Here is a 72,089-nt window from a genome sequence, read left to right on the forward strand (position 1 = left end):
AAGTAAGGTCGTTTTCCGCAGGGATTGAATGAATAATTTATATTAAGTCAAATCTTAATTAATTATTTAAAACAAAGTTTGATAAAATGTTGATTTTGTGATTTAAAATAATAAAAACGAATTTAATAGAAAATAATTAAATAAACTAACAAAATAAAATAAACTAACAAAAATAGTTTTTGAAAATTAAATTGTAAAAGCCTAGGGTTCCGTTGTCCCCTTAACAATCCTATGTAGATTTACTAATTACTTATTAATTACCCATGTAACTTTGAAGGTTAGGTTTTCCTAATACATATTCTACTCGTGGTATTCAAGTTATAACGTATATCAAACAAGCAATCCATCTATGGTATTCAGATCAAATATAAACATGCATGACTCATTACGATTTGTGAAAACCTTATGAAAACCCATGCAACCCCTAAGACGTGGTATTCATCCTATGTGAAATTACAACTATTAATCACAAAAAGCAATACTCAATTCCCCGATGGTATTCCGACCGAATTGCATCCAATTACTTATCTAAACATCCTAATGGTCACGAATCATTAAGACACAAAGATAGTTTAAAGCACGGTGATTAATAATTCAAAGTATGCATGCATAATATCATAAGCAATTAAATAAAAACTACATATTCATGCTAAGGCTCAAGACTTCGCCCTAACAAAAGAAAATTAGCTACGCATATTCATCATTAAAATCAACATAATTGTATTCAACTAGAAAAAGAATGAAAACACCTTGTAGAATAAAATCTGAAAATCTCTAAGCTTTGCCCAAAGTCTTCTCTCAATCTTGCGGACGTTCTAGAGAAACTCTAGGTCTGCCAAAAGACTTATTTATACTATTCTAAATAAAATCCTCCTAGTAAAAAGGTCTTAGAATAAGACTAGGAAACTAAATAAATTGAAATAAAATAGGAAACATAATCCTAAATTAACTTGGTAAATTCGCCTAGAAATCTGCACAGCCACGTTTTGGACCCATATCAACTCCAAAACTGGTCCAAAATAGATGGATTTAAAGCTTGGACTATTCTGAACACTTCTCCAGAAGGCTATGAACCCATCTGAGGTCATCTTGGGCTCCAAAACTGCATTTAAGCCTAGAAACGTCACTTTCCAGCAATGCGCATTGCTCCTTTATTTAATCACTAGAAAATAATCACTTGGTAGAAAAATCCCAAATTTTGATACGAACAAGCCAAGAGACACACGAATGTCCTCCAATTTGAATCACTCCAAAATTCGTCCGTTTGATTACATTTTTCTCCAGAGAAATTTGAATGTCCTATATTGAAAATATAAAGCAAAATATCAAAATTCTACCAAAATAGTTACCAAATTATACTAAGAATAGGGTAAAATATATAATATAATATTGAATCATCAAAATATCCCCAAACTTAGTTTTTTTCTTGTCCTCAAGCAAAATAAAACTAGAAAATAAAAATAAAAACTAACAAACTAGAAACTTAAACAAAAAATAAATGACAAAAATTTCACCTTCAAAGTTGCAATCCATAGAAAACGTTAAAAATCAAAACATCTTTTCAAAAGTTCCAGCTAATCCCACCACAGAGTCTAAGCCATTTAAAATCAATTAGAAAAGAATTCACAAACTTCCTTTGGTGTAAAGTGAATCAACATAGCTAAGAAGACTCGACTAAAACACTTACCCCTCGTCCTTTTATTCAACACTTCACACAAACTTGTTGGAAACATAACTATCATATATATATATATTGCTTTTTAATTTTTTTTTTCAATAACAGTAGTGGTCATGCAATGTTAGTTCACTTAAGCTTTCGATCCAACCCATGTAACGAGCTTTAGGTCAATGACTCCCAAACCACAAGAGCTTTGGGGCACTAGGTGTAGAACACCCCTAAGGACTTACTTACTCGAGCTGAAAAGGCTACAAAACCAACTAACCACCCTGCCCCATGCCAAAACTCTACCATTTGACGCAAGAATAACTGTTGATCAGGCAGAACTGGCCTGGTTACTAAGCAAAGTCTCGGGTGAAACAATTATTACTTTATTTGTAACACATACTAAACTTCACTTTACTAAGAAAAAAAATTAAAATACACTTAGACAAAAAGTAAGTGTTTCAATCTCACTCCCCACAAACCATGTTGATGTGAATGTGCAAATTTTCAAAGTATAACTCATGAATTAGTGTCTAAGCAACGATAAATAGAAAATACTCTACTACGGGATTAATTTTCACCATGTCCATTTGTTATAATGTTTAAAATAAACTATGGATATTAACTTAAAAGAACGAAAAATTTTATTTGACTCAAAAATTAAAAATCTAAAATTTCTTATTTCCCACCCCCAAACTTAAATCACACATTGTCCTCAAGGTGTGGAAAACAAATAAAATAAAAGAAACACCTTAAAAGAAAATTAAAGACTAAACCAAAACCTAACTAAACCTAACAATAATTTAAAAGATAGTAAAGAAAAACAACAAAAACGAAATGAAAAGTGACAAAATAAATAAATAAATAAATAAAAGAAAAGAATGCACCTGGGTTGAAAATGTGACCTGACATTGGACATGGGGCCTGATGCAAGGAAACATGGAGCAAGAGTGGCAGCCATTGCAACCAAAAGACTGGGCCCTGAGAAGATCCATGCACTAATTTGAAAACCAGCCTGCAAACACCACAAACAGAAGTTACACGCCTGGAACACGTGCAATACACATGGGTGACTGAAACCCTAAAGCTCCACTATACAAATGAACACACACCCCATTGCCATCATTTTTCATTGCTGAGAGTCATCTTTAGCCCAGAGGCAAACTGCTCTCAAACCTCTAGCCTCTATATTTCTCCAAAGATGAGATATCTCTCTCACTCTCTCTCTCTCTCTCTCTCTCTCTCTCTCATCTATAACACAACAAAGAGGTTCATGGAGTTCGTCATGCCTGCAAACAAAGTTGCAGGCTTCATTTCCGTCCGATCCAAAAGCCAAAAGGCGCAAAGGTAAAACTCTCCACCAAACTTCTTTGTTTCAGTTTCGATTTGTGCATTGCAGTAAAATAAACCAAAACTAACACATGCATGTGGTCTTTATCTATGCAAGGAAACTCAAGTGACAAAGAGAAATCAAGCACCGATTTATGGCACAACAGTTTTGGCAAAGTCCATGATTTTCAGATCCAAAAGGAAGGTAAATAGCCGACAACCCCCAAACTTATTTCGTTGTTTATTCATCTGAATCTGTGAAGGGTAGTCACTTGATATGTGGATAATGCGAGTCATCAATATACCGCCCTTTGGAATTTGTCTCTGTGTCCATGTATCATGTATGACTAAATTTATTTTGCATGTCTCTTGATTATGAAAGCCAGGGAAAATCTGCGCAAAACTTGATCTACGATATATGGACCCTTCTGCACACTTGGATCCCCGATTGTAGAATCATGCATGTATTATAGGTTTTCACATGGTCATGTAAATTGGTGAATGAACGGTGATTGTATGAATCCACACGTAGTTGAGATTAGACCGAATCAGTTCCAAATGCAGCCTGCAATCACAAATAAAAAACCTAATTAGATAAGTAAAGAAAAATAACAAGAATTAAAAATTGCAATTTTTTTTCTTTCAATTTTCAGATTTTTTATATTTTTTTGTGATTTTTGTAATTAAGAATAAAAGCAGGAAAATAAAATAAACGAAATAAAAAGAAGAGTTAGAAAAATTGGGTTGCCTTCCAATAAGCACTTTAGTTAACGTCTATAGCTAGACAGATTGGAATGAGGTTTGTATCACGTCACTTGTTCTCTTAGAGTTAACCACTTCTTGATAGCATCATACAGCAACAGTAGGTATGGAATGAGTTGTTGTTTATCAATGGTTGAATTCTTCATAATTGCCCTTCTATGTGATGAATCTTTGTGATCAAATAGGTTCCCCTCCATCGATGCTTGTGTTTCCCTTGAACTGACTTCAATCTTGTATTTAATACCCACAATTTTTGCTTTGTCCGAATTTCGTGATGGAGAATTGGGCTGCCATTAAGCTGCTTCTTATGTCCCTTGTAGAATGTAGTCTGCTTGATGGACTTGCACTTAATTTTTGCAATTATGACTGGCTTTGCTGGTGCACTTTATGTGATTTTGCAGATCCTAACTCGGTGTGAACAACCATGTCTAACCTATCAGTTTCAACACAGTCCAACAGTTTTTGTGGAAAAAGTTCGTGTGGCACATAAACATGGGTAGCACTCGATTCTGGGAGGATTTCAGGATCAGCATGTGTTGTTTCCTCTCTTGGGTGTGAAAAACAGGCAGATGGCTCCTTAGTTCCTATACACCAACCTCTCGATCATCATAGCTTGTCCCACAGTTTAATGTTTGAATTAGAAATCCTTGATTGGTTATTTCAATGTACAACTCAGTTGATTCCAACAATTTAGAGCTTGTCCTCTACCAAAAGCTCATGTGGCACATTAAACCGCTCAAAATAGTGCTCAATATGCTTTTGCAAACTTGGGGTGTAGAACTCTGAATATGGATTGTTCCAATTTCTTTTTGAGTCGTTTCTCATATTGACATAATCTAGAAAATATTCTCTTTCGGGACATTGCAAAATATCATGGGTCTTCAAGCAGCAAAATGCACAAATTGTACGTTTAAATCCATAAAAACCCCATTCTGCAAATTTGACCCATAAAGGCGGTCTTTCGGGCAGTATATTGAATTCAAGAGGAGGTACAAATTCCATTGTTGCACAATTTGTAACCTAAAAAAAAAAATCAAGTAAATAGAAAGATATATACAAAAATAATTAAGTAAGAGTTGATAAACACAAATTATTTAAAACAATCCTCGGCGACAGGGTCAATTTCTTGATAGGATTTTTACCACCTGTAAAAGTAGGGATAAAACACATAAAATACTTGCAAGAAAACAAGGTAGTTGTAGTATAAACGGCTCAAGTAAAGTCGTTTTCCGCAGGAATTGAATGAACAATTTATGTTAAGTCAAATCTTAATTAATTATTTAAAACAAAGTTTGATGAAATGTTGATTTTGTGATTTAAAATAATAAAAACGAATTTAATAGAAAATAATTAAATAAAGTAACAAAAAAAACTAAATAAAAATAGCTTTTGAAAATTAAATTGTAAAAGCCTAGGTGTAACGCCCCGGCCTCGAAATATTTATTTTTGGGGATTAAGTTTGTTGATAGGCCCAAATTAAAACTCTTGTTTATTTAGCTGCCAATATTCACGACTCTTTAATTAAGTTCCTTAATTCCACAAGTTCTATAACTTTAATTCTCTTACCAAAACATAACAATTATATTTTCAATTTACTACCCTTTACTTCTCTTATATCAATTTTCCAATCTAAGAATAATTCTCAACTAAAATGTAATTCTCGATTATTTAAGGCGGCATCTAAACTCTGTTAGACTGCCTACGTACCCTGGAGCGGGATCAAGCCTTTCGTAGTTCACATTTCAATTTCTAACTCACTTCCGAAAAGCATTCAAGTGACTAACAATCACTAATGAGGTTCAACAAGTGTATCACAACAAATGCATATCAAATATGGATTCAGAATATCAAAATTAGCTTAAAAAGGCAGCATCGGTCTTCTAGCCAAATGCTGTCATGAGTGGTAGTTTCCGGCGAACGGAAACCCCAAATTCCGATGAACTCTAAAAATTACCAAATTTTACAGGGTTGTAGAGTTCAATGAGATGAACAACTTTCATACATGGGCCGAAATCCAATTTGGCCGGAAAACACCTCGAATCACCCTCGAACCGCTGGAAAGATTTGGGTGGCCTCGATCCGCTGCCCCAACCAAGGCTTGAGATTTGTTCCTGGGCTCAAGGGGAGTCTAATGGTGGTGGAAATTGACAAGATTTCTTTCAAAAATGACAGATCACTATCAATGAACCCCGGCAGCACTGAGGGTTTCATAGTGAAGAGAAGCCAAAACCCGTAAGTTTTTTGGTGTAATTGATGGAGGCATCGCTAGGGTTCGAAGAGAGGAGTAATTTGACACCGGCCATGTCGTCAACGATGGCCGGAATCGGAGAATTCGGCTGGGTCGGGTCGGCAGGTCATAAGGGATATGGTTCTCTCTCTCCCATTTCTCCCTCATTTCCCCTCATTTCCTCCTTTTCTGATTCGGCAATCTGATCCCTCCTTTCTCTCTTTTCTCTACCTCCCTTTTCATCATAGCCACACACATGGCACACCCATTTTCTCCAGAAAATCTGGAGCCATTCAATTTAATGGTAAAATCACCATTTTGCCCTCAACTTCAATCATTAATAACTTCTTCGTTATAATTCCTTTTCACAAACGGTTTTTTCCCTACGCGCTCGTAGGATTATCCTCTATCCAAATATGAAAAGAAATCCAATAAAATATGTGAGGATAAAATACGTCCTCATATAATTATGTTAAGCCAACTAGGGCATTTTCATCTTTTCAACTTAACGATAAATGTTACAATATAATTTATAACAATTTCAGGGAACAAAACTATAAAAGTTCTCAATTCAATTTTTCATACCCATAAATCGATTTATTTTCGATTTTTCTCCACATATTCATATATTTAATTTTTCAGGGTATTACATTAGGGTTCTGTTATCCCCTTAACAATCATATGTAGATTTACTAATTACTTATGAATTACCCATGCAACTTTGAAGGTTAGGTTTTCCTAATGCATATTCTACTCATGGTATTCAAGGTAGAACATATATCAAACATGCAATCCATTTGTGGTATTCATATCAAATATAAACATGCATGACTCATTACGATTTGTGAAAACCCTTTGAAAAACCATGCAACCCCTAAGACGTGGTATTCATCCTAGGTGAAATTACAACTATTAATCACAAGAAGCAATACTCAATTCCCTGGTGGTATTCCGACCAAATTGCATCCAATTACTTATCTAAACATCCTAATGATCGCGAATCATTAAGACACAAAGACAGTTTAAAGCACAGTGATTAATAATTCAAAGTATGCATGCATAATATCATAAGCAATTAAACAAAAATTACATATTCATGCTAAAGCTCAAGGCTTCGCCCTAGCAAAAGAAAATTAGCTACGCATATTCATAATTAAAATCAACATAATTGTATTAAACTAGAAAAAGAATGAAAACACATTGTAGAATAAAATATGAAAATCTCTAAGCTTTGCCCAAAGTCTTCTCCCAATCTTACGTTCGTTGTAGAGAAACCCTAGGTCTGACAAAAGGCTGATTTATACTACTCTAAATAAAATCCTCCTAGTAAAAAGGTCTTGGAATAAGACTAGGAAACTAAATAAATTGAAATAAAATAGGAAAAATAATCTTAAATTAACTTGGTAAATTCGCCTAGAAATCTGCACAGCCACGTTTTGAACTCATATCAACTCTAAAACTGGCCCAAAATAGCTGAATCTAAAGTTTGGACTATTCTGAACAATTCTCCAGAAGGCCACGAACTCATTTGTGGCCATCTTGGGCTCCAAAAACTGTATTTAAGCCTAGAAACGTCATTTTCCAGCAACGCGCACTGCTCTTTTATTTAAACAGCAGAAAATAATCACTTGGTAGAAAAATCCCAAATTTTGACATGAACAAGCCAAGAAACACACGAATGTCCTCCAATTTGAATCACTCCAAAATTCGTGCGTTTGATCATGTTTTGCTCCAGATGAAGTCGAATGTCCTATATTGAAAATATAAAGCAAAATATCAAAATTCTATCAAAATAGTTACCAAATTATACTAAGAATAGGGTAAAATATATAATATAATATAATATTGACTCATCAGTACGATAAACTAACCTGGGATTGTAAATAAAATCACAATCAGCAGCATATAGTATTTAAGAACAAATGAGCTAGTCCATTTGGTATAAGGAATCAAAATGCATCTTGTCCCGGTAGACTATAAAAAGGATAGATAGACAAAAGGGCTGCCAACTGGTCCATCTTCCCTATTCTTCGTCAAATTTGGATTCTCCAGCACCGCTTTCTCTCCGCTAAGTGGTTCTGGAATGCCCACCAAGTGAATTTGGCAACTGATTGGGTTGCCTCGCATTGCAAAAGACGGATGTGTCCGAAAGTCTGGCGACTCGAGCTATGCTGTTGGTCTTCTTACCCAGCCTTAGGGCCAGAATTCCCTTATGGGGGGGGTCTTTGCTTAGCTGCTGGGGTCCTGGAGTCTTTCCTGGACCCTTTTCTTGTTGTAGTTTCTAATTTTCTTAATGAATTGGTCTTTGTTAAAAAAATATAATTTACATTTACTTAGTGTAAAATATGAATTAATAACATAAATAATACGCAGATTAGAATTTAACATCAGGGTTGGATCTTCTTCCCCTGTCACGTACAACCACCCTCTTCTTTTCGATTGATAATGCCAGAGCTCGACAAATGCATCGTCGTAAGCAATGAGCTTGGAGCAGAGCCCAAGTGGTTAAGCGTGTCTAGTTTAACACTGCATCGAACTATCTACCATGACATGAGACATTTCCACTTTTACTACACTGAATAGCATAAATACATACGTGACTTAGGTTTGTTCATCAGGATAACGAAAGAAAAACAAATAACAGATCTATTCAAGTGGGATGAAACAAAGATGAACTCGTGTTCATTCTCTCCCACAAAATATCATTAGGTTGTTCAAATGGATTCATCTCAACAAGTTTGAATTATTTTAACCTTCCAAGACTAAACCGGAACAATGATTTGACTATGTTCGGTCCAAAGTAAACGCTGAACTCCATGCCTAAGATTTACATCACAAATTATTCCTCTGTAAAAGGCACAAACTGAAAGCAGCTAAAATGGAAAATAGGATTACACCCGAAAATTTGAAAAGGTTTACACACAAAATGACGCCGCTGAAGCCGCCTCGTGCCTCAGTAGAGTAGCTCCTCGAAAACAGGGTCTATCTGTTGTCCCCATTTCCCATTGTACAATTCCAAAAGCTTCTCAGCTGGTGTTACACCTGCAATATAATTAACGTTCGACGTAAACACCATATTCCCCCGAAGAGGAAAACCTATAGAAACTATAGTGCACATCATGGTCGATAATAGAAAGTTGGCTTGGCTTTTCGAAAGAGATGGTGCAACAGCGCAATCATATGGGAAAATAGAAAAACAAAAGAGATACGAGAGGAACTCCCCATTACATACCAGTTCTAACCACCTCCGCCACCTCATTCAAGAATCCTGTTTCTTTGAAGCCTCGTCTTTCTAGGCCATCCTGTAGAAGAAAGGATGCCATAATCTAGTCATGCAGACACAGGCTCACAAAAACTTAAAGAGAGCACCGAGAGAAGCACAATTTACCCTTGCCAACTTTACAACATCTTGAGCTACATGCTTGAGCAATCCATCCCGAAATGGCGTCTTTAGACCAGTTATGGGGACCTACTAAAAGTAACTTTACAATTAGGTTTGCAAATTAATCACTTTTTAGAAATGTAAGAGGTTTATCTCTAATAAACAACAGAAGTATGAAATTTATCCTGTAGTTCAAACTTCAAACTGCATAAATAAATATAGATTTGAAGGAAAGCTAAACAAGCAAATTCCAAAGCCATGCAATTTCGCTATTGATTTTATTAGGAGAAAACAGAAAGACAGAAGGTTGGTCACAGGTTCAGAAGATTAGCAAAGAAATTAGTAAAACATATCACTTGATCCCTATAGCTGGACTTTGACCACAATGGCTAGGCCTTCTAATTTCCCTGATTCCATTCCAGCACCAAATGTCTCTTCCTAGGCTCCAAAAGTGGCATAAAACAAGTGCAAAAAACTTGCAACCTGACAGCATACGCCGTATGTGCAAGTGTCAACCACTCCCCAGGGTGATTTTTTCTCAAACTTTTTCAAACGCACATAATGTCTAGAATAGAGCTCAGATGACACAAGTTTGAATTCATGCAGGCAAAGATAAATGAAAAGAGTTTTATACTTTCTTTTACAAACAAATGGGCTTTGTTGTATAGGATCACCTTATTTCTCAGCATCTGTCTTTCTTCAGGGGTCCAATCAGCTGTAAGGTCTAACACGTTTTGTAAGGAAACCTCGTCGTACAAAATACCTACCTGAAGTTTGAGACAAATCACTATCAGCTTATGTTGCTGGCTATTAGTAGTTAATAGCGTAACCTGCAGAAGCTAGATAGCTGTCATTCAGAGATGTTTTAGCATTTCACAGACAACACATGAGACACAGAGGATAAAAAAGAAACACCGGTAGATATAAGATGATAAATATTTGTTCTATCTGTACGTAATTAAGAGAAGATAATGTTAATAAAAAGTGAAATATTTAAAATGTACGCTTGTGACTTGCATATAAGTTCAGATTAACTGGTTATGTATAGTGTCACTTACCCAAAATGCGGGCAAAGCACATAATCTCCTCCAAGGCCCTCCATCAGCACCCCTCATCTCCAAGTATCTTTTTAGCCTGACCTGAACGAAAAAATAAATATCGTATAATTCGGGAACAGCATTCGAAAACATGAGGTGGTAATTTGATTATTTGATGCTAGCATCAACCTCAGGGAATATAGTTGTCAAATGATTCTCCCAATCGTTCAGGGTTGGCAATTCACCCGGAATGCAAGGAAGCTTCCCTACCAAAAAGTCCTGTATGGAGATAACAATACCAATGTCTTCAAAATATTAGTAGCTTCAAACAAAGATAACTACAGAAGAAAGCCTCAAATTACAAGACCGTAAAGGAAAGATGGAAACCCGGAAGGTCATTCCAGTGCAATCGATATACTTCTTGTTCCGATAAACAAAGTACATGGGAACATCAAGAGCATAATCTACATACTGCTCAAACCTGCATATCAAATAAAATAAAATAAACAATACATATAAAAATAATTGAATCATTAATAGATAATTGTACAACTTCGAACGGCGAATAAGCCTTCAATAAGCAAGCAATAACCACACAAAAATGGCCACTAAAGTTACAACTGGAAATCAATTCAAGCATTACACTATGTGCAGAGCTAAATAGTATAGACAAAAGAAGTTAAGCGAATATATATATATCTAGAACCATTCTAAATTCATTATACCATTCATGTAATCCATATTTCAATTCTCCATACAAAACCATTCATAAAAAAAAACATCATTAATCAAACACAAACCAGACATAACTCCGTTTTTAGCATCCAAATAGAGCAGTGATAGAAAGTATGACCAACGAGACTACATTTTGGTAAACAGCCAAAAGTTGTATATCCAAAAACCAAAATTGCACGCAGACCAAACATCAGAGAATGTTCTCACATCAGGTTTTGATTTGTTTGGCTGAGATTTTTAAGAATAGCACATTAATGAACAAACAAAAAAGCAGATAAGGCATAACAGGGAGATCAAGGACCTGTTTCTTTAACAGACGCTGAACTTTCTATGCTAAGTGATGTCATCTATCATCAAATATTTGGATTCTGAAGTACAAAATTCTAGCCACAAAAAGCAAGTACTAATTCATAAAGTACAAGTAAAAGCCTTACCCAAAAGAGTCATCAAAAACAAAAGGAAGCATGCCAGTGCGATTATTGTCCATATCAGTCCAAATTTGGCTATTACAACATGTAGAAAAATCAATAGAGATGCCAAGTCTCAACCAAAAATAATACGGACACCACAGAAAATTTTAATAGCATATATATGACAAGAACATGAGAACAATAGAAACCTTCTCATGCTTAGAAAACCATTTGGCTTTCCTTCAGTGAAAGGTGAATTTGCGAATAGAGCTGTTGCTATCTGTTTCATTTGTTGAGAGGTTAGATACCACATAAGTAACAATTTTACATCAAAACAAGATACCACAATTCCTCACAGGCTGCAAGGCAAGACCAGCACGAAATTTCCTTATCATGTCTGCTTCAGAACTGAAGTCCAGATTAACCTAAAAAGTTGGGGGGAAAAAAAGGATTTGCATGAGCTACAAATATTTGACTCCTCACCAAAACCAATGGAATACCAGATTATGAAACAAAATTATGTGTAAGAAGTATTCGTCAAAAGTACCTGATTAGATTAGTAACAAAGATCTTACCTGTACAGTGCAAGTTCTGAACATCATATCAAGTCCAAGGGTGCCAACTGTTGGCATGTAATTTCTCATAATATCATATCTTCCCTGAACCAAAATTCTCAATCACCATGCATGTAACCAAAGTATATAAAAGCAAGGAAAAGTGACATTATTAAAGCTGTTACTAGACCAAATTGGGATAACAAGTAAATACAGTATGAAATTTCAAAAGCAGCATTTGATATTAGCATCTAATGACAAGAGTTACTTTAGAAGAGTGATGTGCTTTGGTGTTCCTTTTCTCATTATAAAACTAATAGGAGGTTGTTTCAAGAAAATGATTAAAAATTATCCATCAAATAAAGCTGCAACCCTTCTATAGCCTTCCAATAAGCAGTAAAGTGGAATAAAGAGGAATGCTTCAGCAACTGTGCGGCTGTGCATCTCAATTTCCAATCTAAACAAAAGATGGGTTCGTGCATTGCCATATGGTTGAGAAGAGGATTCAAAAATACCTTGGGCATAATAGGTATGTCCTTAAGTCCCCATTTGGGCTGAAAACCGATTCCAAGAAATCCGATTCCCATTTCCTCTGTAATTGCTTTGACCTAATAAAAGTTAATAGAGAACAAATTTACTCACCAAATACAAAACAACAAATAGAAACTTCATTTGTCAGCTAGATTTCACTTTAAATCAATTTATGCATGAAATATGACAATACTTTGCACTTCATTGTAAAGTACTGTTGTTTTTCCTGACCTGATAAAGGTGTGAATTGACTTCAGCACAAGTTTGATGCAGTGTCGCAAGAGGTGCACCACTAAGTTCAAATTGACCTCCAGGCTCCAGTGATATGCTTTGCTTACCCTGTCCCATAATGTCATATTTTTTTTCAAATGACAAACAATAAATGACATGGGTTTCATGATAATTAATTTCAAATGGAAATATGAGGATGCATGAGTTACAAAGGGTTTCGAAATATTAACATCTGTATGACAGATAATCAAGGGAAGTAAAACAACTTATGAGCATCATCTAAAGTTGAAGAGTGGAAGAAGAATACCTGTTTGAGTCCAATAATTTTGTCGCCTTCCATAACTTTTTCCCAATCAAATCTCTCAGAAATAACATTAAGCAACTCGGCTATTTGTTCATATTTTATAGGGCGTAAGGTCTTTAGCTCAAAACCAAATTTCTCGTGCTCTGTGCCAATTCTGAGGATTGAGCAAGTGTGAATTTTCACTTATGACTAGTTATCCAACAAACTGGGTATATGGAGGGAGATATACAGAAATAACACTCTGAATCCTCACTGACTTTCAATCCACATTGAATTAACAACAAATCGCATAACAAAACCACTACTGTAAATAAGGCAATAAATACCTCCATTTTTCCTTAGACTTGCATCCAGAGGCAAGATACGCTACAAGATCCTCTTTCGTTAGTGGCTCAGTAGCAATTACTGCATCTTCTGTTGGAGGACTGGCAGCAACTATCACACTATGCCCTCGTTTCTGTCCTACTCGTGCATTGTCTATATGCAAAATCTGTGTCTTCCTAGAAGAAGAATATGATACAGAAGAGAAGCCAATGGAATTTTCCTTCAACTTGGACGCCTCTATATTGTTTGCCCTACTGAAAACCACATTTTGTCCAGATTTATACCGAAATAGCTCAGTACGGATGCAGTATGATGAACCCGTCTGTGAAATGAGTACCATGGCCACCCCTGGAAAATCGTATACAACCTCTCAGTCAACTATACTTTACAAATTCAAGGGAATCAGATAAAATTTAGCCATCCCAGAGACCTACTGTTGCCCTCTCCTAGTAAAGGCCTATCTAAATGATATACTTCTTGCATTGAATTTCTATGTCAAAGCTCAGTCAACCTTCTTAAAAGTTTAAAACCAATGATATTTTTATTTATTTTTAATACAAACAATATATGTCACTTAGTCCTACAGTCTCGTGGTATTCCTCTTCACTTGTAAGTGAGAGGTCTTAAGTTCAATTCTCGCCAAAGGTAAATTTGAACCATGTTATTGCTAGCCCATTGTGAGGCTTAATCCAATCCCCTGCCCCCTAGTGTAGATATTGTCGTTTATTAGAAAAATACAAACAATATATTTACGCGAAGACCACACATAGGCCTGCCATAATAATTTGGTGTCGAACTCACCATCCCAAGAGTCGAACCTATAACTTCCCACTTTCTAGTGAAGATGAATAACACCAAAACGTAACACTAAGCGTCAAAAACCGATGTCATTAATAATTTCGATTCTCTTTCCACGTATGCGTTTCCTTCTTTCCCTTAAAAAATCAAAACTTTATAACCCCCACTAACAAATTAGAATATTCAACCACAGCCACTACACTCCACGCATAACAGAAGGTGCAAAACTGTATAATTGAATGGCCCAACAAAACAAATATATACAAAAAAAAAAACCCATAAAATCAATAACACAAACAGCATTATCACATGATATCAAAACTGAAAATTAAACATTTAACGTTTGAAATGTTAATTGAATCGAATCAATCGAAACCCAGAAACTGTGCATGCAAGATGCAACCTCCCACCGTAATTAACACAATCAAACTTCAGCCTGAGGCTCCAAAGATCAAAACTTGGCAACTGCAGGTAGTGTTAAACTAATCCAAAAGTAAATTCATTGGAGGATTTACCTGGAAATCTGACAATACAGTCGCAATTCAAATCTAGGATTCTGCAAGAAGCTTCTGAGGATGGCTCTCTGATAGAGAGAGAAATTCAAGGGAGAGAGAAACTGGCTCCTGTTTGCTGCTGATGAAAAGGCAGCGCAAGCAGGTGTATTTAGATGAGAAATTATATAGTAGCAGGGCCCAAAGTGGTTCGGATCCTCTACGGATTTGTTCTCTCTGGACTCTTAGGTACCGTTTGGTATGAGGATAGTGACGGAACGGAGTGGGACAAGGCATTCCGTTCTACGTTTGATGCTGCTAAAACGGGTGAAACGCACTGTTTCACATGACGAATTTTGGGTGAATTTTCGTTCCGCGTCACCCTCTGGAACGACTCGTTCCACATTCGTAGAACACAAAATTATAACATCTCTATCTCATTCTTCTTCCTTCTTGTTTCCATCCTAGGACATTTTTACTCCCTTTCTGTTTCGTCCCGTCCTATCCCATTTCATCCAGTTTTATTCCATTCCCTCCCGCCCCGTTTGCATACCATACATTGACAGCCGTTCAAGTAATAATGTGCGAAACAAAGTTTTGGGGACGAGGGACAGCGGAAGGGGTGGAAGAGCACGCGCCGTGGCTGAGAGACACGATGTCGTTTCGTTTGGAGCCAATTAAAAATAAATAAATGTTTGAGCCACACGATTTTACGTGGAATGAGGATTCTGAAGAATCCTAGAGATTCTTCAATCATATCCGTTTATTGTATATCGTGTGGTCAGAAATTATTGCAAATTTTTTTTATTTAAGGTTAAATATAAACAATACTTAAAAAAAACTGATCGCATGATATACGATGAACGAATATGATTCGAGAATCCGAAGACGATCCTCTTTCCTTTACGTGAACATATGAGATTATTTAGTCCGGAGTGTTTCGGAGAGAACTGAACCAAGTCCTTATTTTGGTCCGTTTGTCCTGAATTCGCCAAGTCGGCATTCTCAACTTGTACTCCCACCTCATTGTTCTATTTTCCTGAGCATTATTGTTTCACCCATTACAAAAATTTAAGAATTGAAATGTTATTTTCTTCATCTACTATTATTTTTAAATAACTTCTAAAACATATACAAATTTTTTTATTTTTCATTTTTCAATTGTTTAAATAATTATCTCATTAGTAAAATGTTTGAACTACTATTATATATGATTAAATTAGAAGAATTATGAACAACTATTATATATAATTAAACTAGAAGATTAAAAAATGAAGAAAATATTTATTTAAAGGAATTGAGATAGTTGTAGGGAGATGGTGAACAGAAAGATCTTGTCGGTTTCTTGTATGAATTCGAAAGAGAAGAAGCAGGTTTTGCTTGAAGGGTATGTGGAGGCGGCGGACAACGATGATTTATCGAGGAATAAGAGCTTGATAGATGAGGATCTCATCGAGTTCAAAGGGTAAATCTTGGTGTTAAATTTTTTATTAAAAAGTGATTCGGGAGATAAGACGGTAAGTGGGCCGTTTATCAACACTCTTTAATTGCAAAATGTACACATACCCACAAATATTTGATAACTACTTTATGCCATTCAAGGGAAAAAATAGAGAATAAAAGCCTACTTCGCAAGTTATTGAAAACTCTAGCAGTCTAAAGGAAAAACCAAAGAAAAAAAATTTTCTGTCGCCGATCCTTGCCTTTGGTTTTAGGATTGGCGACATTCTTCTGAAATTCATTCTTGGTCTCTTCCTTTTCGTTTACTTTGTTAGGTGTAAAATTGTTGTCGTGAAACGTTGTAGTCATCATCTTTTGGCCCACACACATAACAACCACAAGGTTTTGAATTCAATCATCACATTCGATATAAGGTTGAAACTGAAAACCATTAAAGATGTCTGATTGTATTGGGACCAGGTTTAGCCAGTATGACACCATGGGTTTAGCAATTGCAATAATATGGCTCTCTGATGTCTTGAGCATGTAGAGTGGCAACATGATTTTATCCTTTTATTTTGTTTTTGTTTAATATTTTTTAGGAATTGTCTTGGAGTTGAGTTTTGATTTCTCTTTAAGAGAGTTTGCTAGTTGTCTCTAGGAGGGTTGCTTGATTTTAATTTTTGTTTTGGTGTGCTACCTCTTTTGGATCTACGTGTGTAGGGTGGAGCTGTTTGATTTGCTTGATCTACTTCACTTGGTGTTTTGGGATCGTGGCGGTGATTAGGTGATGCGATTAGACTCATGGGCATCGTACTCTTGTCCCAATATATGATTTGAGATTTTTATTCTCACATTATCTATATGTATCATGAGGTTTAACAGTTAATTGATATGTGTAATTTTGTGGTTCTCGATGAGCTCTGACGAGTGCTTGAAGTCTACTCATTACTTTGCGATTAATGACGCTCTATTGTAATATTTGTAGATCTACTTTGCAAAGACCCTTTGGGGCCGAGTTCTTCACAATATGTATTTATAATGCCTTTTTTTTAATGAATGAAATATTGTATTCCTCTTTAAGGTATTACTCAGCAAGTTAAGCAATTGGTTATTAAGGAAGCTAAATGATGGATTAAAGTAAGGTCAACGCCATTAAAGGATCCACATACAAAGTGTAACGGTTCGACTATCTACTAAAATAGTCATTTGTTGTCGATAATTCATAAGCTTTTTATATATATATAAAAAAAAAATTGTTCTTTGAGATAGGCATAACTCATCACTTTTGCCCATGATAATGAAAATCTATAAAAGCGCTCATTAAGTTTGTCCACTCTAAATCATTTTGGTCTTTATGTGAAAAATATGTTAATATCCTCATTGAATTGTCATGTGACCACCTTTTTAAGGGTATTTTTGTCAAGCCAACTCTTCCACTTAACAAGGATATTGACAGATTTTTCACGGAATAAACAAAATTAGGGACCACTTCTATCTATTTTTATTGTCATCAGCCAAAATAAAGAATTATGCTAACATCAAAGATCATTTTAACTAAAAGACCTAACCCATAAAGAGTAAATAAACTCGACAGTGAAAGGTTACCGGGTCGATCGGCCCGTATTAGAATGTGTTTTATCAAATTTGTTTAAAACAAAAACAAAATTTGAAAATGGCGTAAAAGTAGAAAACGTATATGTGTGTGCAAGTTTTTGACCCAAGATTTATGAATGAGTTAATAAGGTCACTAACTACTTTCCATAATTAAGAGTAATGTTAGGAAAACTAAATTTGCAAACTAAATGATGTGTCACCAATAGGAATGAGCACGTTTATCAACATTTAAGTAATAAATAAATCATCAACTTCCATTTCCTTTAGTTTTTAAAAATTTATCTACAAATTTAGTCTCCCTAGCATTACCCAAAAATTAAGCATATTCCCAAAGAAAGCTAGCCAAAACTGTTGGCCATGAGAGGAATTGTAGCTATCTTCTTTTTAATTGATGAGAACATCTCACTCAAACTAATTTTTTTTTCTTCATAAATTTGAATAGTCTCTTAAATTGAGATTTTTTTTTTCCACCAGCTATCATAAAATTATAATTTAGAGTACATCCAAAAAAAAAACATAACTTGAAAAGAATATAGAAAGACGCTTGTATTTGTAGAAAAAAAAAAGCAATTCACAAATTGTATGAATTCTCATGAATACGGTTGATGTCAATTTGATGTTTTCATCTAGAGAACATGTACGTTGCAAAATTTATGCCAATCTTTTTTTTTTTATTATTATTATTACTTTGGGATTGTGATTTGTGAGGTATTTGATGACGAAAATATACTAGGTGCTTGGAGTCTTGGAGATGAATACCATATTATATGACAAAGACTACTTATAAATCGGACAAGAATATTCTTTTTCAAAACCTAGTGGAATCTCATTATCACCGAACAATAATCTAATGCTAATTCAAACAATTAGGGTCCCATATGGGTAAGGCATAACATAGGTTCCTTCGTGAAGCCTCTCAAACATTTTGTACCACTATCTTAATTTTAATCATTTCTTTTGGAATATTTTATTCAGAATTTACTTGTATTTTTTACTAAGAATTGGTTCAAAAAATATTTTTCAGCAAAAGTATTTTCAGTTATTTCAAAAATATATCTAAACGAACTCTAAATTAGTATCGATCAAATTCCTCATTCGCAATATTTAAACTTAAAACCTTTAATTACACATAAAGAAAATCATGTTTTAGTACTGAATAGTCCATAACTATGTATTAAAATAAGAACCTAGGTGATAGACACATAATCATGTTGTCATCCATCACGTGGATTGAAAACTCGATCCAATCCTTTTCTCTCGTGGTCGCATCATGGCATTCAGCCAATGCAATTTTTTTTCAGAATAGGTTTCGTTTCCCTTCTAACCTCTCTCTTCTTTTCAACTTTTATATTTGAACGGTTTCAGTTAAATCATATCAATGTTTTGTGATATTTTTTTAATAGTAAGAAGAAGACAAAAAAATCTGTAAGAGAAGAAGAGAGAAAGGGATGGGAATAGAAAGAAAGGAAATCATACTCCATTATTTTTTGACTTTATAGTACTCCCAATCCTTAGAATCTTGGCCTTTTGCAATTGACCAAAATAGACCAGTTCCTTTTGCTTTTGTTTTGTGGCGGTAGGCGGCGCCTTTGTTTTTAGTAAAGAATGAATTCCGTGAGGATCACTTAACATTGTTTCAGTGGCTCAGGACTTTATGTGAGAATGAACTCGTTTCATTTGAGTTACTCTCATAAACAGCAAGTAATATTGTATTTTTGATTTCCGAGTTAAAAGTCATGGTTTCAACCAATTTAGTTAGTTAGCAAGAATTTAATATTGTTTTCGAAAGTTTTCATTTTTACACTCGGGATTTCGAATTCAATTCTCTTTCCTCGGCCAACATGGAGCCACAAACTCGCGTCCAACTCGCAAAAAATGGCAAACAACATACTTGATCTATAAACTCGGTCTCTTACGACTCATGACTTGTTCTCAGAAACCCAAACTTCGAGTTCCCTTCTCCCAAACCATAAGCCTTGAACCGGTAACTTCGTATGAAATCGAACCTTCGTTTTCATAAATAAAAGTAAATAGAAAAAAATCTTGTGAAGTCGAACAGTTTTGAAAAACGATAAAATAATCTAAACTAAACTCATTCAAACTACTAAACAAAGGAATAGAACACGGAATTTCAAATGCAAGACGAATGGTCTTAACCAAACCTTAAACTTAAACCCAAAGGCCAATACTAAACGGTGGGCTTCAAATCCCTAACACTATATCCAAAATCTGATCCTCAAAATTGGCCCAGACTATTCAACGGCATCGACTACCAGTCCATTGTGGAAAGGCATAGGCCATGAAGGAAGCAATTGCCATCATTTTCTTCCAGCTGATATGAGGTAGCAGAGATCTATATTGTTTTCCTTACTGCAACTTCCAGACTATATTACATGTTTAACTGCATGGCAGTGATTTTCATATCCCGATATTTCCTCCCTCGCTTGTTCTTTCGCTCTTGTTTATTGATTCTTCTTTGATTCAATCAATCTGATGATTGAAGAAAAAAAAAAAAAAAGGAATAGAGAGAAGAAAACTAGTGCGTAGAAATCAATTGAAAGTAGAAGCTGAATTAGTTATGAAAAAATCCGAAGAAAGTTGAGGTTCCATTATAAAAGCAATATGGGGAATAATCTAATTACTTGTAAGCAAAAGCAGGTCCATTATTTCTGTGAAGCTCATACTCTCAACACATCATTTTACGTATGACAAATTTTCAAGCCTAATGCATGAATAACACAAAGCGGGTGACCTGGAGCGGATGTGGGTGTTAGGCTTTACACATGGGACAACCTACTATGATACCATGAAGAAAATTGAGCCAATTGACAATATGATGAATAACCTAATTACTTATAAACACATACAAAGTCTCTCATTTCCCTCATGCGGAATTCACACCTCAATAAAAACCTATCTCCTCCCCAATCCCATCATTTGGGTTTTTTCACAAACGGTCCCTAAAATTGCCCCACCCTATTAAGATGGTTCCTGAAATTGAAAATCAATCAATGTAGTCCCTAAAATGGATATCGTAAATCAATGTGATCATTCCATTACAATTTCGTAAAAAAATTCTGTTATGTGATGATGGAACATATAATTAGATCCCACCAATCTAATTAAATATTGCCATGTGGATTAAATACATTTAAATATAAAATTTTTATTTTTCTATAATTAAAAACTTGAAAAAAAAATGATAAAAAATGAAAAAAAATGAAAAAGAAATTGAACTACAAGCCCAGCGATATCCCCTGAGCTCTTCTCAGTGTCGCCGTACATTCCTAACCCTAACCAGCCCTTCAACCACACTGGGTGAATTGTTGCGATTTGTTCGTGAATTGAGTTTTCTTTTTGCTGGGTTTAGGCTGATTGCTTGAAAATTCCCCCATTTCAGTTTTTTTCTTTTCTAATTTGGGGATAATTTGAGTTTTTTCCATTCCATTTCTAATTCCGCAACTTTACAGTTTCAATCGAGAGAGAAAACAAATGGGAGTGTCGTCAAACAAGATCCTGAGGGATCTTCTGAAGTCTGGAACACGGTGGAGGTAGCGAAAGACGTGAGCCATTGGGAATGGGGAAGAGGGTTTTTGCAGAAGCGGAGAGAGAAGATATGAACTGTTCATCATCTTCTTCTTTTTTCTCTTTTTTATTTAGGAAACTAACGAAAAGTTCAATTTTTTTTTTCTTTTAACCAAAAATCTTGTTTTTAAAGGTATAGTGAATAATGCCAGTTAAAAGTAAAAATGTGATTTTTCTTTAAAAGTGAATACTACCGGTGTTTTGTTAAAACTCATTTTTTATTTTTCAAAAATTTAATTATATAAAAATAAAAAATTTATATTTAAATATATTTAATCTACATGGCAATATTTAATTAAACTTATGGGACTCAATTATTTACCACATCAGCACATAACAAATTTTTTAACGGATGACGGATGATCACATTGATTTGCGACATCTATTTTTAGGGATTACATTGATTGATTTTCAATTTCAAGGACTGTCTTGATGGGGTGGGTTAATTTCAAGGACCGTTTGTAATAAAAACTCTCCCATCATTTTTAAAGAGATTGGAAGAGATAAGTTTCGTGCATGGTCAATTTATGTTATACCGTCAACTTGGACAAAGTTTAGAGTTGATATCCATTCCATTCATTGTATCTTGAATTTTTACGAGTTATCTAATTCATTTCAATTCCAACACCAAATAAGACCTAACAGAGAAATTTAAACAAAAAAACCTCACATTGGCTCTAAATGAAGAAGAAGAAAAATCTCACACACTACATCTTTTTTTGGTTTGAGGGGTTAGACCAAGGGATATGTTTACACTACTTTTTAGCCATTCGATTTTATAACATCTAACAATCTTGATTAAGTATGATGTGGAGGCTAAAAATTAATGATGTGGATTATAATTAATAAAAAAATATTATAATAGAATAAATATGAAAAGGAAAAAACAAATCAATTTGACATTGAAGCATTAATGATGTGGAGGCGAAAGACTTCTTATTCGTCTTCTTGAGAACTTGTACAGTGCATCGCCTAGACATGGCCTAGTCATCTTTGATCTCTCCAACTGCTCATCCTGGGATGTGAAATCAGATTTTTTGATACTCAATCGAGGTCATAGCTACAATCTTCACTAGCCAAAGTCGGCCCAATATCCCGTTAAGGGGAGATGGGTCGCTGACAATCATGAAAGTCTGCGATGAGACAATTGGAAGACTGGTTACGTCAAGCGTGATTGTGCCAATGGCAGTTGAGGTAAGTCTGTTGAATTCAATTAAGACCTCTACTTTGCGTCTGATCGTTTTTTCCAGGCCCATATTTTGGATGATTGACAGTTGTAGGATATTGACTGAGTTGCCGTTGTCCACCATAATCCTGTCAATGATAGTGTGGGGCAATTGAACATAAATCACCAAGGCGTCGTTGTGGGGATAGTCTACTCCCTTAGCGTCCTGCTCGGTGAAATCAACAATCGGTCCAGTTACAACATCGATGGCTTGAACCTAAAAGACCGATCTTGCCTGCTGGATATTTCTCTTTTTGGAACTGTTGGTGGCCCCCAGATGCTCGAATTTGGAAAAGATGTCGTTGATTCGAATCATCTTGGTTGAAGGTTTGGCATCGGCATCTGCTTCTCGCCTCGGCCGAGCAGCTGGTATGTCGACATATTGGTCACATTTGCCTTCTTTTACGAGCTTCTCAAGGTACTTCATCTAAGCAATGCAGTCATTGGTTGCATGCCCTAGACATCTATGGAATACGCAGTACTTTGTTTGGTCCATCTTGAAGGTATATCCTTTCATGGGCTGTGGCATCTTGAACCATGGCTTGTCCTTGATGTCACAAAGGATTTGGTTGATCAGGACTCAGAACTTGGTGTACACCTTAGGTGTAGAGCCTCATTTCGCTGGGGATTAGTCTTTGCGTCTGCTTCTTGGCTTGTTCTTGTCATTGAGTAATTTATTGCCCACCTTCTTCTGAGATGGCTCCGTGTCTTTGAGCGGCTGCTCAGGTGGCTTCTAGGAGCATTTGGCCTCATTTTAGATGTAGTGCTTTTCTGCCAAAGCATAAGAATCTACCAAGGTCAAGTTCTTGTCCATGGTTAGCTCTTTGAAAAGTGGGCGATCTGCTAGGAGCCCTTTCCGAAAGGCTGAGCTTGCAATGTTATCATTGCATCCGATGATCTTCACCTTCTCCGCCTTGAACATCTTGACGTACGTGTGGAGTGACTCCTTCAGGTCCTTCTTGAAGGAAAATTTTATGAAAACAAGTTCATTTGAGCAACATCTATGCATGCAATTAACAATTAAAAGCGGAATCATGTTTGTATGCACTCAAAAACAAAACTTTACCCGTGAAATTCAAGGCCTAGTAGTTGTGGTGAACCAAGACTCAACTCAAATCTTAAAGAAAAGAGTTGAGAAACTTTTATACCTTTGAAGCACCTCTTTTCTTAGCAAAGGATATTCACCCAAGAGAGAGGGCATTCATTCCTTACTTCTTAGCTCCTTGGATTTGTTGGAGGAAGATGGTTGAATGGATTCTCCAAGTTCCCAAGAAAAGGAACCTCTAAGTTTCCACACCAAGAAGGGACTTGAAGAAAAGATGAGTGACCTTGGAGGGGGATTGATACTAGTAAATCCCTTCCAAAGAGGCTAGCCTCCTAGAGAGAAAAAGAGAGTTTTGTTCTCTTCAATTTCCTCAAAAGAGAACCCTAATGAATTTTGGTTATAAAGTCCTTTATATAGTCACTTCACTTAAGTGACAAAAAGAACCAAAAAACTTTCATTCATGATATGGCCGGCCTTCTAAAGGCTTTGGGCTGTTTGGGCCCTTTTGAGTCTTTAGTCATTAAGTTGTCATACAACTTAAGTTAATAGGCTTGAAGGTTCGAAGCCTAATGGGCCTTGAGGTCCAATAATTACTCAAAAGCTTATACGAACTTATTCGTTTGATTAATTAACATATTAATTAATCCTAGCCATAAATAATTAAACCATTTAATTATCCTTACTCATCTCCATTGTTTTTTCAATCTCTACCTTACACGGTGTACGATCTATTAGGTTCCTTTTAGCAAGGTAGTGGGCGATTAGAACTCTTCAAATTGATTGTGAATTGAAACTTACTTTCAATTTTCCCTTTAGTGATTATACACCTTTAGGGCTTCCACAAATCATAAGTGACACCTAGCAGTATGTCATGGCTACCCAAGCTAATCAAAAGAGGTGGAGAACTTATTCAGTTTGGGATTACAATGCAATACAGTCTTTCTCTAATACAATACTCTTGACCACATTGTTTGGTTTGATAGTTTATTCATGTATACTATCCAATGTGATTCTCTTACTTATATGATTACCTTGAACATAATTTGGAACAACTTCCTAAATCTCATTCATACTCTGGCCAGAGATTCTTAATCATATCATAGAGAATTCTCCCTCAAACGGTTTGAAGGTTAGAGATCCTTTATTGTGCATTCACTTGCCTCCATGGCTAAGTGACTTAACCCCAACCATGTCATGGACACCCTCTGACGGAGTGACTTTGACATAGTCAAAGATCAATGACCTAACCATAAGACAACTATGATGCCTTAGGTCAAATGACTACTTTGCATTATCCTGAGTTCTCATGTGACATGAGTATGAGAACTCCTTGTTGATCATGTTTAGTGGACTCATTCTCTATTGATCACCTACATGCTTGTCTTGGTGTCAGTCACACCAATGACTTGAGACCAGTCACTCTCTCTAAGAGAAGACATAACACGTACTGATCTTAACGAGCTGTCAATGCCTAATTGGCAATCATATGATCAGGAACGTTTAGGATATGTATACAAAAAAGAATGGTCCCATGAATCTAACTTCTTTAGGTCACATTCTCCCAATTACATATTCCTTGGACTTATCGTTTAAGCATATAACATTTATATGAGATGACTTTAAACAATAATCTTTGTCCTTTATATTAAACTAATCTAGTTTAATATATAAAATGTCCGTAAAGTATCATCATATGATTGGCTTTAGGGCACATTTCCAACAATCTCCCACTTGTATTAGAGCCAATCAGCTTGGTCATCAGTGATGATACCTCTTCTGAAGTCATTTCAAAAATGGCTGAGTAGTACGCCTAGACAACAGATATCTATATGTTATCCATAGAAGCAACCTTGAGAATAACGACGTCACCATTATACATGATTCTCAATCATGTGGTTCAATCTCTCATTTGAGTTCGGATCTTGATGAGACCTTGATTCCCTAGCTTGAGCTATCACCCTATTAGTGTCGTAGTGTGGGTGCACTAGAGACATTTTCTGATTGGAACCAAATGGAGAGTTCATGAATGAACTTTCCCATCCAAACAACATTGTTGTAAGCTTCTATATAGCGATATATTTTGCATGCAAGATGGAATACATTAACGTTTCCACCAAAATATCATTTTAGTCATAATAAAGAGATATCCAATTATCTCTTCATTCATAATGAAAAGACATCCAATGATGGATACGATATTAGATTTATAATCTAATACATTTACGCTTCCATTGTGTTACTCTAATTCTTCCTCATTCTTGAGGAATCTATCATTTAGTATTTCTTAAATACTTAAGGACTCACTTGATAGTTGCCATGGTTCTGATCTTGGGCTTGCACTGATATCGTCTTATATTGATCTTGGTACAACTCATATCAACGTTTTTCATACAATATGAAATATGTATATCACCTTTTTGCATATGCATAAAGGATTATATTTACGCATTATGCTTCTTTGGGAGTCAAAAGGGTACATTCCCTTTTAGAAGAGTAATTTCTCAGTTTGATTGGAATTGTCCTTTCATTTGAAGTTTATCATTCGAGAAACTTCCTACATATATCGTCTATCGATAGGGATTGAGATAATCCAATTATATCTTGAAATCTATCATTATAGATTTCAATCCCATGTATCTAGACTATGTCTCCCATATACATTCTATCATTATAGAATGTTTAAAGTCATAACTTTAACGAAGAAGAATTCCTTTCATTTCCAAAATTAATATATCATATATATGTTCAAATTTAGGAATATGATTAACTCCCACTAATCTTTTGTAATCCTAGTAAACAAAAGATTCATTTACATCTTTATGAGAAATCAAACGATTTGATCTTTCTCTCATAAGACGCTTATAGCTCCCACTAGCTTGCCAAGATTCATGATGGATGAATCTTTACAACTTACACGTCTTGTGATTCCTAGTCTTAGACATATATTATCAAGACTATCTTGATAATGGTTTCGGAAACCCATATTATGTCCAAACATTGAATCACCGTTTAATTGTAGTTAGCAATCTTCGAATTAATAGAAACCAAGACCACGTCAAAGATGATTCCTAGTTTACACGTCTATTCTACATGTCATGTTCGTCCATGCCGCGGTCGCGGTGCACGTGGTTCATTTTGTACTGCTCGTCGTCTCGCTTGGCTGAGGTTGCTAGTGGAACTCGAGCTGGACTATTCTCGTGATCTTGTTAGCCCGTCATGTGGCTACCTACTCCAGTGCCTCGTATGAGAATCTCCTTGTGGGGTTAGCCTTATGTAGACACTTCACCTGGAATGTCCTGAGCAATCATCGGAGTGTGGACCCAACCTCGAATGCACACTAACTTGTGAGTCAAGTCTGGAATGAACGCTCATATGTGCACTGAGGAAGGAGAATATATTTTCCCGAGGGCTCGAACAAGAGTGCATACTACCCCAACGCAATGTTTGCGGCTGACTGAGCAACTCTTTGTTGGGACATCGCTGGAATGAGTCACGTTCATCTACCCTTGTCCAGCTTCGGGACACCTTGTCGGGGGCGCATTACGTCTCGATGCACTCAATGAGCTGGTTCACCAAGATGGTCTGTTGTGCGATGGCGCTAGTCAAGTTAGCAACTTGCTGGGGCAAGTGGTGCTCGCCATTTGTATTGGAAGAGTTTAAATAATAGGTGTCTCCATGTGTGGTGGAAGTGTAATGGATTGCATGTACAATGCTTGAGCCCGGAAAGAGCATTCTTGTAGAAAAGTGGGGAAAAAATATCCATGGGTCGATCGCGGGACCGATTATCGAAATTTGGATCTCCTGAAGTGGCTTCAGATTGAATTAGATTGCGGGCTCTGTCGTCAAAGCAGGTCATGAGGTGAGCCGTGCGCTGGGGCATGCTAGGCTCGTGTGTGGGTTACCTGTCATCCGGCCTATGTTGCACGTTGGGCTAGCGCTTGCCCTTCTCGAGCCTCGGTTGCATCTGCAGTAAGTGGAGCTCGGCATTGGGCTTGAACCATAGTGGCTTGGGCTGCTGGCTGGGCTTCAGCTGTTGCTGCCTGGGCTCGGCTTGGAGCTTGAATGTCTTGGGTTTCCTGCCCGTGAGCCACATAATGGACTTGGGCTTCTTGCCCAAGGTTTTGAGGATTGTGCTGCTGCTTGGGCTGTGGCTGGTAGGTCTCGACAATAGCGGTGGCGCGGCTCCACGACAGTAAGGCTCATCTCGTTGTTTTGTTGAACTTTGAGGATCGCCGTCTCGGGGCTATGTCCTCGTCTCCACTCTCTGATCCAAATCCTTGTACGTACATGGTTCTGTTTGTCGTGGTTTTTGAATTTCCTACCATTCTGTCTTTTCTCCAGGGATTGATTAATAAACTTTTCTAGGAAAAATTAATTGATACGACGTGTGAGAAATTCAACGTAACAGAAAATTCGAGAAACCAAATGCAAGAGGCTTCTTCGAGTATAAATTAACTCTCAATGAATGCACCAATTTGTTGATGCAAATGTCCCCGTCTCTAGCTTTGACAAAAATACACCTGTAAAACTGTTGATGCACAAAATCCAGAGGATCTTGGACCAACATAAATCCGGCTGTGAATCACACAAACGCTCAAAAAACACAAAGATGTATCGTGGTTCACCCCAATGTTTGGGCTACGTCCACACTGATGTCGATTATGTATATATGTATGGATTACAATAGATCGGCAAGGGAGCTCTCTATGGATGTAGCCCTTGCCATTTTGCTATCTGTTTGGCTGAGAGGGTATTGCCCTCTATACTGTGAGGGATGGATCTGAGACCCTTTCTTTCTCTTTGGATGTGAGGAGATCTTAATGAGGGTGAGGGAGAGTCCCTTTTATAGAATAAGGGCTCCCTCCTCTTTTACATTTGTCATGGGCTTAGGGACGAGGCCCAAAGACGAGGCCCAATATATGGTACCAACAGGAGTCCCTCAAGTCTTCAGTCAAAAGAGTCTTTTGGCTGGAGACTTCAAATCCAATCCATGTACGGGCCGAAGTGACTAGATGTCTTGAACCAGTACTTAACACAAGGCAATGCTCAACATAAAGCAATACTCGGCTGAGGTATCACAGGTCACGAGACTGCTCGGCTGGAGGCGATGCTCGTTGCGAGGCTACTCGGCTAGAGGCTATGCTCGCGGCGAGCAGGTTGCTCGGCAGAAGGCGATGCTCGTTGCGAGGCTACTCGGCTAGAAGCTATGCTCGCTACGAGGCGGCTCAGCTCGTGGTATTCCTCATTGCAAGTATCTACTTTATGTCGACATGCACTCAGTATGAGTTGGTTCTTGACATGACTCGGGTCCACTTGTTGGGTTAGACAAGAGATCACTGTTCGGACTAAATATTTGTCACCATAAGCATGTGGCCCATCAGTCTATAAGTTGGTAGACTTCTTTGATCAACAACAATGTTGATCAATGGATCTAGTTGCTCAATAATTCCTGACAATAAATGATAGTATAAGTATGAACGTATAATGAATAAATCAAATTGACAAAGTTTGTCAAGGTAAAATATTGTACCATGTGCCTTCTATAAATAAATAATTTATTTAGTTGTATGGTAAATCACATGTTGTATAAGTGACATAGTTTAAAGGCAATCATATATCACTACGTAATGAATAATATATATATTATATTTTCCTTCGTGGGGCTGTTCTGGGATAGTGGGTTGTTTTGTCCCTTCATGATAAAGGTTTCATCATAACGTTTAAATAATAAAGGTTACTTTCATCATAACATATATCAATGACATATTAAATAAATGATGAAAACATAATGATGTTTGCTGAAAAGGCAAAGTAAAGCTCTCTTTATTTTTTTTTTCTTTTGGCAAATGGCCAGCCAGTATCGGAATAATGATATAATTAATAATAGAAAATTTATCTTCTTCCTGGTTTTCCTCCAGACAGTGGAGATGGCAGCGCATGTGACCAGTCGTAATCGTGCTTTCCACTTCCTTCTCTCGACTTTTCTCCACCTCCAGACATCTTTATTTTTTCTTTCTATATTCTTTTCCTCCATTTTTCTACTTTTGTTTTCTGCTGTATTGTTGGTTGCTTCGGCTGGTTCTCTCCCTTTTCTTTTCCTAGCACTCCATGGTCCACGAGTCCACCCCCAAGGCTCCATAATACTCTCCCACATTACATTTTGTACTTTCTCTAATAGCCTTAAATTGTTGGTGAACAAGATGAACAGTTGGTGACAAGAAAATAATCAATTTTTTGGCACCACTACTTGAATTAATAGTTTGGCAACCTTTGTAGTCTCTGATGAGCATCACAACTATCATCATCTTCCTCCGAGTCATCATACACCATGGTTTTTCTATCTCTCGTGGGTAGCTCTGCAATGCTGCCACCTCTTCCTCTCGAACATCATTAGCTCGAGCCTCTGATCCAAGTACAGAGCATAAGTCCTCATAAAGGCAAAGTGGTCCCATGAGCTCAAGTGCACCTCGCCCATGAAATTTGATAGGTTCAGGAGGCGGGTCCCCCTCCGAGTCGCCTACACGATCTCATCCCCGAGCACCGGGTCGCCGTCGTTCAGGAGGCGATGGACTAGCATCAAGGCCTTGAGCGCCAGCTCCGATTGCTTTCCGGATCGTGCTCGGCACCATCCCCGCCGTCGATCTGATTCGCTTCTGATTTAATATACCGTGCAATATTTTGGTTATTACCGTCGACGTCGAAGTCTCTAGATCTGTGGCGTGGACAGTCCGGCGAGTCAGATCTCGGAGTAGCCGACGACCAATCAAATTTCTCGTGTTTTTTTTAATGGGATTTGTTTGTTCTCTGTGTGTCTATTGACGAAAGATTGAGAAGGATTCTGAGACGAGAGAGAGAGAGCGTCTGAAGGAAGAAGAAGATGCAAACGACAAGGAGGAGGAGGAAGATGAGGTGGGTCTGGAGGAGGAGTAGAGACCCGCCATAGGAGGTTGACGAGAGAGGGATATGAGAGAGATGAAGTCTCTGGTCTGTGCATATATATATATATACAGAGAGCTTAAGGGGAGAGATCCCCATTTTTTGAAAAAAATGGGGATTAGGTGTGGGGCCCACTTCACATCTAATTTCAACGATTCGAACCGTCTATTTTGTTAGTCTCGATTCATAGATCATCATTGCAAAAATTCAATTCAATCCGAAACCATTTGCCCATTTAATTATCAATATCAAATTTCATATTTTCTTATATTACAAAGTATTCGTTCATTTCCTTGAACCCAATTAGATGTCTTAAACATTTCCAATTTAGCTAATATTTTGCAAGGATGATCTATGAATCAAGACTAACAAAATAGACGGTTCGGATCTTTGAAATTAGATGTGAAGTGGGCCCCACACCTAATCCCCATTTTTTTCAAAAAATGGGGATCCCTCCCCTTAAGCTCTCTGTGTGTATATATATATATATATATAACGGCTGAATTGTGTATGTATAGAGAGAGATAGAGAAAAGAGGGGAGAAGAAACTGTAGTTGAGTTTAGGAGTTTTCATTTCCGCATTTTTTAGAGATGGGTTTTGCAATGACTCTGCAGGTGTTTGGTTCTTGGGTTTCTGCAGATTCACGGTGGATATTGTGGTGAGGTTTCATGGTGGTGAGATGAAAAAAATGAAAAAGAACCAACATAGCTTTTCGTGTCGTTTCCCACAGACGGCGCCAAATGTTGATGCACAAAATCCGGAGGATCTTGGACCAACGTAAATCTGGCCGTGAATCACATAAACGCTCAAGAACACAAAGATGTATCGTGGTTCACCCCAATGTTTTGGCTACGTTCACACTGATGTTGATTATGTATGTATGTATGGATTACAATAGATCGGCAATGGAGCTCTCTGTGGATGCAGCCCTTGCCATTTTGCTCTCTGTTTGGCTGAGAGGTTATTGCCCTCTATACTGTGAGGGATGGATCTGAGACCCTTTATTTCTCTTTGGATATGAGGAGATCTTAATGAGGGTGAGGGAGAGTCCCTTTTATAGAATAAGGGCTCCTTCCCCTTTTACATTTGTCATAGGCTTAGGGACGAGGCCCAAAGACGAGGCCCAATATATGGTACCAACAAAAACAATCAGCACATTTGATCAAGGACCTAAGCCTCACGCGCCCACAAGGTAGGTGGGGGGGGGGGTTAAGCCAATGGATTTCCGATGCCTAAGTTAGTTTATCTGAAAAAGAGTAAGTGTTTAGGGCTTTTTAGGATTGTAAAAGTTCACCGAAATTTGGTAGAATATGAGGTATATATATAGGGGAGTGGCCGACCATGGTGTTAGGGTTTTACCCTACACATGGCGGCATCTTATTGGCCAAAGTTTATGGGGAAATATTCTCAAATATTAAATAGGAAATAATATCTAGAGATAATGAAGTAATTATCCCTTATTGATTTAAATAGGATTACTTACTTGAATAAAGTCAATCTTCAATTGAGAATGTATAAAGATAGGAGTTGGATAATTAATCCTCTATCTTTAATGCTTTGACTTTTCCTTGCCAATGACAAGTGAGTTGTGGGCAGTCGTATTCAACTGCAGGGACCTTCAAGGGTGTGAGCTGTGTGTGGGAGTATTTGAGGAGCTTGTCCATTCATTAAGGGCAATCTTGTATTTCTTGAGCAAAAATCCACATATGTCTCTAGAAATTTTGGAATTATTTTAGGCTCCACAATTCTCATCTTTGTTTGCGTGCAGTGTTTGAGTGATATAAACCCTCAAATATACAATTTTCTCTTTGATCGCATAAAGCTAGCCAAAGCATGAGTTGTAAAATGCAATCAGTTATCACTCGCGTCTATGTTCTTGAGCAATTCTGCAAAGCAATGGAGGTCTTCGTCTCTCTCCCTCCACAACATGAGTTCACAGTCTTTTATTTATTTTCTTAATTCCTCTCAGTTTTATATCTTTAAATTTTAATCTTTATTTATTTTTTTATTAGTTATAATCCATGTCATTTAATATTTAAAAGCCTCTATATCACACTACTTAATCAAGATCGTTGAATGTTATAAAATTTAATGGCTAATAAGAAGTTTAAAAATATTTGTCATAATATTTGTCGCTTGTTCTTAACGCATTAAATAAATAGAAAAAGATAAAACAATCATCAAACCTAATTATAGGTGGTCAATGTTTAAAAATTCTTCGACAAAAATTCAGAGAAAGATACGAAAATAGGGGATAAAGTCTAACTTCATCTTATATGGGAAAAACTCTTAAGTTTATGCTAAAATCTATTAATATTTTTGACACATCTATCAAATATCGGAAAAACTCTTATATTTCATCGAACTAATTTCCATCATTTCAATCAAAAGTAACCGATATCGATATTGATATTTGATATATCCGTCTATTTTTATAAATTTGCATATCGATATTTCTACCGAGACCAATATTTTAAATACTGCTTATAGTACATGAAAATGGTAAAGTTGATATAATTTCAAAACCTTGAGATGCAATATGAGAGAGAGCCAATTGAAAATCACCTAAAAAAATACTCTTTTTTTTGGTATTTATGCACAAAGCTAATATTTTAGGTGGTACCAGTATCTTATGTTCAACCTAGAGTAACAACACTAAACTGGGGGCATTCAAATCCCAAATCCCAACACCAGCGACTATGTACCTGACTCAAATTAGCAGAGGGCTCAAACTGTTCTATCCGAGTGTGAGTCTTTCTCCCAGTGTTGAGAGTTCTTCTCACTTTTAGTATGAGGCTTTTAATCTTGATAAAATTTGGTGGTGACAACCCTAGCTCCGGCCGGAGACGGTTGCCTTTCCCTCCTTTCTTTCTTCCTCTTCTTTTCCTGGTTTCTACTATTTTTTCCCCTAAATCTCTTTACCAATCTATACCGTTCCTTTGCTCCTGTGGATATCCCTTCTCCTAGCTCATCCCTTAGCCATGCATCATGTTGAGATCGTGTGTAGAGTTCTGGTGTTTACACCGGCTCGTGTGTTTCCAACACCACCACATTCTCTATGTTGTTTGCCTTTACGAGCAGTGTCACTCGTGGGTTTCCATGAGCTTAATTTTGATAGTTGGCTTTTCTCTTTTAGTTGCCGGCTATTCTGGTTTTACTGTGCTTGAGGAGCAGATTGGAGTGGGAAGATGCAATCGATGAGGCGATGCTTGACAGTGGAAGAGGAATTGGATGGATCATGTGGAACAGTGGAGGCAGAGAATACAGTAGAAGTTTCCAGATTCTGTTGTGTAGTTTTAGTCTTGGGCCTATCTGTTGATTGGCTCATTTTGTGTTTTATTTTGTTTTTGGCCCATCTTTTGTTTGTTTGTTTATATGTTTACTTTGAGCCTTTAATTAGCTTGTATATATGTTTTGGCTGGTTGGGAATAAAAAGAAGCGTTTACCAAAAAAATCCCAACACGGGCATCCAAATTATAATCCCCAAAGTTTGGCCCAGTCTATTCAATTTGCACCACGATCCACTCCATTTCTTTGAAGGCATCTACTTTCGTCTCTAACTAAATCTAAAAAAGGAAAACTAATGAAAATGACTTGAAAACTTTGAGTTTTAACGATAAAGACAAAATAAATGGTAAAATGAATAGTACTAGGATTGACTTTTTAGTGTAAAAATGTGATTTTTCGGTAAAATGAACAGTACCGGAAGCTTTTCGCTAAAGTTCCCATCTAAAAATGCATTCCATACAAAGTTCTCCTTGTTTCAAAGAAATGGTGCAAAGTTTTCATAAAGACACCATTGATTAGCTTTTAGGCACGGCCCCTTGGGCTCGTTTGGTTTTTCAGATTTGATTGAATAACTCGTTATATTCAAGGTACACTAAAGGAAGAATGAAATAAACTCACGCGACTGGAAGAAAGATAGAAGATGAGATGAGCTACACAGAAAGGAAGCTTGAATTATAGGGAGTTGTTCAATCAAATCCAATCCTAGGCAGCTTTGTACCTTCTAAAGATTGAGGGAGAAATAGATTTATGTCCTCACACTCTTTAACACTTTCCTCTAAAGGCTCGATTTTTTTTAAACTACATGCAAATCAAGTTCCCATTCATCTATTACAATCTAATTGTCTAAAAGATAAACAATTTCAATCACAAAAGCAAAACAAATTGTTGCAGAAGCATTGCCAAATACATATTACAAGTGTTAATCATATATATATATATATATATATATATATATATATATATAGTACAGCAAATACATACATTGATACATGATAACATTAAGGAAGGTAGTCCAATGCAAACTACCTGAAATCTTTTTCCCCTTTCACTTGTTTTCCCTTTTTTTCTTATACACAGCATCGTCGATATAAAACATCATCAATAATCAAATGACAAATAAACATATGTACATTTTACAGGGTTACCAGAAATTGTCATCGAATGCTACACTGGTTGATGGAGACGGATCCTCCTCTTCTTCCATTTCCAACTCTGGCTCTCCAGACCCGAATTCAGACTCAATATCTGCAAGATTCTTCAAATCAACAACAGATAGCTCGTCCAGGCGCCTAACCACCAAGTCTGCAGCCGCAAGCTCATATACAGGATGCTTACTGGCAACAGCCACACACTTCATCCGGGCATCGTGGGCAGCCTCAACTGTTTGATTTGAGTTCCCAAACACAATGCACCGCTCAGGTATGAACTTTAGAAGTTGTGCCGCGTACTCAAACATTTCTGGATCAGGTTTTCCCCTTTGAACATCTTCTGCAGCTACCATCACACTGAAATATTCTTCAATACCAATGGATCCCATTGCAGCCTCAAGAGTTTTTCGAGGGCGTGTAGAGACCAGTGCCATTGGTATCTTGTAATGCATCAAGACATTCACAAACTCTCTTGACCCGGCTCGGAATCGGTATATTCCACCCTGCAAAGCTTGGTAAATGTCTTCCTTTCGAGCAGCCATTCTTCTCAACTGTGCTGGGTCTCTCGACCAACAGAGAACCTCAGACATTGCCTGTTCATTCTTCATACCTTCAATTCTTCTAAGCATGAAAGCCGGGGGAGGAGATTTTCCTTCTTCTTGAGAAAGAACTAGCCAGGCTTGCTTCTCAAGATCAGTATTGTCTTCAATTAGAACTCCTTCCCACTCGAATATGGCAACTAGCCAACCACTCCCCATCCGCTCTTGCCGAAGCAAGGGATTGTGTAGTGAAGGGTTATCTGCTCTATTCTCCGGTGGCCACAACCCAGGTTTTCGATCTACACTGGCATCAGCAGGATAATTCCACTTCTGGGGAATTTTATCCTCCTTGAATGAATACGTCTCCTTCGCTAGTTCCATTGCAAGGGCCTTGATTGATGAATTCTTTGACTGATCCACTCTCAATCTAGGCAAATGAGGGGCCATAACAACCCTTCTACCAAGAATTTCTGCTAGAGGAAATCGACAGTTATCTGAAAATCTCCTCTTGCTGGAGAAATTCTTCAAGAAGGCTCCCGTGTACAGAGGTCGATGTCCAAGAAGAGATGTCGAAGCGACTGATTCAGCCATTATCAACACAGTGACAATACCTCAACCAAGCTAAACTTGTTTAACTTCACAGATTATCCTTATTCAACAAGCCTTTGAATTTTCAGCTGACTTCGACAGTCAAACCCGAAATCGAGCTAATTTACACCAATAAATCCTTTTCCAACAGAGGATTTAGAAATATAATCCAACCTCCCTCTGCAAATCCACTCAAATTTCAGTCTACCCTATACACATCTGGTTAAGGACCCCATAATTTTGCTAAAAACTGAGTCCTAATTATGCTTTACCAAACCTAACTATGTTGTCAAAGAACCATAAAAAAACAATCCCTTGAAGCAAAAACTAAGCATAACCCATCAGACCCATCAACCTAAATCCCCAAATTAACGACATCCACAGCTTAAAATTTATTAAAAATCCAACCCCCGAAAGTAAAAAAGCTGAAAACAACGGGGAAAAAAGGAGATTAAAAATATACAGAATATACACAGCAATTCAGCAAAAACCCCCCAAATTTCAGCCTCATAACCTCTAAAATTAATCAGATTTCACTCACAAACCAACCCAACTAGGCAAAAACTAGATACATGTATATACAAAGACACAGACTTTGGTATATCACAATTGGATTATTATGTGAAGATTATAGAATATTAAAAGTAAAACCTGGGGAATGACCAAAAGGGTTGGATGAAGGATTGGAGGGCCTGAAGATGCCACAGAGATGGAGAGAGAGAGAGAAATTGTTGGGAAAACGGATTGGATGAATCTCTCCCCTTATTGCCTTTCTTCTCGAGGAGGGTTTTCTGTGGCTTATAAATTGTGCTCGGAGAGAGCGGTGAAAAGCAACCGGCTTATGGACACGTGTCGGTGATTTGGTCGGTATACTTTTTCTTGGTCGGTATACTTTTTCTTTTCCGTAAGCGATATTGTGGCATGCGGAAGTTGAAGACATGAGCATGACTTTACACGTGCCGACACGTGCGGTGGTAAATTGGGAATCTGAATGATCCTTTTGGTAAGGAATTAATTTGACTTCTCATTCGTTGAGAAGTTTTTTTTTTCTCAATTTACTATGTGGTTAATTTATAAAGCTTCATGTTTATGATTCAGTTGAGATTGATCATATTATTACTTACTTCCTAAAAATTATTTTTCTAAAAAATCATTTAGATATTAGATCATTTAATCATTGAACTAATTTTTATAATAAATTTTATCACTAAAGAGATCATTATTGATAATAAAATATAGCTAAATTTAAGTGACTAGACTTATTTTAACAAACTAGACTATTGCTAATATTAGCTAATTTTGTTTTTGAACAAATGATATTATACTGGAGGAGGTGAGCTTAGCTTTAATATGAGTTAGTAATAATGTGGTTCAAATTTGTCTTTGACAAGAATCAAACATAAGACCTCTTACTTATAAGTAAAGATGAATATCACTAAACTATAGTATTAAGTGACGTATTAGCTCAACAAATTGAACTTATGTAAAGTTTTCTCTAGAATAATTTTCTATAGGTAATGTTAAGAACAGTAGATGATTTATTGTTCATGTATGTATGTAGACACTTTCCATAAGTAGGCAACAAGTCCTTTCTCATGAAGTGTGCCTCATTTTCCATATGTAGCCAACAAGTCATTTTCTCATTGCATAAAGGGTGACGTATATGCTTTTAATTGGACAAAGTCTTTCCTCACTAATTACCATAATTAGCGCTTCAATGTTGCTTGTATTGGACACTAAGACACATGAAATTATATATAACCAGTTCATCATTATAGAAGGCCTTGATTTGCACCAACTAATCATGCAGCGTGCAATATTATCAACCTAGGGCACCCAAATCATACAGTAGTGTGCTATTAGAGCAGTTCCACCGGAGGTGGAATAGCCCAGCACCCAGTCAAAAAACCAGGCTGGCACCCTGTCAATTCACTCCATCCCGTGAAATCGACTGGCACCCAGCCCAAGCCAGTCCACAGGCCGGCCTAAAATCGACAGACCTTGGGACTGGCCTATCTGACGTCAGCGTGGCGTCGAAGGAGAATCCGAGCACCGAGACAACGAGCGGTGAATCGCTCTGGAGCTCGTTCTGGAACTTGACCCAGAGCCGCCTTGGCCGAATCGGTGCGTCGAAGAGAACGAGTCGGTCGCTCGGCGGAGGACGGAGTAGGAGTACCGGTGGGGGGGCTTGGAGTTGGATTCCGGGGCAGTCCGTTTTTGGGTGATTTTTCGAAAGCAGACCAGGAGGAAGAGGAGGAGAGAGAAGGCGGTGGTGGTGGAGGCAGCGGCGATAGGGTGGGGGAAGCGGCTGCTGACACGGGGTTGAGGCTGAGGACTAGCTGCGGGCTATGGCGATGGGGAGTGAAGGAATTGGCGCATCGTGGGGACCAAAGACAGTCAGAGGAGTTGAAGGCGGAACAAGAAGAAAGTGTTTATAATAAAAAATAATAATATTTTAATAAAATTGACTAGGCTATTTTTTTTTTAGGGGTGGAGATGCATTGGTCTATTACTGTTCATTGGGGTCTATTACTGTTCATTTGAGTGGATAAATGCACTGGGTGCTGGCACAAAGTCCTTAGCGGTGGACTTGCTCTTAACTCACCTCTTTTATATTTTATACACACTTCTTAATTTTTGACTGTGATATCGAATGAATTGAAGATGATCAAATGACAGAAATTAACAAAAGTATGTGAGAGGTATAAAATGGTCTATGGATAGCATCACTCAAATTATATTGTATCTTTATCGCGAATAATATATGAAAATTATTTATCTTGCCAATTGTTTTACATTTGACGCTGGTGTATGTTACTTGAAAACATAACGATGTGAAATCATTTAACTATACAAACATCGTCATAATTAATTCTAATAGTTTCACCTTTTTTATCATAACCTAAAGATCATCTCTACACACATTTATTTAATTTCGAGCTTGTTTAGTCATCTATATGTGTCGAACAAATTAAGGGTTGTATAAGAACTAAGAAATTATATCTTTATTATTAACTTGTTTGATTCATATGAATGATTAAACAGTCTTTAAATCTATCTTTAAATCTATTCTCTTTAAAGGATGATAAAAGAAATTGAACATATCGAATTACAACTTATGTATGACAAATTATTTTACATCGTCATATAAAGATAATAACATGAGTCCTTACACGTAAGAAATCAAGTAGACTGGTGTTCCTAGAAAATGCATTCATTCAATGATAATGACTTTCTCACAAATGATCAGTTTTAAATATAAGTATTAGTCCTAGGCTTCATAGCCATCTATTTTTTATGGGGTGTGATATCCACACACTCTTTTTTACTTCTCCCACACCTTTTTGGTTTTCAGTCATCGGATCGGATGAATTGAAAAAAATCAACGGACGTAAATTAATAAGGAGTGTGTGAGAAGTAAAAAGAGGTGTGTGGATAGCACATCCCATTTTTATATGTAAAATGACTTTACCATCCCATCATCACCAATTGAATAATAAACAGAAAATTGTAAATAGGCTGCCATCCAAATCCAACATGGGAAGTGATCGACGGAAAGGAATGAGAAGGATTTGGGAGTGATAAAAACAATGGGAGCAGATTACTTCATTCTCACCATCAGATGGAGCAGTCAACAATACCTCTTATTGCTTCGTTCAACATTGAAATTCCACAAGGAACAACTACCCTCCCTCATATTAGTTGAATTTTTAAACAATTGTTTCACGATTTTTTCGTTGGCAAATAATTATTTTTGGTTTTGGAATAGTTTAATTTGGTCAGACCTTATCAAAGTTTTGTAAAAAATAGAGGCAAGGTTGAAGTTCAACTCTTTCGTGCAGGAGAGAACTAAAGTTAAGAAGCGTTAAATTGCGGGTTCTTATAAAGTCAAATTTTGGACGAGCTTAATTATTTTTAAGATAGATCCGTTTGATAACACATCAATTTTTAGTTTTTCATTTTTATAAAATTAAAAGTTGTATTGTTTTTTATTTTTTAAATGAAACGATAGTAGACTGAATGATTCCAAAAGTACTACAAGAAGTCAACTAAGATGTAACACCAATTCGAGCAAGCCGATGAATAACACCGTTGGTTTGGCGACGTGTATGGGTGAATGAAGCTTCAGTGATTAAAAAGAGAAGAGCCTTGATATCTTCAACAACCTGGCCAACAGGAGACAAGTTGGTGGAAGGATCTTTCAAGCCTCCACAATCTGAAGCGAGTCGAATTCAAATACAATGTTTTGACCCCCTAGACAACGCCCAAACCGGACCTTCTCTATTTGTCGTGCTGCTTGTAGCAGAGAGAATACATTAACAAAGTGACCACGTTTTGCAACCAAGAAACATCTCATTTCATCACGAACAATTCCCCCGAAGCCACCCAGATTATTGGCCATAATCCATGCTCCGTCAATGTTTATTTTCAGTTTGTCCGAGGGAGGGGCAAAGCCATTTTGGTGGAAAGGGAGGGTGTCGTGCTGTCTAAGAAATGGCAAAGGAGATATGGACAACGTCATGCCACCAATGGAGACTTCTAACCACAGTTACATCCAGGGCCTCACAGGTTTCGGTCCAAAGTTTCGAGTTTCAAGCTCCCTATATCGTTTAACAGATCATAAGAAAACATCGAAACTACTCGAGGGGAGGTTCTCAGCCGTATCATTGGCCCATGCTAGCGGGGAGGGAGAGGTGAGACCTTTCAGAGGGATGTCCAGGGGGAACGAGAGCCATGCACATTTAGCATATGGGCTTCCTTCAACAGATGCAACGTGGATTCGTTTGGGTGGTTGCACAAGACGCACTGCAAGTTGGAAGTGATGTACCTGTATCCAAGATTGGACCGAGTAGGGACATAATTGTTACAAGTTCTCCAAGCATAGGTTTTTACTTTGGGAGGGACATTAGCCTTCCATAATATGTCCCAAAATTTGCCGATAAGGTTGGGGATGGATGAGGAAAATGCCTCACCATTTGAAGGTTGAATCCTCTCGCATGCCAAATGGTAAGCACTACGGACAGAGAAAGTACCTTTCTTTTCAAAGTGCCACACCAACGAATGGGGGAAGGGGGAGTGATAGATCGAGTCGTATCCATTTCCATGACAGAGAAGATAGATTTTAAAAGATCAATTCTTCAAGATTTGGTGATGGGATCTATATGATCACTGACCGTAGCAGGATTACAACCTAAAGGCATAAGGGAGAAAGGACGAAATAGTGAGGGAGTAGGAATCCATGGATCGTTATTGATAATTGATTGCCCATTACCAACCTGCCAACATAGGCCTAATTCAATGATTCTCCGAGTAGCACAGATGCTGCAATAGGAGGTGTTCGGCCTAACCAGAGCCTCAAGAAAATACCTCTTAGGAAACTATTTAACCTTGAGGATTGTTGCCTATTGAATTTATAATATCGTAACCATCAAAGCTTGCATACTAAACTGGAGACAGAAACCCTAATCTATGCATGGGTAATAAATATACATGCACTAACCCTAATGACAGTAATGCTTGATAGTTAAACTAACCAGCATTCGACGCCATAGAGATCACTGCAGCAATATAATCTTCTTCTCTCTTGTGTAATCCATAGTATTACCAAACTCTCAATGGGACAAGTACATGTCAAGATCTGAAGTGGTAATGTTTTTCACACTGAGAGAAGGGACCATATCACTATATCCATATATATATGTTGTTGATGCACAAAACTGGAGGGGTCTTAGAACAACGTAAATCCGACCATGAATTTGTAAGAAAGTAAAGAACACAAGATGTATCATGGTTCATCCCAATGTTTGGGCTACGTCCACACTGATGTTGATATTGTTTCACTCTGAATGGTGAATATACAAGAAGGCTAAAGGCAGTGTGCTCTCTAGCCTATTTTCTCTCTTCCCATGGCCTCAACTTGACCTCCCTAATGAGGATAGTGAGGAGTCCTTTTATAGAATAAGGGCTCCTCACTTATTACATATTTGCCTCTTTATTCATTACATAATTACATTTGAGTCCTCCGAGTATTTATACGAGGTCTAAATACGGAGGCCCTAAGTATGGTACAAACAGGAGTCCCCCAAGTCTTCAGTCAAGAGAGTCTTTTGGCTGAAGACTTGAAATTCAGTCCATTTGTGGGCCGAAGTAACTAGATGTCTTTTAGAACTGATACTCGATATGAGGCGGTGCTCAATCTGAAATGATGCTCAGCTAGAAGTAGTACATGTTGCGAGGTTGCTTGGCTTGTGCTTATGTTGCTTTGGTTGGCTCGGCTTGTGGCGTTGAAGGTGAGGGAATCTGTTTTATAGAATAAGGGCTCGCTCCTCAATACATAAATGATAGGCTAGAGTTGATGCTCACGGCGAGGTGATTGCTTAGCAGGCGGCGATGCTCTCTAATGAAGGTGAGGGAGTCCCTTTTATAGAATAAGGGCTCGCTCCTCAATACATAAGTGATGGGTTAGGAGTGATGCTCGCGGCAAGGCGGTTGCTCAGCTGGCGGCGATGCTCTCTAATGAAGGTGAGAGAGTCTTTTATAAAATAAGGGTTTGCTCCTCAATACATGAATAATGGGTGCTCTCTAATGAAAGTGAGGGAGTCCCTTTTATATAATAAGGGTTCGCTCCTCAGTACATAAATAATGGGCTAAAGTCCCCCAAGTATTTTTCATGAGGCTCAGTTGTGGAAGCCCAATATATGGTACATAGTGTAGTCCCCCAAGTCTTCAGTCAATAAAGGTTGTTGGCTGGGGACTTCAAATTCAATCCATGTATGGGTCGAAGTGGCGATTATTCGGAGGTGGTCTTTGTAGACCATGCATTGAAGCTTTGTAGGTGAAACTTTGAAAGTGAAGCTTTGAAGCTGAAGCTTTTGTAAATGAAGCTTTTGAAGATGGAGCTCTCGAAGCTGAAACTCTATGAATGAAGCTTTCGAAGCTGATTGACAGGAGTGATGTTCATGAATGTTTATGTTGATTGAGTGATGCTCATGGATGTTGACATGAGTGATGCTCATGAATGTTAACATGAGTGATGGTCATGAATGTTTATGTATGATTGACATGAGTGATACTCATGTATAATTTTGGAGTACTGGATGTACTTTTGATCACCTAGTTGGTGATAATAGTGGCAGGCTGCCGAATAATTTTGGAGTACTGTACTTTTGATCACCTGGTTGGTGATAATAGCGGCAGGCTGCCGAATAATTTTGGAGTACTAGACGTACTTTTGATCACCTGATTGGTGATAATAGCGGCAGGCTGCCGAATAATTTTGGAGTACTGGGCTTACTTTTGATCACCTGGTTGATGATAATATCGGTAAGGTGCCGAATAATTTTGAAGTACTGGACGTACTTTTGATCACCTAGTTGGTGATAATAGCGGCAGACTGTTGAATAATTTTGGAGTATTAGACGTACTTTTTTTTTTTGGCATGCTGCGTTATTTCTTTATTTATAATTATCCTCTGATGAAGTTATACAGATGTCTACAAAGGATAAGAAAAGTAAATCACATCATTTAAAGTAAGGATCTTTCTCCTAGGTTTTCCCATAGCTTTCTAAGAGAATGGGCAGGGAACATGCATTCCCTTTCATGATGAAAGTTTCATTGTTGGTGGGCATTTTCTTTGGTGGTCGACAAAATGTTGATGCATTGATAATAAAGATAATAAAGTTATATTCTTCCAGTGGTTGACACCCTTTTTTGTTTGTGGCTTTTCACGTGTTAGAGCATAATTTCCCACTTCCATTGTCAATGACTACAGTTGGGCGAGAGGCCGGGTCCATGAGAGAAAGCTTGCAACTTGAATTGTCTTTAATCATTACGGAGGTGGATACACTAAATTGTCGATGACTGCAATTGTTTTGGAACAGGTCCGTTTAGCAAATTGTTGGATACACTGAATTGGTCGAGATTGTACACAAACTCCGGGATTTCGCCGAAGAAAAAATTACCCTGCAAGTAAAGGTTACGAAGAGTAACGTAGGCCCCATGTTTGTAATTGCATAAGGAATGAAAAAGTGGGTAATTTTCCTGTGACCTTTCTCTATCAGTGCATGAACACCATCAGAAACGACAGTAAGACCACATATTCCAGATCCAACAAGCATGCCAGTCCGCAGTTGATCAAGCTTTGAGCGCTGATCGGCGCCAAGATCAGCATCCACTAGAGCTTTCTTCCCAGCAACAATCGAGTACCGAGGGCAATTGTTGAGCCGTCGATCGTTCTTCCCATCAATGTATCCCTTCGATGAGAACCTACAGATTTGGACCCCCGAATTGGGTCGGAAACTTGGACGCATCAAACCGATCAATTGGACCTACACCGCTATCTCCGGCAAGGAGCTTGTCGTAATAAGTGTTGACGGCGGAGTCGACCTCTTTGGTGTTGAGCTCAACGAACTCTTTGAAGTTGATGAAGCCGTCTCCGTCGGAATCGACCTCGGAGATCATGTTGTTGAGCTACTCGTCGGAGGACGGCTGCCCCAGGCTGCTCATGATGGCTCCGAGCTCGGAAGACGAGATCTTTTTGTTGCCATTGACGTCGAATTTCTTGAAAACTTGGTCGAGCTCGATGATATGGGTTCGCGAGTAGGCTGAAACGATGACGGAGGCAGCGAGGTGGGCAGCGGAGGCGGCGGGGTGGGTAGCAACGACATCGGCGTGGGCAGCGGCGACGTCGGCGTGGGCAGCAGGGACGTCAGCGTGGGCAGCGGCGACGTCGGGACTGGATTTCTTATTCCTGGAGAAGAGGGATTTGAAACCCATATGGATTGGAAAAAACGACCAGAAACCGAAACTAATGGAAGGAAACAAAATTCGAGATTCAAATTTGGGGTTGCTGAATTCGAAAATTGGGGAATTTGGGATTTGATTTTTGTTTTTGGGATTTTATATGAAATTGGAGTGAGAAAACGTGTAAGGAGAGAAAAGATGAGAGAGAGTTTGGTTAAGGAGATGGTGTGGGAAACAAAACGGAATCCAACTGAATCTCTCTCTCTCTGTCACGCCTCTTTGTTTTCTGTTGAGTTTTACTCTGATGAATCCTTGCTAATTTTGGAAGACAAAAAGAGGGGGAGGGAGGGGAGAGAGAGATAAGTGTTTAATGGATGAGTTTAGGAGCTTAGTGAATGTTTTTCTGGAAAAGCCCAGTGAGGTTTTTGGGTTTTTTGCAGATTCATGGCGGATGTGAAAAAATGAAAGAGAATCGACATAGCTTTTCATGTCGTTTCCCACAGACGACGTCAAATGTTGATGCACAAAACCAGAGGGGTCTTGGAACAATGTAAATCCGCGTGCTGTTGGTACCACACATATTGGGCCTCAACATTTGGGCATCATTACCCAACCCATAATTATGTAAAATGAGGAGCCTCTTATTCTATAAAAGGGGACTCCTCCCTCTTCACAAATCGGACTCTGTGAATCCAACAGAGGATAACACCCTCACAAACACAACAACACTCTCTTCCTCAAGGGGACTCCTCTTGAGCTTGTAATTCATACATACAGTTACAGAGAAATACAATCAACATCAGTGTGGACGTAGCCTAAACATTGGGGTGAACCACGATACATCTTGTGTTCTTTACATTCTTGCAGATTCACGGTCGGATTTATGTTGTTCCAAGACCCCTCCGATTTTGTGCATCAACATTTGACGCCGTCTGTAGGAAAAGACACGAAAAGCTATGTCGGTTCTCTTTCATTTTTTCACCTCCACCGTGAATCTGCAAAATCACAAAAACCCCAGAAACGAGTCCCATCTTTCTCTCTCCTCTTAAATCTAATAGTCCACCACTAGCAGAAACGGATGAGGCTCAGTCTGTCCATTTTATTACTCTTTCTCTCTCTGAAAGAATCAAGCAAGCTTCCTTTTTGCTCCCGCAGTTACTCTCCCCATAAGCATCAACTGATAAGCTGTGAGATGTGTGTTTTCTACAACGCCTCTTCTTTTCTGTTGCCAAACCAAAGATTGTGATTCACCCAGATCAGGCAAGATGGTTTTATCGACCTTTCACTAACCCACACAGAAGACACTAAATCGATTTCCTCTCTTTCTCTCTTCGATTCTCAGAAGAAAATAAAAAGCTTTAGTCTTTCTTTCTCTAGAAAACAATAGGACACAACCAGTACTTGTTTTCTTTCACTACTTTCAGTCTTTCAGGGAAGCTAGTGCGGATTGAGCATGCTTTGACGACAGTCGGGTTTGGCCAAACCTTTTTGGGGATCAAAGAACACAAAACCTTCGCAGATCTCTCTCTCTCATCAGCCACTCTACACTGAAAATCCAAAACTCGTAGAAAATCTCTTAAATTCCATTAATCGGTAATGGAAGATTTGCGGGAAATACTGCTGAAGTCGTTGGAGAGCTTCGACGTATGTGTCCCGGACGACGTGTCATTTGTTAAGGACCTGATGCCGGCGACCTCGGTCTCGATCTGCGGCCAGTCTCTCAATCTCATCGACAGAACGACGCCGTTTCCCACTTTCCTCCCCGACTCCTCAGTCGTCGACCAGTTTAAGCTCTGTACGGACATTGCCTCTGGGATCAAGAGCCTCGGTTACCTTGCCGACCTCAGCTTCCATCAAAGGGCTTATGCAAGTTGATAAGGTTCTTGGTGGAGAGGCTTTCAAATTCTTCTGAAGTTGGCAGAAAAGCTGGTTCAGAGGGTGTCAATGATGAAAGAAAAGAAAAGAAGGTAGCTCTGGAAGTAATTTGGAGGACAAAAACAAAATGGTGATAAGGAACCAGATCTTAGTGGTGACAAAGTTCGAGTCAAATTGGACTAACTCACATTGAAGGGTGAAGTGCCTGAAATCAGTATTAATGATGTGTGCACCTCTAGCACTAGAGGATTCAACAAGGACAGACAATAGAGAGGGAAGAAATAGAAGAAATAGAAGAAATAGAAGAAGTAAAAAGCTGAAAGGGTTTCTCACTCCCTACCCTTTAATCAAAACTTTCACAGAGAGAAGAGAGAGAGAGAGGGGTACAAGGCGAAGGTGGTACACGAAGCATTATAGTGACCATGTCCTTGGGTTATGCAGAGAAGCTTTCCTACATAGAAGATGTGGGCCAAGTCGGAATGACTGAACATTTCGACACGCCTCAAGTTTTGCAAGAAAAAATTGAGTAGCTTGCTATGTTGATACAAAAGAGTAAGCATCTAGTAGTGTTTACAGGTGCAGGAATCTCGACTTCTTGTGGTATGCTCGACTTTCGAGGTCTAAGGGGAATTTGGACTCTGTAGGTGAGAATAAAAAAACCTCATACCAAATGCATAGAGTTGAATTTTTTTTCTTTGTGATTTGTCAACAAGGAAACCAAAAAGAGCTCCCGGTCGGTGTCTGGGTCTGATGTGCCCAGGAAAAAGCCTAGTAAAGGTCCAAACGCGGTGTTGATGGCTCACGAGGCATTCTATATGAGGAACAAGATGGTGGTGAAGGACGGGTACAATAAGCGGCGGTCGTTCGATCTTCTTCCACTTTTTTTGCGTAAAGGGTGTGGTTCGAAAAGCACAGCCCCTTCTTATTCCCTCCAACTTCCTCCATTTCCAGATCCGTGCTTCAGAGAGAATTGAGACTTTCCTATTCACATCTGAATCCGTGAACGAGGGTCACTTCGACAAGCTGTGCGATCAGATCTCTGATGCAGTGCTAGATGCCACTATTTTGGGTTTAGGAAAAGAAAGGAGCAAGAAAGTAAAAGTAATGCTTGATAGTGGGGCAAACACAGAAATGTGTTCTGGATCTCACAGAAGAGGGCGGTTGTCGACCACCCATATGCAAAAGCAAAGAATAAAGGGAAGTTTTGCTCTGCGAGAGCACATGGGAAACAAAAGCAAAAGTAGAAAAAAAAAAAGAAAAAATAAAGAGGAAGGAATTATACTTGGTCTGCCATCTGCTAAAAGGAAGAAAATAAAGAGGAAGGAATTGTAACTGGTGGTGGTGCGGCCCCTTTTATCTTGTAATCATAAATAAAGAGAGAAGGCAGCACGCCAAAAAAAAAAAGGGCAAGCCCTATATAATAGGTTGGAATGTTATATGGAGGGTGAAGGCCCATATGCCCAAAAGAGCCAAGCCATATGGCTTCAAACTCCAAACCCCATCCTCCACTTAAAGTTCACCCTCTATTATCACCAACCAAGTGATCAAAAGTACGCTCAGTACTCCAAAATTATTCGGCAGCCTGCCGCTATTATCACCCACTAGGTGATCAAAAGTACGTCCAGTACTTCAAAATTATTCGGCAGCCTGCCACTATTATCACCAACCAGGTGATCAAAAGTACGTCCAGTACTCCAAAATTATTCGGTAGCCTACCACTATTATCACCAACTAGGTGATCAAAAGTACGTCCAGTACTCCAAAATTATTCGGCAGCCTGCCGCTATTATCACCAACTTGGTGATCATAAGTACGTCCAGTACTCCAAAAATTATACATGAGCATCACTCATGTCAATCATACATAAACATTCATGAGCATCACTCATGTCAACATTCATGAGCATTGCTCATGTTAACATTCATGTCAACATCCATGAGCATCACTCATGTCAATCAACATAAACATTCATGAGCATCACTCATGTTAATCATCTTCAAAAGCTTCATTTACAAAAGCTACAGCTTCAAAGCTTCACTTTCAAAGCTTCACTTACAAAGCTTCAGTGCATGGTATACAAAAACCGCCTCCGAACAACCGCCACTTCGGCCCATACATGGTTGAATTTGAAGTCTCCAGCCAATAGACTCTATTGACTAAAGACTTGGGGGACTACACTATGTACCACACACTAACTGGGCCTCATGAAAAATACTTGGTGGATCTAGCCCATCACTGATATATTGAGGAGCGAGCCCTTACTCTATAAAATGGACTTTCTCACCATCATTAGAGAGCATCGCCGCTGCTAAGTAACCGCCTCACCGCAAGCATCAACTCTAGCCCATCACTTATGTATTGAGGAGCGAGCCTTTATTTTATAAAATGGACTCCCTCACTTTCATTAGAGAGCACCCATTATTCATGTATTGAGGAGCGAACCCTTATTCTATAAAAGGGACTCCCTCACCATCATTAGATAGCATCGCCGCCTGCTGAGCAACCGCCTCGCCGCGAGCATCAACTCTAGCCCATCACTTATGTATTGAGGAACGAGCCCTTATTCTATAAAAGGGACTCATTCACCATCATTAGAGAGCATCGCCGCCTGCTGAGCAACCGCCTCGCCATGAGCATCAACTCTAGCCCATCATTTATGTATTGAGGAGCGAACCCTTATTCTATAAAAGGGACTCCCTCACCTTCAATGCCGCAAGCCGAGCCAACCAAGGCAACATAAGCCACAAGCCAAGCATCCTTGCAACATGTGCTACTTCTAGTTGAGCATCATTTCATATTGAGCACCATCTCATATCGAGTATCAGTTCTAGACGACATCTAGTTACTTCGGCACACACATGGACTGAATTTCAAGTCTCCAGCCAAAAGACTCTTTTGACTAAAGACTTAGGGACTATTGTTGGTACCACACATATTGGGCCTCATACATTGACACATTAGGCCTTAACATTTGGGCATCATTACCCAGCCCATAATTATGTAAAAGGAGGAGCCCCTTTATTCTATAAAAGGGGACTCATCCTCTCTCACAAATCGAACTCTGTGAACCTAACAGAGGGCAACACCCTCATAAACACAACAACACTCTCTTCCTCAATGGGACTCCCCTTGAGCTTGTAATCCATACATACAGTTACAGAGAAATACCATCAACATCAGTGTGGACGTAGCCCAAATATTGGGGTGAACCACGATACATCTTTTGTTCTTTACATTCTTGCAAATTCACAGTCGGATTTACGTTGTTCCAAGACCTCTCCGGTTTTGTGCATCAACATCTATATATGTGTGTATATATATATATATATATATATATATATATATATATATATACATATATACTTGTAGTAGTTCCTTCCTCCCATCAAGAAAAGAGTTAGCAACAGTTACAACTTCAATGTAACTGTCCAATTCAAATTAGTTTGAATCTCATTAGGTTTTGCTCCAACAATTTAAGTTTGGAAACTGCATTAGTGCATCAGTTAGGCTATACTCGACATATAACTCACTTAGCTTATAACTTTACACTTGTTATATGTTTAATGAAACTCACATCAAGTTTCTTACATTCTCCCACATGAGTGAGATCAAACATTAAGCCAATATTGTAATATCATAAGTAAGTATGATCATGGAGTTATAATTTGTAGAGCCTGTACTTAGTAATTACTAGTTCAGTGTAGCAGATGAATCTTGGAAACTTGATATCAGTATTTGCATCAATTCACAAAGACCACTATCACACTGCATTAAAGTGTAAGTATAAACATCAGGCAAACATTACATTAATAAGAGAATCATAATGTACGCTTTATTCTCTCCCACATTTCTTTGGTCCTAAGATACATCAATTAAGGTATCTCTTTTAGCATATTATCCTTGCAAGAATTAACATTCAAATAGTGAGATTCTTTAAACATATATATTGTACTTACATAATGAACAAAATGATTAGTCCAGTACATTCACACTATTACTTGAAATAGCAAGGATTGCAAGCATAATATCCTTACTCCCACATTCAAAACTCATCTATTGAACTCTGTAGACCCATGCTTGTTGAAACTTGTAACATGTATGGCTTTGGTTAGTGGATCAGCCACCATATCATGGGTGCTGATATGCTCAATTTCAATAATGCCTTCTCTCACTTGATCTTGAACTTTCAAATACTTTATGTCCATTAGTCTCGATGCTTCAGACCTTTTATTGTTCTTGGCAAAGAACATTGTTGAAGTATTATCACTCCTTTTATTTTAACATCCATTTGGTGGAGTTCCAAATTAAACTGTGATGTCAAAGCCATGATTACACGAAATGAATCCTTGGTTGAAACTGGAGAAAAGGTTTATGAATAATCCACTCCTTCTATTTAAGTGAACCCTTTTACCACTAATCTGGCTTTGTACTTGCCCACTTTACCCTCAGAATTTCTTTTAGTTTTAAAAATCCACTTGCAACCAATGGCTTTTGACTGTGGTGTACTCTCCACCAAAGTCCAAACATGGTTACTTGCCATGGAAGCCAATTCATCATCCATTGCAGTTTGTCATTGTTAAGCATAAGGACCTAACTTAGCTTATTGGTATGTTACTAGATCATCCACATCACTAACATCATAATCAATCTCTTCTAAATACACCATGTAATCATCTGAAATGGCTGATTTCCTTGCTCTTGAAGACTTTCTTGTAAGGAGTAATGGATGATCAATGTTAACTGACAATGTAGGCTGAGAACTACTTGGAATTGCACTATTGGAAGGTTGATCATGACTTTTAGATGTTGGTGTTAAGATTGTAGTCTCAGAGAGTTGAGGAATCTCAAAAACTGATGGAAGTGAGGCAGCAGTTGGCGAAGATAAATTTAAATCATTAGTGAGTGACATTGGCATAGGTAATGAAGAGGTATTCATGGCACTTGGAACTGAGGAAGAACATGGTTCATCTCGAGCAACTTCTTCAAAAACAAAAGAAGAAGGAGCACCAACTCCATTGTGTTGAATATCTTCAATGAACTTTGCATTGTGATTATCCATGATTCTGGTATGAGCATTAGGACAATAGAACTGATAACCCTTTGATTTTTCTGCATAACCAACAAAGTAGCAAGAAGTGGCCTTTAAATCCAATTTTCTTTCATTTGGATTGTACAATCTAGCTTCACATTTACACCCCCATGCATGAAAGTGTGAGAAACTAGGCTTTCTTTCTGTCCAAGCTTCAAATGGAGTGATTGGGACATCTTTAGTAGGCACTCGATTAAGTATATAATTAGCTATCTTGATTGCTTCACCCCATAAGAATTCAAGTAATTTGGCAAATGAATACATGTTTCTTACCATGTCTTTGAGTGTACGATTTCATCTCTCAGCTACTCCATTCTATGATGGTGTACATGGGGTAGTATATTGAGCCACTATGCCCTCTTGTTGCAGATATAATGCAAATGGTCCTTTAATTTGTCCTTGTTCTGTGTATCTCCCAAAAAACTCACCTCCATGATTAGATTTTAAAACAATTTAGAGTTTGAGACTTGTCCGAGATAAAAAACAAATAAGTATATCTTGAAAAATCATCAATAAAAAGAATAAAGTATGAGTTTCCACATATTGTTTTTGTTGGAAAGGGATCACACACATATTGTATTTGTGAATGATCTCTAAAAGATCATTGCTCATTTTTGCTTTTCATTTGTTGGTTAAATTTGTGGTTTAACCTTTGAAGCAATCTATGCAATTCTCAATGTCAGTAATATCAACATTTGGTAGTGCACTATCCTTTATTAGTCTCAGCATTCTAGCTTTGGAGATATGCCCTAACCTTCGATGCCAAAGCATTGAAGATGGACAGCTCTGAGGGTTGAATGGCTTGGTCCCCTTATAATTATCATTTTTGTTGCTCATGGTCTGCTTTCCTTTCCCTTTTGCAGTCTCCATAAGGTTGACTAGTTCCATTTTCTTTGCTTTGGACCTCTTTAGTCTGTCTTCCTCTTAACAACATATAGCAATCAATTTATTAATACTCCAAATTTCTTTTTGAGTGTGTAGTTGACCTTTATTTGATCATACTCACTAGACAAATACTATAAAGCCATATGCACTAGGAATTGGTCAGTGATGCCAATTTCCATTGCATTCAGTTTGTTAGCAATGTTCACCATTTTCAATAAAATGTTCACACACACTGCCTAAACCATCATACTTGCTGTTGACGAGTGCATAAAGATGTGCACCCACTTCAGCCTTATCAGACCTTTTGAACTTTTCTTCTATCATAGCCATATAACATTGGCTAAGTCGCAGCTTGAGATGCCACCTCTGATGTTCTCTTCCATTGCATTTTGCATGATAAGAAGAGACATTTGATTTGCTTTTTCCCATTTCGCAAAATGATCCCTCTCTTGAGCAGTGCTGCTTTCAACCAAGGCAGTTGGTTGAGGAGACTTAAAGGTTATGTGAAACTCAAGCATTCCCAAATTCATTTCAATATGTTGCTTCCAAGTTTTGAAGTTGGTGCCATTCAACTTCTCAATGTTGACAATGTTAAGCATGTTGAAACCTGCATATAAATACATTTGGTTTGAAAATCATAAGTATTGTAAGCAAGAACATGTCTTTATTGTCTTGTTAGTCTTAAACATATGAAACCAGTCACACCTTTGGGCAAGAAATTGTTCATATAAAGTTACAATTTTTAAAATTTGCTTAGCCAAATATAAATATAATGTTCTGTGTGCTACACCTTTAGGCAAGAAGAAATACACCATTGCATGATATTCATCACTCACTATACATCAGTCCATAATGATCCCAGTATATAAATCTCTTTGGATTTTTTTTTTAAAACTTAAGACTGGATCTAACAGTTTGGTGTAAGATTCAAGTAATCAAATGAGAACATTACTCAAAATCATCATTATTAACAACAAAATGATATAATAGCCTTGAGCAAATATAAGGCATCATACTTCATGACTCAGTGTGAATTAAATTATGAACCATTATGCTACTCTATGAAAGTAATCATGAATATTGAAAGAGCAAAAAACAACACAAAGATAATGCAGTTTATAAAATGATGCAGCAATAAACAATATATATGTCATGCGCATGATATATTGAAATTAGCCATAGCAGCGAAAGAATGTAATCATAAGGCATGTATTATCACGCAAGAGTTTGAATATAGTGGCTTTTATACCACAATCAAACCTTACATACTAAACTGGAGACAGAAACCCTAATCTGTGCATGGGTAATAAATATACAGGCACTAACCCTAATGACAGTAATGCTTGATAGTTAAACTAACTAGCATTCGATGCCATAGAGACCATTGGAGCAATATAATCTTCTTCTCTCTTGTGTAATCAATAGTATTACCAAACTCTCAATGGGATGAGTACATGTCAAAATCTGAAGTGGTAATGTTTTTCACACCAAGAGAATGGACCATATCACTATATCCATATATATATATATATATATATATATATATATATATATACTTGTAGTAGTTCCTTATGTCACGGGATGACTCTTTAAGCCTTCCGCCCGTGCGGCACTTAGACTTGAATACCTCGATGAACAAGCTAAGTAAGCCTTCGAAGCCTCGCTTCCCCGGATCGAATCACAAAGAAAGCTAAGATAGCTTGGAGAATGCTAAGATCACTTAGAAGATGGGAGAAATGAAGCTTTGTATTGAAAGTTAAGAGAACTTTACAATTGCTTACAATTCTTTGATGGTTTGGCCAAATGGCCTTGCCTCCTATTTATAGGCCTAAGTCACCTCCTCAATGGAGGGTTCTAGAATCTTCTACTTACATCCAAAAATATCTAGCATTGTTCTAGATACAACTTGCCTAATCTAGATTATTCTAGGTGAGGTTTAAATATGTACACTTGTGTGGAATGTTCCGGAATGCCCTAAGATTATCTTGAATGCTCCGCCACGTTCTTGATTTCTCCGGGACGTTCCAGAAGCTTCCATGAAGACATGGCTTCATGGGCTTAGATATATGATGTCTTGGGCATTTTCTTTGTTTTTAACACATGGCCCGTGACATCCTCCCCCACTTAAGCCGTCGACGTCCTCGTCGACTCTTGCCTCTCGAATGTCTGAATCAAGTCCTTATATTGCCATAAGGACGTCTCCTTCTCCCATGTTGCTTCGGAGTATGGTAGCCCCTTCCATTTGACAAAGTACTCCACATGCTTTGGTTGTCTTGGTCGCACCACGACACGCTTGGCTTCAATGCTCTCCACTTCTTTGTCAAATGCCTCCGTCATCAAAGGGGGTGCTCGATGAGACTCACCTCGGCTTGGCTCCTCATTGTCTGCATGATAAGGCTTCAAGTTGCTCACATGGAACACCGGGTGAAACTTGAGGCGGGGTGGGAGTTCCACAACATACGCGGCTTTGCCAACCTTCTTGATGATAGGGAATGGTCCCTCATATTTCCGCAACAAGCTCTTGTGCAAGCCACGAGTACTCTTGTGCTGAGACGCATTGAGCTTCACAAAGACTTGGTCACCGGTTTGGAACTCCACATTCCTTCGCTTGCGATCCGCCCATTTCTTCATCTTCTTTGAAGCCTTCTCCAAATGAGCTCGAGCAAGTTCGTGGGCTAATTGCCACTCCTTAGCGGTCTTGAAAGCGGCTGGACTATTCCCCGTGTAGCCAGTCACGACCGTGTTCGGGGTCAAGGGTTGTTGCCTTATAGCCAACTCGGGTGGCGACATCCTATAAGGTGATTTGGATGGAGGCTTAGCACCAGGCTCCAACTCAATCGCATGGTCGACCTCTCTCCTTGGTGGCAACTTCTTTGGCAGTTCCTTAGGCATCACGTCCGCAAACTCCGCAAGGACGTCTTCCACTTGTTTCGGCAAAGGCCCGTGCTTCTCCTCCCCTTCATTCAACATTAGGGTTGCAAGAAATGTGGCCTCGCCTTTCTTCCAAGACTTGGCAAATTGAATTGCCGACAAGTGCTGGGTACACTTCTTGGCTTGCCTTTCCACTGGCACCAGGCAAGGTTGTCTTCCGTCGGCCAGGATACAGAAAATATTGTAGAAGGGAATGGGAAAGGCTCGTACCTTGTCCATGAACTCTAACCCAATGACTACGCCATAGTCGTCCATCTTGACTACGGTGAAGTCGATCTTTCCCTTCCATGTGCCAATGTCTACTTGTACATTGCGCGCAACTCCAACAATGGGGGTGGCTGCGGAATTTACCGTCTTCACGCTACCAGGCTCCTTTGTGACTCGGAGGCCAAGCCTTGTGGCTTCCTCCGACGTCATGAAGTTGTGTGTTGCTCCCGTGTCCACCAACACACGCGTCGTCTTGTCACCAGTCTTGACGTCGACGAACAATGATCTTCCCCCAACTTGAGCCTTAGGTTGTGGAAGGGTTGTCTGGATAGCATTCAGTAGACGGATGCATCCCATCGTTGCATCGTTACTCTCTTTGGCCTTGTCCTCCTTGAAAGCCATGGCCTTAAGGGCCTTCTTTTGTGGGCAATCTCGCATCATGTGAGGGCCGTCGCATAGGTAACAAGTGGGTTGCCAAGACTTACCTTTGCCTTTGTCATGCTTATCGGCTTTCTTCTCCTTCGGTTTGCTTGTCTCGGCCTTGTCCTTCGACTTATGTTCTCCCCCACTTCTCTCATGGTTACCCTTCTTCCCCGTGGACTTGGAATCACCTTGGTGGCTTGATTTAAACTCAATCAAGGATTCGGCAGCGGCAATGGCATCAGACAATGTTTGCACATGTCTCCTTTGTAGTTCGAGTTTTGCCCAATTTTGCAATCCACTCATGAAGTACATGAGCTTGTCTTCCTCTAACATGTTGGGCACCTCGAATAACAAGCTCACGAAGGCGTTGACATAGTCTTTGACGCTCCCTGTTTGCTTGAGCCACCTTAGTTTCTCCTTGGCTTCGTACTTGGCATTTTGGGGATAGAAGTGCAGCATAAGATCTTTCTTAAACTCATCCCAAGTGGTGAGAGAGAACGTACCTTGCTCAATCTCCATGCTCCGACGACGCCACCACATAAGGGCATTGTCAGCTAAGAACATGGTTGCCGTTGAGATTTTGGACTCATCATCTTCAAGCTTCAGGTACTTGAAGTATCGCTCCACGTTCCACACGAATGTGTCGAGCTCCTTTGCTTCCCTCTTCCCATTATAGGATTTGGGTTTAAAGGAGTCGATTACCTTGGAGTCCAACGACTTGATTTCCCTCAACCCTTGCACGAATTGCTTCACGACTGCTTCTTTACAAAACGCCACATCTCCCTTGAGTTCCCTTGTGTCCTTTATCTCTTCTTGAAGCGCCACAAACCTTGCCTCTATGTTGTCAAGGTGAACCTGGACTTCCCTCCGCATCTTGTCTGCCATGGTGTTGAGAGCGCTAAGGAGCTCATCTCGTAGCCCTTCCACCAAGCCACGCAGTTCATCCTTACCATTGTCCACCATGGTTTGGATTTCCTCCTTGTCGACAACATCCTCATCAAGTCGAGTATCGAACTCGAGTATGGTTCGTTCCACCTTCTCGAGTCGCTCCTCCATGGTCTCCATCGATGCTTGCAAGTCCTTTAACTTTGGCTTGCTCTTGGCAACGTCTTGGACCTCGGCAGTACGCTCCCTTAGATCGGAGACTCCGGACACCATCTCTCCACTTGCCATATCCTACTTTCCTTCAAGTGATTCACGAGCTTGGCTCTGATACCAGCTGTCACGGGATGACTCTTTAAGCCTTCCGCCCGTGCGGCACTTAGACTTGAATACCTCGATGAACAAGCTAAGTAAGCCTTCGAAGCCTCGCTTCCCCGGATCGAATCACAAAGAAAGCTAAGATAGCTTGGAGAATGCTAAGATCACTTAGAAGATGGGAGAAATGAAGCTTTGTATTGAAAGTTAAGAGAACTTTACAATTGCTTACAATTCTTTGATGGTTTGGCCAAATGGCCTTGCCTCCTATTTATAGGCCTAAGTCACCTCCTCAATGGAGGGTTCTAGAATCCTCTACTTACATCCAAAAATATCTAGCATTGTTCTAGATACAACTTGCCTAATCTAGATTATTCTAGGTGAGGCTTAAATATGTACACTTGTGTGGAATGTTCCGGAATGCCCTAAGATTATCTTGAATGCTCCGCCACGTTCTTGATTTCTCCGGGACGTTCCAGAAGCTTCCATGAAGACATGGCTTCATGGGCTTAGATATATGATGTCTTGGGCATTTTCTTTGTTTTTAACACATGGCCCGTGACACTTAGTCCCATCAAGAAAGGAGTTACCAACAGTTACAACTTCAATTTAATTGTCCAATTCAAATTAGTTTGAATCTCATTAGGTTTCCCTCCAACATTTTATGTCTGAAAACTACATTAGTGCATCGGTTAAGCTATACTCGACAGATAACTTACTTAGCTTATAACATTACACTTGTTATATGTTTGATGAAACTCACATCAAGTTTCTTACATTGCCACCAAGGAAGATGGCTCCATTAATAGTCTCCATTCCAGTTTGGCAAGCAAACCAAAGTTAAAGGCATAGAGATAGAGAAATCCAAGGTCTCATTCCGGTTTGGGAAGACAGTTTTCTCAGAAATTGAAATATCCTCCATTATTATTTTTTTACAAGAGTGAAGTCATCTCTTATAGAAGGCCAACAACTAGTCCTAACAAGTGGACAAGCCAAATGATGATTACATGAGGAAAACACCGAAGAGGAAAATAAGGAGAAAAGAAAAGCAAAGCAAAGTAATGATGGCTAGCTATAAAGCAAAGTAATGATAGCTAGCTATAAAGTAAAGTAATGATGGCTAGCTAGAGGAATAATTATAAGTCTATTGTCTATACCAATAATGTCTAGCAGCTATTGTTGACACTCCCCCCTCAAGTTGGTACGTAAATGTCATGAATGCCCAACTTGCTTAGTGAGTTGTGAAATACTAAACTTGTGACTGCTTTGGTGAGCATGTATGCTAATTGATCTTCAGATTTAACGAATGGAACTTCAATAAGTCTTGCCTTAATTTTTTCTTTAATAAAAAGTCTATCCACCTCCACTTGTTTGGTTCAATCATGTTGAACCGGATTGTGAGCAATGTCAATTGCAGCCTTGTTGTCACAATGTAGAGGTATAGCATGCTTGGGCCTAAATCCCAAATCTCTCAGTAAATTCTTCACCCAAAGCAGTTCACATACTCCATGTGCCATGCTCCGATATTCTACTTCAGCACTTGATCTAGCAACAACCTTTTGTTTCTTACTACGCTAAGAGACTAGATTTCTTCCAACAATAACAAAGTATCCTGATGTTGATTGTCTGTTAGTTACATCACCAGCCCAATCAGCATTAGTGTAGCCTTTAACGTCTAGATGATCATGTTTTGAAAACATTAATCCTTTTCCCAAGAGCTGACTTTAAATACCTCAAGATACGGTTTACAACATCCATGTGTGTTTCACTTGGTGCATGCATAAATTGGTTTACCATACTGACTGCATATGCTATATCTGGTCTAATATGTGCAAGATATATTAGCTTACCAATAATTCGTTGATATTTCTCTTTGTTGGTAGGTATCTAATCAGGATATTCACCAAGTTTGTGATTCAGCTCAATTGGGGTATCTGCTGGTTTGCATGCTAGCATCCCAGTTTCCGTCAAAATATCAAGAACATATTTTCGTTGTGATAGAAATATTCCTTGTTGTGAGCGGGCCACCTCAATGCCTAAGAAATACTTTAAAGCACCGAGATCTTTCATTTCAAATTCACTTGCTAGATACTTTTGCAGTGCTGCCTTCTCTTCTGGATCATTTCCTGTAACCACCATGTCATCCACATATACAATAAGAGCAGTGATTTTACCTTTCTTATGCTTTGAGAAAAGAGTATGATCTGAGTTGCTTTGTTTGTATCCGAAAAATTTCATCGATTTGGTAAATCTCCCAAACCAAGCTCTTGGTGATTGCTTTAAACCATACAACGACTTTTTTAGTTTACAAACGTTGTTGGTCTGATTGGGATATAAACTTCTTCTTCTAAATCTCTATGCAGGAAAGCATTTTTGACATCGAATTGTTGCAAAGACCAATCAAGGTTTGTTGCTAGGGATAAGAGTACACGAATAGTGCTTATCTTAGCTAGAGGGGCAAAAGTCTCTCCGTAGTCAATGCCATATGTCTGTAGCCTTTTGCCACTAATCTTGCTTTGTATCGCTCAATAGTGTCATCTGCATTGAATTTTATTGTGTATATCCACCTACAACCAACTGATTTCTTCCCCTTGGGTAGGTTAGTTAACTCCCATGTGGAATTTTTCTAGAGTGCCTCTATTTCTTCATTCATTGCATGAGTCCACTTAGGATCTTTCATAGCATCCTCTACACTACAAGGAATAGATACAGTGGATAATTGATTTACAAATGCCTCACATGATGTAGATAGCTTATGGAGGGACACATGGTTAGCAATTGCGTATTTAACCTTGGCCTAGGATCAGGATTATATAACTGTTTAGGAATCCCTCGAGATTTTCGAGGGGGAAGTTGATAATTAGTGGACTCAATTTGACTTGACTTAGGTACGATCTCAATAGAATTAGATTGATTAGTTACCTGTTGATTGTGTTCAGGGGTTGATTAATCATGTGGTACTGTTGAAGAAGGCAATCCCAAGCCATTTGGACTTAACGTTGCTGGATGTACTTCTGTGTCTAATGTTGGAGTCGATGATTCTGTTTCTGCATGTATTGTTTAATTACAATCATCTGCCGACTTATCAACATTTATCTCAGTTTCCGAAATTTCTGCAACAATTTTAATGTTGCTAATGTCTTGGGTATCCTCTTCAAACATACTATTCTCCTTCTGAAGGGGATACTCAATGTCTCCATTTGAAAAATATGTTTCTCCTTCTTGAAACTAGACATCTGCAGTGATGTATAGAGTTTAGGTAGGAGGATGAAAACATTTGTATCCTTTTTTTATATCAGAATAACCCAAGAATACACACCAGAAGGCACATGGATCAAACTTCCCCCGTTGATGTGGATAAACCTGTACATAAGCCACACAACCAAAGACACATGGTTCTAAGTTTGGGATAGATGGAATGGTGAGAAGGTGGTTAAGTGTTTAGAATGGTGTTTGTTATTGGAGAGTACTAGATGGTGTTCGATTTATGAGATGTGTTGCAGAACACAGTACCTCCCCCTAAAACTTATTATGCATGTTGGCACCATATAAATACGCACGAACCACTTCTAAGAGATGTCGATTCTTCCTCTCTGCTACACCGTTTTGTTGAGGTGTATAGGCACATGTGGTTTGATGAACAATACCATGCTCTTGCAAATAGTTATGCAGAGCATGATTGACATATTCTCCTCCATTATCAGACCTGAGTGTCTGAATTTTCTTGTCAAACTGAGTTGCAATATATTGATGAAAAATATTGAACTTGGTAGGAACTTCACTCTTATGCTTCATTGGAAACACCCAGGTCATTCTAGTACAGTCATCTATAAATGTCACAAACCATCTAAATCCAGAAGTGGTAAGAATTCTGGCAGGACCCCAAACGTCAGAATGAACGACCATGAATGGCACAGAACTTTTATTTAATCTTAATGGGTAGGAAACACGATGACTTTTGGCTAAAATACAAATTTCACAATGGAAATCAGATTCTTTGAATTGGGGAAAAAGTTCATGGAATAAAAGTTTAAGATAACCAAATGAGGGATGTCCTAATCGCATGTGCCATAACCAAATCTTCTTCATTCGGGTTGATTCGTCTCTGCTTACATGATGCACTTGACTCAATCTATTGCTGCATTCTTCCGTTAAGTCCAAATAATATAGTTTGCCCCTTCTAGTACCACAACCAATCACAGCCCTGGTGAGCAGATCCTGGAAAAGACAATATAGTGGCCAAAAGGAAACAGAATAATTAAGGGAGTCAATAATTTGAGAAACAGATAAAAGATCGTAATCTAGGGATGGTACAACTAGGACATGATCAAGATTGAGTGAGAAAGTTAGTGAAAGAGAGCCTTATCCAGTAACTGGAGAGATTGAACCATTAGCACTGGTAATGAATGTCTGGTTGGCTATTTTTAGTGAGTGAAGAATGTTAGCATCATATGTCATGTGATCTGTGGCACCTGTATCAATAATCCACAATCTATTACAAGTATTAGTGGATGTAGAATTAGATATACCTGAGGTGTTCAAGGCTTTTGGGACATGGTCAGATGAGCTAACATCTTGAGAAGACTCAGAGGTGGTGAATGATGCTCTGCTGGATTCCTTCTTTCATCCTCTGTTAACCCATCCTTCTGGATAGCCAATAATCTCATAACAGCTTGAATAGTATGATTTTTCAATCCACATTTGGTGCACTGCATAGGTGGTCGATTACGAAATCGATCAGCTGTTGAGGAGTTTATGTTTTGAAGTCGAGGTCCTTGTGGAAATCGAGAATTTGTGGTAAAGAGCACAGTAGCTTCAGGCATGGTGGCACTTTCTGACATGGTTCCTTGTCGATTGCTTTCACGTTTAACATGAGAGTATGCTCTTTCAAGACCAGGTTTGGGCTCCATCCTCAAAATCTCACGACGAATTTGATCAAACTTGTTGTCTAATCCTGCAGGAAAAATATAGACTCGAAGTCGCTCAATTTCTTGCTGCCTTGATGATATATCATCTGGGTCCTTCATGTTAATAGGACTAAGTTGATCAAGTTCTTGAAAAATCTCAGTGAGATTGCTGTAATAGTTAGCAATAGGAGCTTCATTTTGCTTCATGGTAAATGACCTTTTATGAAGATCATAAATTTTGGCTTCATCAAAGCCATCTGAGTAAGTCTTTTTTATGGCATCCCATACCTGCATAGCTGTGTCGTAACGGATGAACCGCTTCATTTGATTGGGTGTCATAGCATCAAATAACCAACTTTTGACTTGGCAATTTTCAGCTCGCCACTTGTTATACAGTGGGTCTGTGATTGCAGGCTGCTTGGTATCACCGGAAAGATGCCCATGTTTTTCTCGACTAGCAATTTTCATCTCTATGACTTGATGCCATAGAGAATAGTTCTTCTCATCAAGTTTAATTCCTGCAGAGAAATTGGAATTATCATTTTGAATGGTGACCACTTGTGTGGTGGAGTTTGATTCACCTGGTGTGAATGACTAAATTGGTGGGTCTGCTACTTCATCATCACTAGCCATTGTATAGGCTTAAGATCAATGAAGTTGAAATAAAAATAAAACTGATATGATGAATGAGATATGATATGGCGGAAGCTTTTTTCTGTTTTTGAGGTTCAAGAGTCAGTCATGATCGACTGTTCTGATACCATCTCAGAAATTGAAATATACTCCATTATTATTTGTTTACAAGAGGGAAGTCATCTCTTATAGAGGGCCAAAAACTAGTCCCAAGAGCAAGTCCACCCCTAAAGACTTTGTGCCAGCACCCAACGCATTTATCCACTTAAATGAACAGTAATAAACCTCAGTGAACAGTAATAGGCTAAAGCATCTCCACCCCTAAAAATACGCTGACACCCAGCCCATCTAATATTATATTATTTTATTCATAACAATTAATAATTTATCATTTAATTTATTTTTTCTTCTTTTTTCCTTTCACTCTCCGGTCCTTTCTTTCTCTCTCTCTCTCAAATCGTCGCAGTCTTGGGAAAAAAATTCAGGCGAGCAGGAGAAGCAGAGAGAGTGATGATCAGGGGTTTCGGCAACGGATTTGCAATTAGAGCAGAGAGGGTGGCGGACGTGGTGGGCGATGAGGAAGTTGGCCTAGTGGACGCGAGCGTCGCAGCGGGAGCAGAGGAAGGCGGAGTCGGAAAGGCAGTAGAAAGAGGCTTCTTGGTCGCAGAGTTCGCAAGCCCTGAAAAATTTCTTCATTTCTTGATTTTCGGTGGAGAGCAAAAGAGGAATGGAAGTTCGGAGACGATTTGGGAATTCGGGGAGGTAGTGCGGTGAGAGGATATGTGGGTGTAGTGAGGGGGATTATATGGAGAGAAATGCGGTTATGGAGGATGAGAAGGTTGTGTGTGAGTTATGTGGGTGTAGCCATGACGTCAACATGGCGTCAAATGAGCCGTCTCCTTCCTCTGTCGATTTTAGGCCGACCTGTGGATTGGCTTGGGCTGGGTGCCAGTCTATTCCACGGGCTGGAGTGAATTGGCTGAGTCCCAGCTTGTTTTTTCCACTGGGTGTCGGGCTATTCCACCTCCGATGGAACTGCTCTAACTAGTGGACAAGCCAAATGATGATTATATAAGGAAAACATCGAAGAGGAAAATAAGGAGAAAAGGAAAGCAAAGTAAAGTAATGACGGCTAGCTATAAAGTAAAGTAATGACGGCTAGTTAGAGGAATAATTACAAATCTATTGTCTATACCAATAATGTCTAGCAGCTATTGTTGACAAGTTTATCCTAGGAGCACCAGTGGAGTTTCCTTTCCCCCTCATTGATGTTCCACCAAAAAAGATGCAATAAAGCGATTAAGGTGGACATAGAAGTGTTTGGGAAAAAGGAATCATTGCGTAATTCGAGATCGCTTGCGCTGCGGTTTTAACAAGGTCTTTAGTAGTAGCACTAAAAAGCTTACCTTTCCATGATTAAAGCTTTTTTCCAAGACAGTCCTTGATGTACCCAAAGCAATGACTTCAGTTTCTGCTCACCAGAGTCGGCATGCCTAAGTACTTCTCGTGGTGATCGACACATTGGACCCCTAATAATTTAGCGGATAAGGATTGTCTGCCCTCCTAGTTGTGGTGCCCTTCTATGCCCTCCTATTTTGTGCGGTCACAGTTGTGGTGCCCTTGGTTTGGTGATGCCTGTAATGCCATCCTTGGCTTTGCGAATGTTTGCACATTGGTGAAAGAAGCGAGTATTTATGTCGCCATTACAAAGCCACAAAATGCGAGAACGTTGGCGCAAGTAAGATTCTTCCTCGCCAAAGACATTGTTTAGCCGAATGAGCAAATTAGACCTTTTAGCAACAGCAGCTTCGAAGAAGGGGTGGGCTAGAATGAACTTGAGCTTTGCATGGGAATTCATCATTGCCGTGGGTTTATCTTGGGGACTTTAATAAGATTTTGAAAGCTGATGAGCAGGAAGATGGGGATCTTAGGAGTGCTAGTCAAATTATGGGTTTCCAGAATGCATTGTTGACATGTCCATTACAAGATTTGGGGTTCCAAGGAAATAAATTTACATGGGCTACAAAACACGGATGAGGGATTAAAGTCAAACTTGATCGTGTTTAGGCGTCGCAGGATTGGATTAACATTTTTCCAAATTTTAGGTAAGTCTTTTAAAACCTACTTCATCATATCATATTCCAATATTGCTTGAGTGGACAAGGGGTGAAGTTAGTAAAAAGAAAGAAGATTTTCTGCTATGAAGAGGGGTGGACGAATATGGATGGATGTGCCGAGGCTATCAACAAGGGTTGGAGTGTGATTACACGTGGGTCGCCAATGTTTCAAGTGAAAGAAAAAATCAAGGCCACTCATATTCAATTGATGCAATGGACAAGGGCTACAACAAGATCGCTACCAAGTGATATTGCGGCAATGGAAGATAAATTAAATGCCCTTTTTGGTCAACCATTTAATGATATAACCATTTTTACTCCGATTTTGATGATTCTTTACAACTACACTCCTTGACTCTATATGAATATAATGAATGAATTCGATCTTCAATTTAAAATATTCACACTAGTGGATACCACAAAATCTTATGTTATACGTAATGAAAGTATAAATAAACTCTTAAGTGTTAGTGAATCTATTGTTTTGATGGGATACGCATTCTACGAAACTGGTTTCAACCATCCAGCTGTCAAATATGTTTGTATACACTTCGAGATCGCATATGCCAAAAATTGCAAAAAAAAAAAACATTCGGAGATCAAGTAACGGGACAAAACTTTTCGACGGTTATAAAAAGAAAAATCATGATTTAACGGTTATTTTAACTCTGATTTTGATGATGTTTTACAGTTACACTCCTTGACCCTATATGAATACGATGAATGAATTCGATATTCAATTTAAAATATTTACACTAGTGGATACCAAAAAATCTTGTTATACTTAATGAAAGTATGAATAAACTCCTAAGTGTTAGTTAATCTATTGTTTTGATGGGATACGTATTCTACAAAACTAGTTTCAACGATCCAACCATTCAATATGTTTGTATATACTTCGAGATTGCATACGCCAAAAATTCCAAAAAACAAACATATACAGATCACGTAATGAGACAAAACCGTTCAACGGTTATAAAAAGAAAAATCACGATTTAACGGTTATTTTAACTCTGATTTTGATGATTCTTTACAGCTACACTCATTGACCCCCCTATATGAATACAATGAATGAATTCATTCTTCAATTTAAAATATTTACACTAGTAGATACCACAAAATCTTATGTTATATTTAATGAAAGTATGAATAAACTCTTAAGTGTTAGTGAATCTATTGTTTTGATGGGATACGCATTCTACGAAACTAGTTTCAACAGTCCAACCGTCAGACATGTTTGTATATACTTCGAGATCGCATACGCCAAAAATTGTAAAAAACAAACATTCAAAGATCAAGTAACGGGACAAAACTTTTCGACGGTTATAAAAAGAAAAATCATGATTTAACGGTTATTTTAACTCCGATTTTGATGATTTTTTACAACTACACTCCTTGACCCTATATGAATACAATGGATGCATTCGATCTTCAATTTAAAAAATTATACTAGTGGATACCATAAAATCTTATGTTATACTTAGGGGTGGTTCGGTATGGGATCCCATACCGAAACCCTTGTCCCGATTCCCAAACCAAAAATTTCGGGAATCCCAATTTCAATACCGATCCCAAACCAAATTTTCGGGAATCCCGAAATAGTTTCGGGATTTCGGGACAAATCGGGAATCCGAAATGATTTTGGGCTTTTGGGCTTTTGGACTAAAATATTATGTTTTTGGGCTAAAATTGAACCTTTTAACACTTTTGGGCTGCAATCTGCTAAGAAACCCGTTGCAATATGTGCCAATTGCAAGACTATGTCAATTTAAATGTAGATGCTACAATTGCAAGACTGCCAATCTGGATTCAAATGTAGATGCTACAATTGCAAGACTCTGTCGATTTAAATCATTCATACATAAATATGTGCAACTATTGAAGCCTTCATTTTCTATGGACTCTGTCGATCTAAATATATATTTAAAAATTAAATAATATATATACATATTTTTCGGTTTGGTTTGGGAATACCGAAATCCCAAAAACTTGAGACCGATTCCCGTACCGAAATTTCGGGATCGGTTCGGTATTGGGTACCGAAATTTTCGGGAATTTCGGTTTGGGATTTTTTCGGTTTGGTTTCGGGAATTTTTCGGTTTGGTTTGGGATTTTTGGGATTTTTTTCCAGCCCTAGTTATACTTAATGAGTATGAATAAACTATAATAATTATATACATTAATTTAACAATTTTATACACCTAAAAACTAAAATAATTATATAATATAATTATATATATATATATATATATTAAATTATGTGTTTTAATGTTTTGAAGTAATATTTATGTGGCAAAGTGTGGCATGTGCAAATTTAAGAAAAAATATATTTTTCTTAACGGGTCATAACGGGTTATAACGGGTCAGGTCATTTTACCCGTTGGGTAAAGTGACCCGACCTGTTAAGAACCTGTTAAGATAACAAGTGTGACACAACACAACCCGTTAAGATAACAGGTGTTACATGAAAACGACACGATCACAACAGACACGACCCGTTTGCCTGGCCTAGTTATCAATATTACGGTCTACAGCCCACAATACCAACACTCACTGTTGTCTTAATAAGCAAGTAAGAAATTCTCGAGGGTGCAATACTACCATCATGCCCCCCATTGGGAAATACACATAAATCATCTAATTAGCGCCTCGGTTGCGCTCATGTAATACCCTTTTTGGGCGACAACGTCAACAGTACACAATTTCCTTTATCGCAATCTAGATCATTCAAATACTTGTTCGCAATATTCGTCTGTCAAACATGTATTGTGTGTAAAAACTCTATACCACGGCTTAAACGGTACCAAAGTCAAACCAGAATAATAACTATCAGTGTATGCAACTTAAACAGAGGTAGATATCTATCATAACCAAGCAAAAACTACATAACAGACAAAAAGAAATTTGTTCTCCAAAGTCCAAATAGTTCATTCAGACCAGCCGTTAGTCTAAGGATGAAATGTGGTATTGAATAACAATTTAGTATCCATAGCTTTCAAGAAGACTTCCCAAGACTCGGAAGTGAAACATGTATCATAGTGAGACACAGTATTGACTTGCACACCATGTAGCCGAACAATGTAGTTCACAACGCCTTAGCGAGCAGATTCATAGTGAATTTCTCTTGAATTAAGCAAAAAACTATGTTAAGAAGACTAAAAGAACATTCAAGAATTTGAGGGTCAAAACAAGTCCATCAAATCTAGAATACAAGGTAACTGGACTGAATGCATGACATCTCGCTACAACAGTAGCTTCCAGGAGATTTGATCACCAACGGTAAGGATTCATTCAGTAGAATATTTGTTAGGTGATTAAGGAATTAATGGTCACAATTAAAGTTTAAATGCCCAACAGGTTCGCCTAGACAATATGTCTGCTTAAAAAAAAAAATGAAGTGTAGTAGGGTAGACATGTACTCAAGGGTGACTAGAATGTTTTCCGGCACAAAGAGGTGATTATGGAATCATAGTCAGAATATATGATGATTGAAACACCAGAAAATCTAATAATTGCAAGAATGAGAAATTTTACCAAGTGGTCTAAAATATAGTCCCTCTAGACCAACAGAAAATGAGAATACTTGTCAAGTTGGTCGATAATCGTTGAAACATTGTATAATCTCCACATATACAAGATACCTCGTACCCGGAGCTTATGGTGATATTTCTCATCTACATTCGGATACGGAAAGTGATCATAACCACTCAAACGATTTCTTGATGATTTGTAAGTAACGTAAATAAAATCATGCAACGGTAAATCAATAATTCTAGTCAACATAACATTATTCATGGTCGCAAATATAATTAAGGCATCCCACAATAGTATGCATACATGTGCATCACGTAGGATTATTTTATAATTTCCCAACAATACGACATTTCTTGTAAACAATAATTTAATTATGGCAACACGTAGAAAATGCATTATTAATATGTATGGAAACTAAATAAATATATACTATATAAAAGAAAAGACCCACTAATAGATATTTGCGAGGTCGCAGCCATTAGAACTAGAAAAGCTGGAGTCTCCGATAGTAAACACACCTAAGCAAAATATTGAGTCTCATCAGTAAAACTCAACTAAAGTGATTAAATTTGGGAAAACACAGTGTGGATTTGGAATTAGGGCCTCGAAATACACTAAGAGGGGTCCTAGGTAAATTTTGTAAAAAGTCAACAGTTAACCCTAAAATGTCAACCAAGCCGCTTCAGCGGTTAACTACGATAAAACTTTAGAATTTTACTAAATGGATTTCAAAAATGGACCCGGGACGTCGAAATTAGCTTAGGAAGGTTTTTGATATTACTAGATTATTCCAAAGAATATTCCAAGAATATTCCCTCCAATTTCAGAAATTTATATAGGCCGGATTTGGCCCACGGATCCGGGTTATGGGCTTGGGTCGATTCCATGTTTGGGCTTTTTCTTTCTTCTTTTTTTGGGTTGGGTTGACCCAATCCCAATGCTGAGTTGCACCTTTGCAACCACTAGTTTCTTGGCTGGTTTGGCCAAGAAAGCTTCCCGAGCTCCATTCAAGCTCAAATCTAAACTAAACTCAGCACATTAAACATGGATTTGAAGCTCAGATAGGGGAAAAAAAATTTATACCAAAAATCAAGCCGAGCCGTGGTTAGGATCAGCCGAAAAAAGGCCTGTAAAGCTTGGATGGTTCACCAAAAAACTAGGAAATATTTCCCCGAGGTATTTCTGCATTCAACTATCACAATAAACCTGCAAAACTACTCTAATCATACACTAAAACATGATCCAAGAAGGTTTAGGCTAGTTTCGAGGCTCATCTTCACCAGGAATGGCGATAACTCGCCTGAGAAAAATATTGAACAGTGGCAGCGCCATTGTACAGAGAGATAGAGAGAATGAGAGATATCATGTTCCAAGGCTTAGGGTTCAAGACGTAGGTTGATGCGGTGGTGCGGTCGTGCTCGCCGGAGTAGCAACGATGTGGTGGTGGTTACGTGTGGTTCTCAAAGAAGGAGAGTGAGTAAGAGAGGGAGTAACAGAGAGATGAACGAGAGAGAGAGAGAGAGATGGAGAGAGAGGGAGGGAGGGAGAGAGACTTGGAGAGTGAGGAAAGAGAGACATGGCAAGAAGAGAGTGGAGACTTTGATGTGGGTGTGGGCCCCATAGGAATTTTTTATAAAATATTTAAAATATCCAACTAAATATTATTAAATTAATAGTATAATAATAAAATAATTATAAGAAATATATAAAATAGTAAATAGTAATTTTTAGAAAGAATTTTTTGGATTCTTAGTTTCGTAAAATCTTCGTCGTAACTCCGAATTCGATTCCGCTTGCGCCTACACATTCGTACCATCGAGTACTTCGAGAATACGGTAAAATAATAGCTTGTACATGTCACTAAAAGGTGAGCAACAAAAGTCAACAATCTCGCCACTAGGGGCATTTCGTCAATTCACTCTTTTAAAATTAATAAAACCGTAAAATTAAGGACGGGTTGTTACATGAATGCTAAGTTGTTTGCCCAGTTTGGTGATGAACAAATCAAACAAGCTTAATTTCAAATGCACCCTACGAAAGCACTAGAGCCTGATGGAATGTCTTTATGTTTTTATTAGAAACATTGGGATACACTTGGAAGAGGCGTGTGATGGTGAACGGTCGGCTCTTAACTCAGGGAGCATGTTTGAAAAATAAATTTCACTCATGTGACATTAATTCCAAAGACGAAGGATCCAATGCATATGGATCAAATCCGTCCAATTAGTTTGTGCAATGTGATTTATAATATTTGCTCCAAGGTATTAACAAATAGACTCAAACAAGTATTGCCGATGATTATATCTCTCTCTCAAAGTGCTTTCATTCTTGGGAGATTGATCTCGGATAATAGTATTGTAGCCTCGGAAATTGCTCATTACATGCATAAAAAGTATAGTGGTTGGAATGGGGTAATGGCTTTGAAGCTAGATATTAGCAAAGCTTATGACCGAATTGAATGGCAATTTTTGGAGCAAATAAGGCGAAGACTGGTGTTTGCGGAGGAATGGATTTTTTAATCAAGAGGTGTGTTACCACGATCTCATATTCTTTCAAACTGAATGGAGAACTGATGGGTTATGTTCATCCACAATGGGGGATAAGGCAAGGGGACCCATTTTCTCCGTATTTGTTTGTTCTATGTACCTAAGGACTCTCGGCGTTGTTTGATGATTGGATGGCAAATGGGCTGTTAAGTAGGGTTGTAGTGAGCAAAAATGCACCAAACGTTAATCACCTTCTGTTTGCCGATGATAGTTTTGTGTTTGTTAGAAGTTCTTTACAAGAGTGCGTCTAGGTAAAGAGGTTGCTGAAAATATATGAAGAGGCCCCCGGACAAGCTATAAATTATACGAAGAGTTGTGTCCTTGTGTCACTTTTAGTGTGAATTTGACAGAGTATGATAAGCAAGTTTTGGCTAACTGTCTTGGCAAGTCTAGAGTGGATGACCATAACCGTTACTTGGAATTATCGGTGTTTGTGGGACGGGCTAAAGGCTGGTTTGGTATTGTTGTGCTTTGAAAAAAAAAACTGCTTTTGCTGTGCTGTGTGAATAAGCAACTGTGAAATAAAGCAGCAGAGTGTTTGGTAAACTTTTTTTGTAAAAGTGCTTTTGAAAAAAAAAACAATATTATAGTGTTTGGTAAACTTTTATTTAAAACAGATATGAAAAAAAACCGGTTTTTCAAAGCTAGGTCTTGCAACTTTGTGTTTTTGGCTTTTTTCACCCAAAACTGTGAAAAAAAGCTGAAGCTGAATGTTTACCAAACACAAAAAAGTTGCTAGCTTTTTTTGATACCCACTTTTTGTTGGAAATTTGAGTCGTTTGAGTAGAAATTTCTTTGTCCCACATTGGCCAT

The 72,089-nt window shown here is 38.3% G+C and overlaps 4 protein-coding genes across 10 annotated transcripts; all 4 read right to left on the reverse strand.

Moving 5' to 3' along the window:
• Positions 1-8,628: 8,628 nt before the first annotated feature.
• Positions 8,629-15,353, reverse strand: LOC103403980 (glutamate--cysteine ligase, chloroplastic-like). Of its 7 annotated transcripts, none has more exons than XM_008342833.4 (16): positions 14,803-15,353; positions 13,492-13,837; positions 13,169-13,319; positions 12,862-12,969; positions 12,615-12,707; positions 12,121-12,204; positions 11,902-11,970; positions 11,755-11,825; positions 11,570-11,638; positions 10,788-10,881; positions 10,590-10,679; positions 10,422-10,502; positions 10,038-10,130; positions 9,370-9,450; positions 9,214-9,283; positions 8,629-9,023 (listed from the first exon to the last, which is right to left on the reverse strand). In XM_008342833.4, the coding sequence occupies exons 2-16, from the start codon at positions 13,827-13,829 to the stop codon at positions 8,935-8,937; spliced, it is 1,581 nt and encodes a 526-aa protein (XP_008341055.1). In that variant the 5' UTR covers positions 13,830-13,837; positions 14,803-15,353; the 3' UTR covers positions 8,629-8,934. The 7 variants fall into 7 exon arrangements, with proteins under 7 accessions (XP_008341055.1, XP_008341054.1, XP_008341053.1 ...); XM_008342832.4 differs by having other exon boundaries at positions 10,038-10,193; XM_008342831.4 differs by having other exon boundaries at positions 10,038-10,202.
• Positions 15,354-34,913: 19,560 nt separating this feature from the next.
• Positions 34,914-37,074, reverse strand: LOC103403982 (5-amino-6-(5-phospho-D-ribitylamino)uracil phosphatase, chloroplastic-like). Its single transcript, XM_008342834.4, has one exon. It carries the CDS (start codon positions 36,191-36,193, stop codon positions 35,057-35,059), a length of 1,137 nt encoding a protein of 378 aa, XP_008341056.1. The 5' UTR covers positions 36,194-37,074; the 3' UTR covers positions 34,914-35,056.
• A 7,585-nt stretch (positions 37,075-44,659) lies between these two features.
• LOC103404024 (polcalcin Jun o 2-like) lies at positions 44,660-44,965 on the reverse strand. The gene has a single exon (XM_008342882.1). The coding sequence runs from the start codon at positions 44,963-44,965 to the stop codon at positions 44,660-44,662; it is 306 nt and encodes a 101-aa protein (XP_008341104.1).
• A 17,112-nt stretch (positions 44,966-62,077) lies between these two features.
• On the reverse strand, positions 62,078-62,914 carry LOC139196854 (uncharacterized). Its single transcript, XM_070823199.1, has one exon. The coding sequence runs from the start codon at positions 62,912-62,914 to the stop codon at positions 62,078-62,080; it is 837 nt and encodes a 278-aa protein (XP_070679300.1).
• Between the last annotated feature and the right edge of the window lie 9,175 nt (positions 62,915-72,089).

This window comes from Malus domestica, chromosome 06, assembly GCF_042453785.1.
Source record: "Malus domestica chromosome 06, GDT2T_hap1".
Taxonomy (NCBI): Eukaryota; Viridiplantae; Streptophyta; class Magnoliopsida; order Rosales; family Rosaceae; genus Malus; species Malus domestica.

Coding starts and splice junctions, on each gene's coding strand:
- LOC103403980 (XM_008342831.4), bottom strand. CDS start 13,829: ATGGTACTCATTTCACAGACGGGTTCATCATACTGCATCCGTACTGAG. Junction 12,708..12,861: donor TCAATTCACACCTTTATCAG/GTCAGGAAAAAC, acceptor AACTTTTATTAG/GTCAAAGCAATTACAGAGGA. Junction 9,284..9,369: donor ATGTTGTAAAGTTGGCAAGG/GTAAATTGTGCT, acceptor TTTCTTCTACAG/GATGGCCTAGAAAGACGAGG.
- LOC103403982 (XM_008342834.4), bottom strand. CDS start 36,193: ATGGCTGAATCAGTCGCTTCGACATCTCTTCTTGGACATCGACCTCTG.
- LOC103404024 (XM_008342882.1), bottom strand. CDS start 44,965: ATGGGTTTCAAATCCCTCTTCTCCAGGAATAAGAAATCCAGTCCCGAC.
- LOC139196854 (XM_070823199.1), bottom strand. CDS start 62,914: ATGAAAATTGCTAGTCGAGAAAAACATGGGCATCTTTCCGGTGATACC.